Source organism: Chelonia mydas, chromosome 11, assembly GCF_015237465.2.
Source record: "Chelonia mydas isolate rCheMyd1 chromosome 11, rCheMyd1.pri.v2, whole genome shotgun sequence".
NCBI classification, from domain to species: Eukaryota; Metazoa; Chordata; order Testudines; family Cheloniidae; genus Chelonia; species Chelonia mydas.
The window spans coordinates 7,596,515-7,668,603 of NC_051251.2; positions in this window are offsets into that span (position 1 = coordinate 7,596,515).

Below are 72,089 nucleotides of genomic sequence, written 5' to 3' on the forward strand. Positions count from 1 at the left end.
TCTGTAAACTGAAAAAATAAATACATGAAATTGAGTAAAATGGGATGTATGCATTCCAGGGAGATGAGTTGTTTCATTTGCATCAAAGTGAAAATGTCAAGTAGTTGGCTGAATCAATTCAGAAAGAATAAAAAACACTTCAAATTCTTCTAACTTTACCAGACCTCCACCATTTCCAGAAACAAACTCTCTGGACAGGCCTTTTCTAAGGTTATGAAATGTTCATATACATATTATTCATCACCAGTTCCCAGCCTGAATCAGAAGCACTGACATACCACTATAAAGTTTGCCCTTTCAGAATCTCCATTCTTGACTGGAAATGGAAGATACCAAGACTTTGCAAGAGAGCCTGTTCTAAGATTATCATCCCAATATAACTGATTAGAAAGGTTCCAGTAAGCATCCACTCAGATCCTGAATTCCTTCCAAAGTTCTTCCTTCCACTTCCATCTACTACTCTAGCATTAAGCTCTAAATTAAAGTATCAGAGGGGTAGCCATGTTAGTCTGGATCTGTAAAAGTGGCAAAGAGTCTTGTGGCACCTTACAGACTAGCAGACATATTGGAGCATAAGCTTTCGTGGGTGAATACCCACTTCTTCAGATGCATGAAATTTCCACTACGTGCATCTGAAGAAGTGGGTATTCACCCACGAAAGCTTATGCTCCAATACGTCTGTTAGTCTATAAGGTGCCACAAGACTCTTTGCCACTCTAAATTAAAGTATCTACAATCTGATGATGGATGCATTCTCTAGAGACTCTGAAGGCTGCATTTATCCAGGCCCCTAAAAGCCAAGTTGTGGGCAAAATTTTGCACCCATAATTTAGGTCAGTTAGTCATCTCAGTACCAGATGTATATTTATGAAATGAACAAAAGGTTCACATCTAAAAGCTCTGGGGTAGAGCGGGGTGTTTCTCCCCCTTTCCCCCCCCCCCAGCAAATAGTGGATTCACTGAAAAATGCAATCTGGGAGCACCGAAACGATTCATGAATTGACACAAGTTCACCAAAGAGTTTTGGTTAAAAAAAATATCATGGCTGAGGCACCCTTCACAAAATGGCCAGAGAAGAAGGAAGAGGGGATGGATTGCTTCCCTTATATACTTTATCCCAGTGCTTAGGGCATTCACCAGGGATGTGGCAGGCCTGGGTTCAATCTTCCCCCATGGCCTGAGGTGGAGAAGGGACTTGAACATGCTTCTCTCACATTACAGGAGAGTAACCTAGTCACTGGAGTATGTGGCATTATGATGTGTCAGTTCCAATTACAGATGTTACTATATCATTTCTGATGAGATCACACGTTTGGTTGATGAAGGTAATAGTGTTGGTGTAAAATACTTAGATTTCTGTGAGGCGTTTGATTTGGTACTGCACACCATTTTGATTTAAAAAACTAGAATGATACAAAATTAATATGGCACACATGGAATGGATTAAAAACTGGCTAACTGATAGGTCTCGAAATATAAATAAAAATGGGAAATCATCACTGAGCAAGTGTGTCTCCAATGGGGGTCCCACTGGGATTGGTCCTACACTATTTAACATCTTTTATCAATGACCTGGAAGAAAACAAAATCATCACTCATAAAGTTTGCAGATGATGCCAAAATTGAGGGAGTGGTAAATAGTGAAGAGAGCAGAGGGATCTGGATCACTTCATAAGCTGGGCATGACCAAACAATATGTCTTAATACTGCTAAATGTACATGTATACTCCTAGGAAAAAAGAATGTAAGCCATACTTACAGGATGCAGGACTCTATCCTGCAAAGCAGTAACTCTCAAAAAGATTTGAGGGTCATGATGGATAATCAGCTGAACATGAACTCCCAGTATGATGCTATAGCCCAAAGGGTTAATGCAGTCATGGGATGCATAAAGAGGGGAATCTCAAATAAGAGTAGAGAAGTTATTTTACCTCCGTATTTGACACTGGTGTGAACACAGCTGGAATATTGTGTCCACAATTCAAGAAGGATATTGATAAATTGGAAAGGATTCAGAGAAGAGCCCCAAGAATGATGAAAGGATTAGAAACCAGGCATTATAGGATAGACTCAAGGAGATAAATCTATTTAGCTTTACAAAGAGAAGGTTAAAGGGTGACTTGATTACAGCCTATAAATATCTACATGGCAAACAAATATTTGATAATGGGCTCTTCAATCTAGCCAAAAAAAAGATATAACATGATCCAATGGCTGGAAATTAAAGCTAGACATGTTCAGACTGGAAAAAAGGCATACATTTTAAACAGTGAGAGTAATTAACTATTGGAACAATTTACTAAGGGTCATGATGGATTCTCTATCACTGGCAAATTTTAAATCAAGATTTTTTGTTTTTTAAAGATACGTTCTAATTAAAAAGGAATTATTTGGGGGCAGTTCTGTGGCCTGTTATACAGGATGTGAGACTAGATTATCACAATGTTTCCTCCTGGCCTTGGAATCTATGAATGTGCTCCCAGTAAGATGCTCCACTTGTCAAATGGGCATCTTCATACTGGATTAGATTTAGCTTCCAAACAGACTTAATATTTCATTTTCAGATCAAGTAGTTAGAAGTCAAAGGTCCCATTCCTGCAAACACTTCCTCCTGGAGTCACTCTGTATGTACAAGTAATCCCATTGGTCATAATGAGACTACTCGCATGAAGTTTCTCAAGTTCATGTCTTTGCAGGATCAAGATCTGATGTGACCTGTGTTGTAGTTACAACTCATTGCAGATACAAAACTGCAACCAAAATGGTCTGTGTCTTCAATGTACCAGTTTAAAATTGAAGGTCAAGTTTTCAAAATCTATCTATAAATATTTACTCTCTTCAGTCACTGACCTAAGTAGTTAATTCTTATTATGTATCCATTTATATAGAAACCTTCGTGTACTCTGCCACCTACCTCCCAGTTCTTCTGTTCAAAACTCCGTGTTTAAGTTAGCAAGTATCAACAGGTAATTATCTTCCCATTAAATCAAATCACTTGGCTCTGAGAGATTCTAGCCTTTCAGCAGCAGGTTATTTATAGAGAAGAAACTTGGCACTAAAGAATAGCATACCATTATAGTTATAGTATTTGAAAGGTCTGTAATAACTCTCTGTATGAAATATTAAGAGGTTGAATGTTAGTTTATTTATTAAATCATCCCCTTACCAAAGAAATATTCTTTGAAATTATTATTTAACTCAGTACAAATGAGCCAACGTTAATTGAGTTCTACCTATAAATCCCCTTTCTTTATTTTGTTATTTATTTGGCACTGAAGATTTATTGTAGCAATTGAATGTAGTCAGATACGTTTCCTCTCTGGTTTCATCCCAACAGTGTTTTTATCGTATTCTTCCAACAGTACATAAGACTGGAAATGATGATCCCTGGTGATTTAAAGACAATGATAGCCCTATGGTTGGTTATTCCAAAGAATCACTGTTCAAAAAAATGATAAATGGTTCTGTTGAAAGGGCCTTGTAAAATTTGAAGAGATACTAGGAAAGTCACAGGAACAACAAAAAGGCAAAATGGAACATGCTGTGTTGATATATCTTATAGACATGTTCTCTTATTAAAGTAATACCTAGTTAGTCTGTAGAACACAAAGGAAATAGCAGGCATGGAAGCTGGCTAGAAATGAAGCAAAATGTTTGATAGTTAAAAAACCCAGCAGCTGAAACGGAAAATTGGGGAAGAAATGGTTGAACAGAATAAGCTATGCAAAAAAGCCAGAGGAAGGAAAGGTTCAAAAAGGACATCTAGCAATACAGAACTAGCATGAACAAGAGTTGCACAGAGAACAAGGTTGTGATGGGGACAGCTAGTGGTGTGAGGAGTGCTAATGGCACTCATTGCAGATAAAAATACACAGCAGTGTGCAGAGTAGGGAAGTTCTCCAAATAATTATCCAAGAATTCATGTATAGGCACTATCGCCAACTCAAGGATGATAGGAACCAGGTGGCAATGAATAGAAGACACACTTTATTGTTATTTCAATCTAAATCAGTAAATATTTGAATTATGGTAGGGCCCCATTGTGCTTTGTGCTGTAGATACAGAGAGAGCCAGTTCTTATCACAAAGATATGACAGGCTAAATCGACAAGACAGACAAAATGGTGGGAGAAAAGAACTATTATCATAGGAACATAGGACTGGCCGGACTGGATCAAACCACACATCCATCTAGCCCAGTATTCTGTCTCTGACAGTGGCCAGCACCAGATATTTCAGAGGAAAGTGCAAAAACTCTGCAGCAGGCAGATGTGGGATAATCTTCCCCTAGCCTTACCTAATTCTTTATAGTTAGAGATTGATTTAAACCCTGAAGCCTGAGGTTTAATATCTCTCAAAAATTGTTAGCTTTAGCTATTAAAAATTCTGGATATTGTTATCCATATAAACATCCAATCCATTTTTGAATCTTGCTAAACTTTTGTCCATAGCGACATTTACATTTTACAAATGTCTGGATGGGGATCTCCAGCAGAGTGAGATTGAGTCGCTTCACCAAAGACACACAGGAAAGTCAATGGCAGAGCCAATTTTACTGTATACTTTAAGACATATCAGATGTTTAAAAATAAATTACATTTTTAAGGTTCTGATATACCATAGCAATGGGCATGGAATGGATGGAAGGAAGGAAAAGGAAGAGAAATGTGGAACTGTGGAGACAAACAATCACTTTGGAGATCTTAAAATTGAAAATGGTTGAAAATTTTCTATCACAACTCTTTTGGAAGAAAACTGCCTTTTCAACAAAACAAATATTTTCACAGAAAGTGTCTGCTGTCTTCTTAATTTTTGGTCAAAAATTTCCACACGGGCAGTGGGAAATTAAAGTCTGACTAGCTCTACTTTTTCATGCTGCATGAAAAGCTATGGTCAGTGTTTAGATTCCAGAGAAAAAGCCTCCTTAGAAATATCATAGAGGATAAAGAAGAGCAAGATTGGATATAAAAAATGAGATTAGACAGAGGCAGAGAGAAAGATCCAATGTAGTTCTCTTTGTAGTGAATGATAAGCCAACTGGTTTGTACTGATTCAGGTTAGCAGCTCTTTTCCCTAATCATCTTCAGTTATTTACGTGGAGCAATGACTATGGCCTTTACTTAAAATGTGTTCTGCACCGAGGCAGATTTCACAGTTTATTAGGCTGAAAGTGAAGGAAATTGTAATGTTGTTGGTGTCTTCCTCTGGGCACTAAGCACTTCTTTATGTATGGTCAGATAGTGATAAATACCCTGGGGAATTCCCCTATTTCTTCCCATTAACAAAACATGAAAGCATGAAAAGGCAACACAGAAGCTGTCTGTGCCTGGGGAAATACAGATTTGAAAGGTTGGCCTAGATTTTCAAGAGGGATTAGTGATTTTGGGTGCTGCAATTTTTTTCTGTGCCCAACTTGGAAACCTCTTTAAAAGGCCTGATTTTCAGAAGATGAATGCTCAGCTCTTTCTGAAAATCAGGAGCACCCATGATCATTAGTCACTTTCAGACATCTTGCTCATAGGGGTCCATCCATTTTGGATCTGGTTTTGACTAACAGGGATGAATTCGTTGTGAGCGTGAAGGTGGTCAGGAACTTGGGAGGAAGTGATCATGATCTGATAGAGTTCAAGGCTCTATGGAAAAGAAGACATGAGAACAGCAAAACAAGGACTCTGGGCTTCAGAAAAGTGGATTTCAACGAACTCAGAGAAATAGTAGGCAAGGTCCTATGGAAAGACCAATTAGGAAGGAAAGGAGTCAAAGGAGGCTGGCAGTTCCTAAAAGATGTAATACTAGAAGCTCAATATTAAGCTATTCTGAGGCAGAGGAAAGATAAGAAGAGCTGCAGAAGGCCAATGTGGCTGAACAAGGAGCTTTTAAGCTACCTAAAAAATGAAAGGAAATGGAAGGAGGGGCATGTCACCAAGGATATATACATGGGAATAGTGCGAGCATGAAGGGACAAAATCAGGAAAGCCCAGGCAAAGAATGAGTTACAGCTGGCACAAAATGTTAGACAACAAAAAGGGTTCTGCACGTATGTCAGGCAATAAAGAAGGATCCAGAATGGTCTGCTGCTCAATGGCGAAGGTGAGCTGGTAAAGGAATATGACAGGAATGCAGAGCTTCTCAATGCCTACTTTGCTTCAGTCTTCTCACAAAAAATAACATGTGACCAGATGACAAGTGAAGTTACCATAGACAATAAAGGGGAAGGGATGCAGATTGGGTTAAGTAAAGAACACGTCAGAGATCGTCTGACCAATTGGAATGAATTCAAATCAGCATGGTCTGATGCGATACACCCCAGGGTACTGAAGGAATTAACTGAAGCAATCTCAGAGCCACTGGCAATATTTGCAAACTCACAGGTGACAGGAGAGGTCCCAGAAGACTGGAGAAGGGCTAATGTAGTGGCCACCTTTAAAAAGGGGGGAAAGGAAGAGCCAGGGAGTCAGCCTGACTTCAATACCTGGGAAGCTACTAGAGCAATGTATAAAGCATTGAATTTGTGAATATCTGGAGGACGAAGAGGTAACCACTAGCAGCCAGCATGGATTTACTAGGAACAAATCATGCCAACCAGCTTGATTTCCTTCTTTGACAGGGTAACTGGTTTGGTGGATAGTGGGAAATGCAGTGGCACAATATACCTGGACTTCAGCAAGGCGTCTGACAGTCTCGCATGACATTCTGATAAGTATGCTGGAGAAATATGGGCTTAGTAGAACTACCCTTAAATGGATGCATAATTGGTTAAACAACCATGAACAAAGAGTAACTATTAATGGACCAATGTCGGATTGTAGAGAGGTCTCAAATGGGGTTCCACAGGGATCTGTTCTGGATCCAGTGTTGTTTAACATCTTTATTATTGACCTGATGTAGGAATAGAAGTAGAGAGCTTACTCATCAAATTTTCAGATGACATAAAGCTAAGAGGAGTTGTCAACACTTTAGAGGATAAAGCTGAAATTCAGAGGGATCTTGATAAATTGGAGAACTGGGCTATGGACAACAAAATGAAATGCAACAAAGACAAATGTGAGGTGCTACACCAAATGCAGAAATAGAGAATGGGGGACAATTGGCTTGGCAGCAGCACTGCTGAGAAGGATCTGGGAGTTGTGGTGGATCACAACCTCAACATGAGTCAGCAATGTGGTGCTGATGCAAAAAAAAGCAAATGCAATTTTGGGTTGTATTAACAAAGACATCGCATGCAAGTCATGAGAAGTGATAGTACAACTCTACTCAGCATTGGTTAGACCTCAGCTGGAGTACTGTATCCAATTTTGGTCACCAGTGTATAGAAAGGATCCAGAGATGAGCGACAAAGATGATCAAAGAGATGGAATGTAAGCCATAGCAGCAAAGGCTGAAGGAACGGGGTATATTTAGTTTGGAAAAGAGGAAATTAAGGGGGGACATGATAGCAATCTTCAAATACTTGAAAAGCTGCCATAAAAAAGATGGAGAAAAGTTGTTCTGTCTTGCCACAGAGGGCAGGACAAGAGGCAATGGGTTCAAACTACAGCACAGCAGACTTAAATAGAATCTCAGGAAAAACTCCCTAACTGTAAGAACAGTAGGGGCTTGTCTACACTACCACGTAAGTCTATATAACTTACATCACTGAGGGGTGTGAAAAAGTCACCTCTCTGAGCGACATAAGTTACATCGACTTAAAGCGGTGTCCACACCGACGCTCTCCCAATGACATAGCTTCCGCCTCTCATTGAGATGGAGTAATTATGCCGACGGGAGACTGCTCTCCTATTGGCATAGCCCATCTTCACCAGATGCGCTACAGCAGCCAATGTAGCACAGTAGTGTAGAATAGCCCTAGGACAATGGAACAGGAGGTTGTGGAAGCACCTTCACTAGGGGTTTTCAAAAGCAGGCTGGATTGCCATCTGTCTTGGATGGTTTAGATCCAACAAATTGGCAGAGGGTTAGACTAGATGACCCTTGATATGCCTTCTAACCCTATGGTTCTATGATTCTGTAGTCCTCTATGTATTTTTTTTAATTTAAAAATATAAAACAGATGCCCATTCAAGGCTCTGGCCACCCTAACATGATTAAAATCACAATCCAATCTTAGCTTCATTAAATTAGTACTGTAATTTCCACAGAAACACAGCAAGCCAGCCAAACACCAGTAGAGATTCCTCTCCAACTCTTTGCGGCAATGGGAAGCATACCTTCAGTCCTCTCCAAAAACCCTCTCAAACAGATGCCTTTTGCAGCATGCCCAGGAGGTCACCAAATTTTGGACCAAGGGTTAGGGAAGGAACTCCACAGCCTCTGAGCCCTCACAGAAAACACCCTGCCAGCTGCCTTCTCTCTTACAATAAGCAAAATCCATTTTATCACACCCAGCCCCCTTCTGACCACAGGTGTGGCAATCTGGCATGGGAAGAGTGTCCGTCAATTGGGTAGGCTGCTCCCAGGCCATTTTAGGGCATTCGTAGGTCATACAGAACATTTTAAACACTCTCCAGAGATCTATGAGCAGCAGTGAAGATCCTGGAGCACTAGGGTCTTGTGCTCCCCAGCGAGATGCCCCACTCAATTAGTGCGTCCTGCATTCTGCATCAGCTTCAGTCTCTGAATGGTTTTAAGGTGCAGTCCCATGTACATCACATTGTAATACTCTATTTTTGAGGTGACAATAGCATGGACAATAGTGACAAGGTCGGCATCCGAAAGGAAATCCCCCAGCCTCTTCACCAAATGGTAAAAAGTTCAAATTTCACATTCTAGGCTTTTTCTAAAGCAGATTATCTCCAGCTGCTGTCCTTTTCAGTAATGGACTAAAACCACCCCATTGCTAGTATTCTGTAGTTCTTTAGCAATATTGTCCCAGCCTGTAGATGGGCCCAATGATGCATCAAATACTTGCAGTAAAGCAAAAGAAGGGGAAAAACCAGATGAACATTGTGGGTGGGTTTTAAATATATTTGTTATGTCCTGTCTGGTTCTTCTGCAATTGTGATGCTCACAAAACCACAAGACAATAGGGGATTTTCTGATGAAATGAGCAATATTTAATAGAATGAAGGAGTTGAAGACTATGAAATATTCAGGGAACTGGGGAAATGCATTGGAAATATTTGCTCTTGGTAATGATTCACCTGATTTTTGCATGAGTCACAATCTTTGCAAAGATCCATCATCAAAGGCCTGTTGTAATATTGAAATTGAAGAAAGTCTGATCATCATGTTAGGGTGTGATCAAGCCAAACACCTCCCAATATTTTCTAACCTTTCCCATTCTAAAATAAATGTTTTCCCTAGACTTCAGCCCCACTTTCAGAGAAAAAAAGTGTATTCAAGGGTATAGGGCATGTAGACATGGTACCAGGGTTTGGCCCAAGAAGCAAATTTGAGATTCCAGATCCTAACTTGGCTTTCAAACACTCTAAAGTTCAAGAGTGTTCTGATCTAGGAATTTGGTTTGGTATGGTATCGAAGAAGAGGTCAACTGAAAATTTCATATCAGGGCTGGATGGTGAATCTCCTCCATCCCTAAATTTATGGTGTTTAGATTCAGGGATTGAGCCTAGAATACAGTACAACAGATATGTTGTATTTGGCTGTAGATGAATACTATAATCAAGGACTACAGTGATGGAGGCCACGTAGTAGCTAGGCTTTCAATCTTATTAGAATAGCGGCAAGAATGATCTCATTATTGGAATAATATTGATTGGTTTTCTACCTTCTCAGTAAAACTACAATGTACTCCACTGCATATATGTTAGGTATTATCAACGGAAGAACATCATGGAATCTTCCCAGTTCCCAGGGGTAGTATTTTGAAGTTGAAAGTTGACGGAGGGAAATGCTAGACTGAGTAGGAAAAAAGGACAAAGAGCTATGGAAGAAAAATACAATTTGCATTTTTCTGATTAAAAAAAATTAGAACAGTGAAAATGGAAAACTTGAATTTCAGATGAAGCATTAGAGCATATGGGAAAGCTCAGAAACTGAGAGAAAACACCAAAAATGAGGCAATTAGAAAGGAATATTAAGCAGCACACAGACACATGCAAAGTCTGCTGAAACATGATAAAGAGACATCAATGATGAGTTTGAGACACTTGAATGGAAAGAGCAACAGGGACATATCCCTGAGATGTTCTGTACAGAGTTAGAGACTCACAAAATGCTTGAAGCCAAGAATGGCTACATCAAGTTGAGCATTGCTAAAGAAATATTGTAACAGAATATAAAAGATATTCTAATCCCACCCTATCTAATTGCAAAGAAGAATAAAGCACTAAAATGGTCTAAATATCTTAAATATAATGAAGAATAATTAACAATCAAATTGAAAGCTGGTATCTTGACAGATTATGTACATAAGGACAAAGGAAAAGTATTCCATAATTTAAACATTGAAGAAAGCAGGAGACTTTCAAACCATTGTAAGGTTAGTGCTAGTTTTGTAAAAGTTCTATTGGTTTTAAGTTAAAATTGGCTTTAAAAACAACAACATTTTTAAAAGCTAGTAGAGCTTGCCATGCATGTTTCCTGGTTTGTTTTTTTCGTGTACAACCCAATTCTGCTCTCACTGATGTCAAAGTCTACATTTTTCAAAGGAGGCTAATGATTTTGGATCCCTCGAATTCTTTTTGCCCGAAGTGAGACACCTTACATGGGCCTGCTTTTTGGAAAATCACTAGTTATTTTTGAAAATGTAGGCCAACGCTCCCATTGATTTCAGCAATGGCTCTATGATTGGCACTCCCTCTGTCTTACCGTATTGAGACAAGGTGAGTGAGGTAATATCTTTTATTAGACCAACTTCTGTTGATGTAAGAGATGAGCTTTCAAACTTACACAGACAGGACTGAATCAGACAGGACATACAGCTGGGATGCCTCAGTAAAATGTCAGGTTTCAGAATAGCAGCCATCTTAGTCTGTGTCCGCAAAAAGAACACAAATCTGACACCAGGAATCATAACATTCAAAAACTGGTAGGAGAACACGTCAACCTCTGTGGTCACTCAGTAACAGACTTAAAGGTGGCAATTTTGCAACAGAAAAGCTTCAAAAACAGACTCCAATGAGAAACTGCTGAGCTTGAATTAATATGCAAACTAGATACCATTAACTTGGGTTTGAATAGAGAGTGGGAGTGTCTGGATCAATACACATATTGAATCTATTTCCCCATGTTAAGTATCCTCACACCTTCTTGTCAACTGTCTAAATGGGCCATCTTGATTATCACTACAAATGTTTTTTTTCTCCTGCTGATAATAGCTCATCTTAATTAATTAGCTTCTTACTCCATCTTTTCATGTATGTATGATCTAAATATCTTAAATATAATGAAGAATAATTAACAATCAAATTGAAAGCTGGTATCTTGACAGATTATGTACATAAGGAGAAAGGAAAAGTAGTCCATATATCTTCTTACTATATGTTCCACTCTGTGCATCCGATGAAGTGGGCTGTAGCCCATGAAAGCTTGTGCTCAAATAAATAAATGTATTAGTCTCTAAGGTGCCGCAAGTACTCCTGTTCTTTTTAGTAAAATGACAGTATTCAGTGAAACAAAAATCGACAAAATTCCCAGCTACTGGAGCTAGGTATTTCTATAATCTGTTCTGATGATTTATTATGCATAGTACTTATAGATGTGGTATGAAATAAAGGTTTTATCAGCAGGAGTTTGGGATGACCTAAATAATTTAGTTTGGAGGTCATTCAAATGAATGCTAATTAAGCCTTTGCATCTCACCATGCTACAGAGTTTTACAGTAATATAGAGGATACAAGTTTAGAGGTTTGGGGAACATTGAACAATGTTAACATCTTAATTCTTTTTTATTCTTCCCATGGTAAAGAGAGACTGTCTTAGTTCCAAAAGCTCAACTCTACAGACCAAAGAGAGAAAGAAAATTGCTTAAATAACAAATAATAGCTTTTTTAGACATAAAAAGTCACAGTTTTTAAAAGTCTGATACCTTGGGACCTTCAAAGGATAGAAGCAAGGGCTGTGTCCTGTTGGACAGTTAGCATTCTCCCCTTTATAATCACATACAACTCAAAGTCCAGCTCACTGGAGTCATAAGAAAGCAGACCTTAAATCTGTCACTGGCACAGACTGGGATATTGCCCAGCCTGACCCTTGGAATGGTATAATTTGGAGCGAGGAGGGCAGTCCAAACTGGTGCAGAGAGAGAATTCTGGTTGGATTCTTAAATGGCTGCTGAGTGGGACTCCACAGAGGTTTAGAATGATGAATGTAGAAGTGTGGTGGGTTGCCCTCATCTCTTGAGCACCCCCTTGCCCTCCAGATGCCATGCTGCCATTGTCTTTGGTTCCCAGTGCCCCGCTGCCTCTGCAGATCTTCTGTGGTTCAGCACTGCAGCCGGGTCACACAGTCCAAAACCCCATCTGGGGTATAACAGACTGAAAATAGAAGCAGTTCTTTGTCCTTCAGGGCCAGTTATAAACAAAATACTTTCTTATCCTTCTGAGCTAAATTCCCTCTCTGGAATTGAACCAGCAGGGATCCTTCTGGCATTCTGCTACTGATTGTGGCCAACTGTGAACCCTGGCCCAGGCCCAGCCTGTCCCCTTTAGCTGTAGCCTTGAGAGCATCCTTCCTCATTCCTTTTGCTCCAGCCAAGAACTGATTTGGTGATAGCAGGCAGTTCCTTTTATTTTTGCCTGCTGGGCCTTCATTGCCTGTTGCTGGTCCACAGCCCTTCTGGCTCCTGGAGGACCAGATCTCATTGGTTCTCAAAATGGCTGCTCTTTTCATCACAGATAACAGTTTCCTAGGGTGGGATGCAGCAGGCCTTCCAGTAGGGGGCTGTCAAGGCCCGGTACACCTCCTTACATTGAGATTCCTACATTTAAATGCCAAATGGACCACTCTGAATATCTAGATTGACCTTCTGCGTAACATAGAATTCCCAGTAATTCCTGCATTAAACCCTTACCTCCTGTTTCAGCTTATCACATATCTTTTAGAAAGACATCCAATCTAGATTTAAAGACTTCAAATGATGGTGAATCCATCACATCCTATGATAGGTTGTTCCAATGGTTAATTGACCATTTTAACTGTTAAAAATGTGCATCATATTTCTACCCTGAATTTATCTAGCTTTAGCTTCCAGCCATTGGATCTTGTTGTGCCTTTGCCAGCTACATTTAAAGAGCTCTATACTATCAGCAATCTTCTCCCACTATAGGTACTTAAAGACTATGACCAAGTCACTTCTTAACTTTTTCTTTGTTAAGTGAGGTGGTGGATTAGTGATCACAGTGCATGGGAAGCAGTCAAATATGCATGATAAATTCAGTTTATTATTGTCAGGCTGTAGGACTTAGAAGCCCCATTCAAGTTTGGGGCCCAATCCTCTGTGTACAAACACATAGCAAGAGACAGTCCCCGCTCTGAAAAATTTACAAGCTAACTAGTCAAAAGGTGGATGTGGGGAGGAACAGAGACACAAAGAAGTGTATTGACTTGCCCAAGGACATACAGCAGTTCAGAGACAGATCTGGGAATAGAATCCTGGTGTCCTGAGACCCTGTCCATTTCTCTGTCCACTGAAACGTACTGCCTGAAATATTTGATTATATTATTATGTAATTTACCATAGGTCTAGGAGCATCACGTGGTAATTAGAGATGGATGATTTTTACATACATATGCATAATGTATATGCAAAATAGATAAAATATTTATTTTGAAATCATTAAGGTATAGCTAATGAGGTGTAGTTTCCTTTTAACATGCTGTCAGTATGAGAACAGGTTAACAGAGCTAGAAGGGATATACAGTATTGAAGGACTATGCAATAAGAAAGATAGGATGCCTGCCATCAACCATCTGATAAGAGTGTTTAGCTACTGCTGGACAAGTATCCCCATTCCTTAGGCCCAAGCGAGATTCCTCTGAAATGAACAGCCTCACAAGAAGGATAATTGCCAATGGGAAGGGATTAACTGGTTGAGTAAAACTGTTGGTTGAAAGCATGTCTCCATCTTACTTGAGGCTTGCACGTCAGGCCAGACAATGGAGAAAAGGCTGGCAAAAAACCAGTAATTCACTTGCTGTCATCCGAATGATCACATTCAGTTCTCTTGCAAGCAAAGTACTGCAGTTGGTTACAAGTGAAAAAAAGCCTGGAGAACGAAGTGGTGCCGGAACAAACATGTTGGGTCAAGCAATATGGGATAAAACCTTTAACCCTAGAAATAATTATGGAAACAGCAAAGGACCCAGACCAAAAACTCTAGATGTGCTTTATCGACTACATGAAAGCTTTTTGACTCAGTAGGTCAGTTGAGGTCACTGTTTCAACTCAAGGGGCAATAAATAGTTTTCTACTGGAAGCTGGAAGAATTTTAATCAATATCTGTTCTATTAAAGACTTTTAAAAAAGTAAAGAGAAGAGAAAACAGAAGGAAGACTCCTGTGCCCCCGTGTGTCATTGTAATTATAGGGCATCAAAAGGGCATCCTCGCTCTAATGTTCAGCAGACACCTTCAGGTGAATGCAATAAAAGAAACAAACATAATTCTCCTGCTACCATCAGCAAACTTGAGATCATTTCTGGGTGAGTTGTGCATTGTTCTATGGTGATAATTACACACTAAATAATTACAGGAGATAACGTTGACAAATATACTATCCAGAGATGCAATAAAATGCACAAGAGCATGGTAGGAGAAGCATAAAAGTCAAATCTTCTAGCGTTGCATATATCATCCGTCATGGAAACCATGAGAGCTCTGATGCTAGGGTGATGGGTGCAGCATTAGAACTGGAATAGAATAGAGTAGAATAGCACATAATTTTTGTAAAGTGGCATACTCTTGTGTGCTAGGCAGTGAACTGGGCCTCAGGAGATGTGGGTTTGATTCCCAGATTTGTCACAGGCTTTCTGTGTGACCTGGAACAAGTCACTTAACCTCCGTGTTTCATTGCCTCCCCATAAAATGGGGGTAATATTCTGTTTCTTCCACCCTTTGTTTATTTAGATTGAAAGATCTTACTATGCACATATGTAGGTTCCATCAACCACTAAAGCCCCAGTCTTGGTCAAGTCCTTTAGTCGCTACAGTAATACAAATAATTTTACATCAGATGCCTGTCAAACTTCAATGACTGGATGTTACTCCATAGAATGCAGTCACACTGGGGAGTGGCACCAATGTGATGCTAAACCTAGCAAGGTCTCTTCTGCCAACTGTGCAACTTTTTTGAATCACTCACCAAACTCTAAAGATAACAGTTGGAGATCTGACATCTGCTCTTCTGTAGAGCTAACAGCTAGGTCAACAATTTGATGTGGACATGTTTTTTGACAGATTTGTGGACAGTAGTCCAAGTTCAGAACTGCATAGTATGCGTGACTATGTTGTCCTGCCTATGCCTAAATGGATTCTGAATTGAAAGATATAGAATGAATATGTGTTCCTCAACAGCTCAACAAAGCCCAATACTGCCACTCATTCACCTCTATGGCCAACGTAGGTCTTAAACATAGTGGAATCTAGTGAGTTGAGGAGGCAGGCTGACCAGGGAGATCTACATGGAAGAGGGATGTCATCATGGGACATTTTGCTGGTGTGTTGCTTGAGTTTGAATATTAAGGAGCTTTAATTTTGACTAGGTCCTAAGTGTCTTGCTGAGCTCAAAGCACTCAGTGGCCCATTGGACCAGAAGGACTGCAGGGCTGTGATACAGTAGGGGTATGTCGGAGCAGAACAGGGACTACTTGTTATAATGACCTTACAGCCTCAGGTCTTCCAAACATCTTGCTTCTTGATCTGCAAAGGACCATGGTGCTACTCACTTATATAAGGTGTTTATATGGACACACCGCCAAAGCTTTTAGCTCAATGCTGTGATTGAATTTCATACATTTTATCAGCTCTAGCTTTACACTAGCATTAACTTTTTAAGAGTAATAACTATGTTGTGTTTCCAAGGCTCCTGGAACACTACAGTGGGCAGGTGGGATATAAATGGAGTACATTATCGTTATATATTACTAATATACCGACATTATAATTAGGTACTATAGCCAGCTTGTAATCGCTATTGCTTTAATTTCCAATCAAAAGGAGCAGAGTCTGAGGAGGATGATCCAGCTTCTGCATAATTCCTTTTCATTTCGCTTGGCAATGAATTTTCAATGTTAAAAAGTGGTACTATTTTATTCTAAACTCATATATAATTACAGCAATTATAGAAGACCATTAATGGGCTTGGTCAGCTTTTACTGTTCACGTTTAGCTGTCAGTTAGAAGTGGGTCAGAAAGTTATAATGTGTTTGGCACACTCTCAGGTCTGTCCCAGGATTGTAAATGCTAGTTAGACTGACTAATGATTCTGAAGGTTAGTGGAAAAGGTTAGTAATAAATATTGAGGATGTTAGTACAGTAACTATAAAGGAATTTAGAAATCTACTTCAGCAAATTGCTGTGTGTGTTATTTTCTCAACTTCTTCTTCTCTTTTATCTCTGTTAGAGCAGCACCTAGACACCCCAACTGAGATCAGGGCTCCCCTGTGATAGGCTCTGTACAAACACAGAGTAAAAGACAGTCCCTGTTTCAACCAGCTTCCATTGGAAATAGACAGGACAGCAAAAGGTGAAGGGGAAACAGAGGAACAGAAAGATGATATGACTGGCCCAAGATCGCACAACAGATATAGGGCAGCACCAGGAACAGAACCCAGGTGTCATGTGTTTCAGTCCAGAGCCCTGGTTGCAGTTCTGAGTCTGACAGATCTCAGCGTTTGAGACAAGAGTTAACATAAAAGCAATTGAAAAGATTGGAGTGAGAACGAGTCAGTTTCTATGAATCTTCCAATTCAAAATGTTTTTTAAAATATTTAAAAGGTTAGAAATTGTCAAAATGTTCCAGTTTTGTTTTTCTATATGAAATATTAGTTAATTTATACTAAAAATTAAAGGTTTAAGAAAGGTCAACATCAAAACAAACATTGCAAAATTACCAACACAAAACACTTTGACCCAATCCGATTTTTTTTCAGATTACCTGTTCACTGGTACATACAATTCTCACTGCCTCTTCTCCACTTTCAACTCTTTCCTCAAACACACACTGTCTCATTCTCTAGCCTCCTTCTCAGCCAAGATCTTGTCCGTTTCTTCAGAGGAAATCCTGGCATCATCCATCATAAGCTCTTCTCTTTTCCTTTCCTCTACATCCCATCTACTTCCCCTTCACATATCAAATCCTTCAGCCCTCTCCTTTGTCACCCTAATCCTCTGATACTCAGTTATTCTGCCTGCTCCTGTCTTCTCATCTTCCATACACTCTCCATCAAATCTCCCCCCTCTCTCACTTAACCTCTCTGAAAAGGCTCCTTTCCTTGATTTTAAACATATCATTGAGTCCTCTACCTTACAAAAATCCCAATTCCCTTACCTCTTCATGCCCCCTCTAACTATCACTCCGCCAGCCTCCGTCTCTTAATGTGCAAGCTCTTTTGTGTATATAATATATCCCCACCGCCTTGTCTTCCTCACTGCAAACTCTCCGCATGACCGTTTACTTTTGGTTGCCCACTCCATTCCGCTCTGAGCTTGGTGTTGTTGTTTGTTTGTGTGCTGAAGTCCCACCCAAGTCTTAAGGCCTCTTCTGCATCCTTATTTCCCCCCTATTTTTGTCGTGATCAACCAGAATCTTTTATACCCGTGTGTCTCTCTCCTCTCTGGGGTTTCTTGCATCTACCTGCGTGGTTCTCATCTTATCATTCTGACCATGTCTTCAGTGTTTCTGTAGGTAGCGCATGAGGGTATGTCTACACTCTGAGCTGGAGACATAGCTTGAGGAGACATACCCATACTAGCTTTGATTGAACTAACGCTCTAAAACTGAGTATAGCCTCAGTGACATGAGTGGCTAACCTCACCGAGGAGATATCCAAGATACTAGGCATCTTCATACTGACCCAGATCATCATCAGCACTTTCCGCAGTACTTAGGTGTTTCTTCAAGCACTCAAACGCTATCTCAGCTCAGCCCTCTTTAGCTTGCCATACCTAAAAGGATCCCAGAATGAGGTGATATGTCTCTAGGTGAGTGATGAATACTGTATGTTCATGCACCAAGGCTGAGACAGAGAAACTTTTACGTGTCTGTCTGGAGATTGACAAGTCTCTTTTTAATAACCCTCCAAGCTGTCAAGTCTTGTTCATTTTACTAATAAATCTATTAAATCTTGAGTGAATTAACATCTCATTATCCTTCCCTCATTACATGAGTGTAGCCTTTATTATGAAGACAGTTTTAATGGTTTTTACCACTCCATTACTTTTTTTCCCTAGATCCAGACATTTTAACAAGTTGGCCTTTATCATGCTGAGATAGATTTAACTTCCCCAGCCCAGCTACTAAATCCTGATATTATTATTTAAATAGACATTTACTATCGTTTTAGATCATTACTAGTAACATCATTGCTCAAGCAAAGTATACAGGGAAGTACAAGTACAGAAATGAACTATGCCATTGGCTAGAATTATAGATGCATCCATTGAGTCTGTAATGGAGTGTTCTCATAGAGCAGGTCTATTCTATCTAATTTATCAATTTTAGAGACAAGGTGAGTGAAGTAATATCTTTTATTGGACCAACTTCTGTTGATAAAAAAGTTGGTCCAATAAGAGATATTACCTCACCCGTCTTATCCCTCTAATATCCTGGGACCAACACAGCTACAGCAACATTGTTTAAAATCAATTGTAGGTATTTCTACAGCACCATCACTGTACTATCGATGTGTTTAATATAACTCATTCTGTTGAGTTACATCGTGAAGGTTGCTCAGTATAGCTTTTTGGGACATGAGTATCTGATTACTTATGGAATCCCATCAGTGTATCCAGAGCTATACAAACCCAAAGATTACAAATGTGTAAACCATTAGGGTCATTTTGCCAAATTTCAATGGGATTGCCCCATCAGGCCCAGTCCCCCCCCACTGTTTTAAAAAGCCAAGCTGCAGCGAATTAAATTACATGGTGGAAGCAAAATGAATACTTTTATCTCAGAGACCCAAATGCAACAGCTGACTTTCAGAGACACAAGATGGGTTGATGACACTAGTCTGTATCAATAAATCAATATATTGCAGTATACTAATCTGTAAAGCTCTTTTTCTCATGTGACAGATATAACTCTGCTGGTGTTTTTTTCTAAAGTGGACACCTGCCCATACTACAGAAAATAGTAAATATATTTGGTGCCCTTAAAACTAAAACAAAAAAGTCATTGCATTTCAACAAAACATGTTGCTACTCAGTAGAACTTTCCAGGGCCGGAGTCAAATCCAGGATCAAAAATGGGGAGAAGTCTCATACCCTATTATCAATCCAATCCTACTAGATTAAGACTCACTTCATTACATGCTATCTGAGACTATGTCTTTACCTTCAGGAACCCAGCTTCCATCTATAGCAAATATCATAGTGGGCCATGATTCCTCTTTCTGTGCTTTCCAGTGTAATTATTCCATCTTCTAAAACAGCCTATTCAAAAACAAAAATAGTGATATACCTGTCGCTGTATCCTTTCTCTGATTCCAAATGATGCCACATCATTGAATTGGCTCAGGATACCCCCTAAGAAAAGGATTGCAAATTTCATTTCAAATGATTAAACAGTATTTCAGCATTGTGGCTGCTGGACAGGTGTTGTTAGGGAAAGCACAATCATTTCATATTCACATGAACAAGGCAATCTAATCTTATTGTACCTTGACAGGTAATGCTGGTATTATTTTTTAAAATATTTAATAGTAGGGACCGAAATAATGTGTACCTGCTTTAAAGAATTGAAGTTTACAAGAACACTTTTCTTACAGAACATTAATTTGTAATTGTGGAAGGTTGTCAGGTGTCAGAACATGTCTTACAGCTGCAGAGCCATTCTGCTGACTCATGCTAGTTGATAGCCAGAGCAGGAGGGTCTTATTAGCTCCCAGTCAGAGATATAAAAAAGGCCAAGAGCCTCTCCAATCCAGAGGGAACACTGGGATAGGGACAGATGAGGTCCTAGAGAGAGAAACCCTTAACTAGACTTAACTAGTGACTTAACTAGAAGTTCTGGACTTAATACAGGAACAACTTGGTGGAATTCTGTGGCTTGTGTTATGCAGGTCACATTAGATGAACATAAATGTTCCCTTCTGGCCTTAAATTCTTTGACTGTATGAGGAAAATCAAGCGTAGGTTTGCATGTTGTGCAAGTTAGCAATAAAGAAGAACCCACGGAAGGAAAGAAGTTAGGACACTATTCAGTGTAGAGTGGTGTGAGTAGCTGATTTTTGTTTTGCTGGTTGAAAAGAAAACTTGCCCTCCTCCATTCCCCAAAATAAAACTTGGGAGTTGACCTACAATGATTTTTTTAAAATTATTTTTAAGTGACCCAAAACGTTTTTATAAAAATTGTTTCTGGTTGAACAACAGGTTTTGTTTGACCCAAAGTAAAACATCTTGTTCATTTTTGAGTTTAACGCTTTTAAAAATAAAATTGAAGTAAAAAGAGAAATGAAAAGTTGTTTCAATTCAAAACTGAAACATTTCACATTGAAAATGTCAAAATGAAATATTTTGATGGTTTTGACATTTTTTTTAAAATTAAATGATTTGGGGAACTCAACACAAATTTGCAAAAATGTTCTGTTAACCCAAATCTGTATTTTTTGCAAAAAAAAAAAAAAAAGTTTTAATGAAAATATTTTTGCCCAGCTCTAATTCAGTGTATGTGTTCTGTGTTAAGAACACCATGGGAATTCTATCTCCCTCTGGTAATTAACACTAGAAGAGCCACTCTCATCTTTTAAAATAGTTTCCAGCTCTAACAGTTTCTATTGATGATGCATTTTGTCTTCTTTTTACATCAGGTGTTGTTTGGTCTGGTTGTTTTCAGCAGCACCTTATATTTGCCTTCCGCTCCAGGGGGCCAATTTCTGCTCTGAGTTATGTGTGCGATCCCGTTTGCCACAAAGGAGCTGCCCAAGTGTCCCGGGGAGAATCTGAACCTTTGACTCTGCTCTTGAATCTAGTGTACTTGCCAATTTAAAAAAATTCTAGACAAATTCTCTCCACTCAATGCTCCATCTCTCTATGGCAATAATGAGAGAAGCTCCAGCAAGTTCATTTGTCTTGCTTCAATCTCCGCTGGGTGTCCTAGGTCAATTGTGCTTTTCTAGTGGCTTCTCAACACATTCTTTCAAATAGCTTCCAAAAATGTTCCCATCATTGTTAATCTCACAAGTCCATAGATTCCTTTATTATAAATCTCCATCCTTGGTTTTTTTTAATTACTTTAATAATGGTTTATCGATTCGTAGAGTCCAAGACCAGAGGGGATCATTGTGTTCATCTAGTCTGACCGCCTGTAAAACACAGACCATAGAACTTCCCCAAAATAATTCCTTGAGCATATATTTTAGAAAAACATCCAATCCTGATTTAAAATTTGTCAATGATGGAGAATCCACCACAACCCTTGGTAAATTGTTCCAGTGGTTAATTACTCTCACTGTTAAAACTCTCCACCTTATTTCCAGTTTTAATATATCTAGCTTCAACTTCCAGCCATTGAATTGTGTTATATAATAATGGGCTCTTCAGTCTAACAGAGAAAGATATATTTGTTCCCCATCTGGGTACTTTTAGACTTTAATCAAGTCACCCTGTAACCTCCCTTTTGTTAAACTAAATAAATTAAGCTCCTTGAGTTTCTCGCTATAAGGCATGTTTTCTAATCCTATAATCTTTCTCATGGCTCTTCTTTGAACCCTCTCTAATTTTTCAACCTCTTCCTTGAAGTGTGGACACCACAACTGCACACAGTATTACAGTAGTGATTGCACCAGTGCCAGCTAAAGAGGTAAAATAACCTCTCTTCTCCTACTTGAGATTCCCCTATTTATGCATCCCAGGATTCCATTAGCTCTTTTGGCCCAAGCATTGCTCTTGGAGCTCATGTTCAACTGACTATCCATTATGACCCCCAAATCTTTTTTTTAAAGACCCTGCTTCTCAGGGGTGTATTTAAATTGGGCATTTTCCAGTACACAGGAATCTCCCCTCAGTCTTGTGAATTTATTTATTACTATTATTTTTATTTATATTGCAATAACATCTATAGGCCTCACCGAGATTAGAGACCCATTGTGCCAGGTGCTGAACAAATTCATAGTAAGAGATGGCCCCAGTCCCAAAGAGACTACAGATGAGACAGACAAAAGCTAGAAGAGGAAACAGATGCACAGAGTTGTCCAAGGTCACAAAACATGTCAGTGGCATAGCTGGGAAGAGAACCTAGGTCTCTGGACCCCAGTCCAGTGCGTAAAGCACTACATCACGCTGCTTCAACGTACTACTTTGTAATGCTCCTATAAAGATATTGTTTCCAAATGCAGTATGTTATTCAGAGCTTCAGCCCACGAGCAAAGAGCTCCTGAAGTTTGTTAGGAATGTAGTCGACTGTGATGAGCATGATTGATGGCACCGCAAAGATAATAGATTGTGCTGCCACTAAACTGCTATTTACACAGCTGGGAAACCTGCCAAAGCTAACAAAACCGAACAAAAATCACTGGATTGTATTATTATAAAGTAACAATTACTTCCCTGGGTCCATCTCTCCTGGAATGCTTTATTCCCAATTGAAAAAGCAAGGTAGTAGCAAACTGGGAGGTCACTGTGTTAAGACCTGTCTATCACTGTGCTTTTGGCCTGTCTTCATTTGCTCTGCTAACCCCCAGCCCCAAGCCCAGCATTACCAATGCTCACAATTTGGTTGCAAGATTTGAGATATTTTATGTTCTTTCTTAAAGCAGGTTTCTGTGGCCTGCAATGTGCAGGAGGTCAGACTAGGTGATCCTGATGGTCCCTTCTAGCCTGAAAGTCTGAGCCTAAGGCCCCAGCTTTTGGAGATGTGTGAAGATGTAATAAGCTTTCATTTAGAAAAACAAAGTAAGTTTCTAGCCCTTGTGCTGGGGAGAAAGGGTCTAAAACGTGAACTCCATGGGCTCAAACACCAGAAGGCAAATAATAATCCCAAATGTAATATGACGAAAGACCCCTAACTTTACTATTTTCATTAATCTAATGGTTTGGGGTGGGGGGGGCCTCAGTCGAGATTTTTGAATGTGTGGCGTTTGCAATACTGCAAACCACCCTTTTCACGCAACTCATTCTTATGCCGCCTTCTGTGTGGCCCCCAAACTGTGCCTGCAACTCCTTGCTCTTTCTGATTCCCCAAGGCTTTCAACCAGTGGTTAAAACAGATTGAAACAGCAGGAGGCTCTCTCAGTGCACCACCCAAAGCGGAGGGGGAGTTTTCGGGAACCATGGCTTACCCAAACCAGGGAGAAGAAGGGGAACTTTCCTTGTACTTTTAGCAAAGGAGGGGGAACTACATTCCCTCCTGCTCCCCCCTATTTAAATTCTTGCTTCCAACCTCTCCTCTTTTGTACAATCATTGAAATGTAGGGCTGGAAAGGATCTCAAGAGGTCATCTAGTCCAGCCCCCATGCTTAAGCAGGATGAAATATACCTAGATCATCCCTGGCTGGTATTTGTCTAACCCATTCTTAAATATTTCCAATGACAGGGATTCCAGAACCTCCCTAGGTAACTTGCTATCTCTATAGTTATAAAGGTTTTCCTAATATCCATCCTAAATCTCCCTTGGTGCAAACTAAGCCAATTCCTTCCTGTCCTATCCTCAGTGGACATGGAGAACAATTGATCACTGTCTTCTTTATAACAAACTGTTACATATTTGAAGGCTGTTAGCATTCACCCCTCAGCCTTCTGTTCTCTAGACTAAACATGCCCAGCTATTTCAACCTTTCCTTACAGGTACTTGTTTCAAAACCTTTAATATTTTTGTTGCTCTCCTCTAGACACTCTCCAATTTACCCACATCTTTAAGGTGTGGTGCCCAAAACTGGGCACAGTACTCCAGCTCAGACCTCACCAGTACTAAGTAGAGCAGAACAGTTACCTTCAGCGTCTCACATAGGACTCTCCTGGTATTACACCCCACAACAAAATGAACCTCTTTCACCATAGCATCATACTGTTGATTCATATTCAATTTGTGATCCACTATAACCCCCCGATCCTTTTCTTCAGTACCACTGTCTACCCAGTGATTCCCCATTTTGTATTTCTGCCTTTCCTTCCTTAAAACACTCACAAACCCAAGCTCAAACAACGCATTTTCCTAAAACAGCATCTTGTTCATTCATGGGACGTGTAGATTAGGGGGAGGCCAAAGAATTAATATCAACGTCCTGTTTTCTGCTATGCCCAGATCCCATTGATTTTAATGGGAGCTATACACATGCATTTGAAATTAAGCTGTCCTGTTTAAATAGCAAAAGTGTGTGTAGTTGTGTGCTTGTTTGCTAAGCCAGGGATCTGGAACAGAAAAGGTCTCAGAGTGCGTATACTCTGTATAATGTTGCTATATATTGTAAGAGTAGATTAAATAACGAGGGTACTTCTACAACCAAAGAGACGTATTTCATTCGTGCCGAAGCATTATAGCATAAAAAGTTTTATAGTCTACACATCATTAGCTGTTCTCTGGAAGTTCCTCCTTTTCTAAGATGAAGTAGCCTGGCAATACCTTATAAGACGACAAAGCATTTTTGCCACTTTTGGTGCTTATTGTAACGACAGGCCACCATTAATTCTTTCAGTGTTCATGTGGACGTAATATGTTACTTCATAGACGTTCCACTTTGCCTTACCATGAATTAATGTTCAGTAGCTTGTGTATCTAATAGCATGTAAAAAATTGGGCAGATGAGAGCCATTTTAATGGGAATCTGAACATACCTCTGTACTAAAAGCAGTACCATTGCACTTCATCAGTTCATGCATGAAAACCCTAATCTGTCTTGACCTAGAAAGTTACATTTTGTCCATTTAACATGGAAATATTACATCAGGAGAGGAAGTGACTCTCAATATTAATACTGTGTCAGTGCAAAACCACATTGACATGGAGTGATGATTTGCGTTTCTTCTGATTAATTCAATTAATCAAAATCTAAACTTCCGACTGTGCAAATATGTATTATGAAAACATTGGTAGCCGTGCCTTAGTGAAGGTTATGCAGAGGTTTCTATTTAGAGAAGGACTAAAACCTGTCTGTTTCACACCTTTTGTCTTCAAATTTGACACAAAAACTCTTGGCAAAATTTAATTTCCCATTTAAGACTTTAAGAAAAATATATATGCCAACTTTTGTAGACAAAACATTGAAAATGATCCTTCTTAGATTTTTTTTTTGAGGATTTTTCTATCTAAGCAAATGCGTCCCTCTAACTATACGCATACACTGATCATATATAAGGCATAAGCCACATTTGAATTTCTAAAATAAACTTAACAAAGTCCTTCTTCATCTAACTAAATTTATCTCTACCAATAGAAGAACCTGGATACTGCAAAGAGCAAAGCTTTTTACGGCAACTCTATCTGTTTGGGAATTATGTTGGGAATTATATTATGAATTTTCTTGAGTCCTTCCTGCTACCTGTAAATTCATTCCTTCTTCTTGTACATTTCCTAAAAAGTTTAAGGAATGTCACCCTTTGAGTCATTAATTGTTCGTGTTGTGTGGCTAGTTACCTAAGTCATGTGGCTTTGTTTCTGCTTCCTGATTGGTTGATAGAAACTTTTTACCATGAAAATTATAATTGGCGAATAACAAATAATTAATTTTCCTGTAGGAATTTTTAGGGGAATAGCTATTCCTGCTACAATTCTTGGCACTTTGGGGACGTGTGAACTGTTAGCTTGATAACCATTGGCCATCCAACTATTAGGGACTCTATAAACAACAGGGCTAACTTGATGCTTTCATTGGCAAAAGTATTCATGAATATATGTTAGTCTTATTTGACAAGGAGTAAAATTTTCCCTTTTGAAAATGGGATTTAGGCTCCTAAATTACTTTAAGTGCTCTTGGAAATTTTCCCCCAGCTCTATTTGAGGGAATGAAGCAAATGCAAAGAAGGGATCCTGACTTGCAAAGACAAAATGTTTTGAACTAGATTGGGATTTTAGGAACAGCACTGAGCAAAGGGTGGTTAGTAAGTTTCACCACCCCAGGAGACATTGTGCCTTAGGGCTTGTCTGCACAAGGAAAGTTATACCACTATAGTTACACCAATATAACTCCCCATGTGATAGTCGTATTTCAGAATAAGAATGTCATTTTCTGGTTTAGCTGATAACGTCTTCCAAAACAGCATAAACTAAACCTGAGAAAGACCCTCATGCTGGTATAAGACTGTGCACACAGAGAATTCTATTTGTATAAGTATAGCGATCTAATTAGATCAGTAGAATTATGCTGGTAAGTTTCCCCACATAGACAAGCTCTGAGAGCCTCCCCTGCTTGCTCAGAGGAAATAGGAGAGGGGGAAATAAAGGGTGTAAAAAATCGTGAGGGTAGTAACTTGCTGCTGTCCTATGTCAGCAACAATTTGAGTCCCCATCCCCTATGCTACCTCAGAGAGTCGAAGTGGGGCCTTTCACCCTACACCCCAAATTGGCTGCTGCATGGTGAAAGAGGAGTAAGTGGGCACTCACCACATGCTAACTCATACTTGCCTGAAGCCAAGGTCCATGCAGGAGTCTAAAGGAAGGGATTAGTCCCCCTTGCATCGGGATGTATGTCCACATCAAGCCACATCCAGCCCTCACCCAGAACAGAGTGAGTCAGTGGAATGACTGCTCATGTGAAGTTTTCTCCTCTGTGCTGAGTGATGTCTAGTGTGAATATTAAATAAGGAGAAATAATTAGCACAGAACACAAGTGAAGATAACCTTGTCTTATCAGATAATGAAAATTTTGTTTAGAGTGAAGCACAAAACCAATTCATTACAAGAACTGATAACATTAATAATGTGAATGCAGGGGAATCACACAAGCGCTTTTTGCAGAGCACACATAAACTGTAGCCTAGAAAATATGGAAATCTGAAATTAAAGATAAAAAGTAATAAAAATGTTTACTAGAAGACCTAACCGTTATAATTGTTGATACTAATTGTGTGCCTGTAGAATAAGAAAACAGAATTAAGGAAGCAATTAACAATCTGAATTCTAACCTGCAGTATGTCTGCTACTAGAGATTCCAACAGATGTAATTAATTATGCCAGAATGTTAAGTCTAGACAATAACCTAGCTGCTACAGTTTTCATAATTCAGATGATCTAAAACTATGGAAGGTTTTTTTTTCTTGAAAATGAGGTAGAGATTGTACAATGTTTTTTTTAACAAATATGGATCTTTGAGAAAACAGATGGTGCTTGACGAAACATACGGTAGTCTTAAAATAAACCAAGTGTCAGTGGATTTTTTTCTAAAGGAGGCAGTACTGTCTATGGTTAAAGTAACTCTAGGGAGGAGAAGACCTGCTATTAATATTTAACATTGTGTAGTTGCAGGGTGCTTTAAATTCCCTGCTCAACAAATATATAGAACTGGCTACTATTTCTCTATCTTCTTAGAGAAACGTTTTCTTCTGAGCGCTGAATTCTATTCTTGGCTTTGCCACTGACATTCTGTGTGATGTGGGGCTGAACTCACATAACCTTTGAGCCTTCATTTACCCTTCCGGACTAAACTGGAAATAATGATTTTGTGTTGTGAGACCTAACCTGTAGAGCCTCTGGATTCTGAGCCCCTTAGTCCAACTTACCTCCTGAGTAGTCCCAATCCACCCTGAGTAAGAGGCAGCACATCGCTACACTACCTCAGGTGCAACCAGAGAACGAATTGTGATTCAGGGTCACATTTTCTTCCCTACTTCCCACCTTGCTTTAGGTACTTCGCTCCTTTTTGTGGAGCAGCTTTTTCCCATTGGGCACCCGGCTAGGGGAGGAAGGGAAGCCAAACACAAATCTCCACCCTTTCCCTGCCTATTCACACACAGCAGGGAATGTCAAGGCCATAACCCTTGGTTTCCCCGTTGATAAATTCTGAGCAGAGTGAAACAGCAGAGTAGGGGGAGGAGTGGACTATTCCCCTGCACAGCTGAGTCAGAGCACAGGCTAGCTCAACCTGCTTTCAAATGCACAGACTGCGATGTTTCCTTCCACGTCTTTCAGTTCTACTCACCTGCAGACGTTAGTTGTAACAATAATGGGTTTTAAAAAATCAGATCAAAATGTGATTTAAAAAAAAAGTGACTTTCCCTTTTAGGGCAAGTCAGTGTCAGAGGCGGGAATAGAACTAGGGAATTCACGAGTCCAACTGCCATGATCTTTACGCTGGGGGGAAATGTTTCACGTAGTCACTGCACTTTTTCTGACATTACGGCAATTTAAGTTCCAAAATATTTTAGGCAGGTGGGGGGGAAAAACACCACTTTTCCAGTGAATGTGTAGTCCAGTGCTAATTTCTGCCAGGATGAGGATTCAGCCTTGCTTTGAATAAATACTGCAACAACTGGGCATAGATTCTCCAGGCAGCTGGTGTGAATGGAACTCAATTAAAATCATTTATTAGTACAGCTGTTTGAAAAATGGGGAAATGACTTTGCCAAAAAAAATATTTTGTATTTAAATTTTTTTCATCATTCTGAATTTAAAAGAAATCTGCAATTGTTGGGGTTTAGGTGCAAATGTTTGTTCTCCATTAAGTTTGAATTAGAGGCTGGTGAGTCTAGTGTTCACGCTAGTTGGCAAAAAGGACTAATTCTTGGGCCTGATTCGCCTCTCCCTCTTACACCAATTTCACACCACTGTAACTCCAGTGACTTAATTGGACTGACTCCTCATTTACACTGGTGTAAGTGTCAAGCCCATTGATCCATCACTGATTTCTTATGCAGCCTTAGCCAAGTGCCTTACACCTGTGCCAATCTGCTAATATTACCTACCCACCTTGTAAGGCTCAAATACTTAAAATAGTAGAGCAGCAGCCGTAGCGTTTCAGTGTAGACACTTACTACAGCAATGAGAGGGGTTCTCCGGTCGCTGTAGGAGTTAATCCACCCCCACCCCCCCCGAGAGGCAGTAGCTAGGTCTACAGAACAATTTTTCCATCAAGCTAGCACAATCTACACCCAGGGACTTAGGCCGGCATAGTTCCGTCTTTCAGGGGGATGGATTTTTCACACTCGAAAGATGTAGCAATTCCAATGTAAGTTTTCAGTGTAGACCAGCCCTCTGTCTGTCAATTAGGGGTTGACCCTGCCTAGTTAAAGCCAATGAAAGTTTTGTCATTGACTTGAATGAGAGTACGAGCCGATCCTCTGATGATCAGAAAGTGAGTCAAAAGATGGTGTCCTCAGAGACAAGGCCTTTCTGCGACAAACACCCATCAATACTCTGACAGTCAATGGTGGAAAGCAAGCCACCCGTGCAGCATGCCAACAGTGTGTGCCAGTCAAGCAGATGGAGAAGAATTTTTCACACTTGGCTTCAGGATTCTATAGCTGAGTTCCAAGAATGAGTGTCAGTAAATGGCAGGGTGTTTCCACATCCTAGCATCAGTTAATTAAACAGATGCTGTCAGGTCAAATTTGGCCCCATAGTGAGGTTTTGTAAAATCAAGATTCTGCAACAGTTTCTTAAATAAATAAATATCCAAAAAAGATGTCCTTTCAACCAAAAAAACTGCAAAAGTTCTGAGTATTTCATGAAACCGTGGACCATTTTCAAAAAATCACAATGAAATGCAAACCTCTGAATCTGAAGATTATAAAATTCATTCCAAATATGTCCCCTTGTTCCCCTCCATCCCCCCAAAAAATCTCATAATAGAAAAGCACTTGGACAAATTGAGGCTCACACAGACTATAAATGTAATTGCCAAGTGTGCTTTGTCAAATTCAGTAAGTCTGTAAAATGTCAACTATACGTGCCTTAGAAAAGAAATCTTTTAGTGAGACTTAACATGAAAATTATTTTTCCTCTTTCAGTGGAATTGGGGCCTGATCCAAAGCCCATTAAAATCAGTGGGAATCTTTGCACTGACTGCAGTGGGCATTGTATCAGACCAGTATTGAACCAGCAGTGAGATCAGATCAAATACAGCCAGTGCTGCTTCCACTGAACTCAAAAGCAAAACTCACTTTGACTTTAAAGGGAGAAGGAGCTATAGCAGGTCTGTAGCAGGGCTCAAGTCGCTCTGGAAAGCCATTCTGGCACTTTTTGGTGGGTGTCCCTGTACTTCCAGTACTATCACTTATGAGTGATGGTTCCTGAAGTGCATTGAAGCATTTTTTTAATTATTTTATTTTAGAACTCACACATTGGTCTGTCGGGGTGTTTATTTCTACCCCCAAATTAAGTTCATATTTGGCATAGGTTCTGAAACAGTGTTCATCACCATGGTATCTGAGCACCTTCCAATAGTGCCTCAAGCAACACGACTAACGTCTGTCACATGTATGTTCTCTCATCCTCCCCCCGGGGTAGAAGTGTGTTCAGAGGAGTGTTTTATTTTGTAATTTTTTTAATATAATCATACGCATGGTCTACACGCTTTTTAGAGGAGGCAGATCAAAGAAATGCCCTTTGCACATAGAGCGGAAGGCGGTAAGGTTTAGTCTGGTCCTTAGTTCCTGGGGGATGTCAGTCCAGAGTTTGGGTGAAACACCAAGAAAGCTCTGTCTCCTACTCTGATGAGCTTTACTCTTATTATCCTTATTGCTAAAGTGTACGGTATTATATTATCAGTTTACTAAAAAAGTTAGTGGTGTAAAATTTGATCAAAGATCCTATGAATATCCTACAACTTTATGAAAAGCAGGTATCATATATTGTGACCTTTTTATTTCCACCCTAAAAACACTTGCATCTGAGGGTTAAATTGCAGGACTGGTTGAATTTTTTCTACTGACGCAATTTTAATAAAAAAAATTGGCCAAAAAAATGGGTTTTGACCAAATGATTTTTTTTTTTAAGCGTCAGCTTCCCTTTGAATTGGAAAACTCAAAAAGTTTGGGTTTTGTTTGACAAAAAAGTCTACGTTTTCTTTAGAACAAAAAATGATTTTTTTTTGGTTTTCATCAAACATTTCTAAACGGAAAGAAAACATTTTCTGACCAGCTCTACCAGATTGTGCATCCATAAATTAAGTTGTTGAGCACTTCCTCTCACAAGTAGTTCCATTGACTTTGTGTGACTAAGTGATTACTAATATGAAGAAGGGTGCCGCAATCCAATCCTAAATCAGGAGCCGGCCATATTTTATAATTATTTTAGTTACTCAAATTATTTTTCTGCTCCTTTGTGGGGTTTCTAATCTTATACTCAGGAAGCCTAAGATTGTCAGTTAGTCTAAATTAATAGCAGATTTATTGGGTTGGGACGTCTGGTTAGAAGTGCAGAGCAATAACAATTAATAGCAACAGTAGTTTCTGCTTAGAAATTAATAGCATTAGAAATAAGTTTGTGACATTGCAATGAAGATGCATCATAAAGAGATTAGATCAAGATGTTGCAATACCCAAAATAAGAAGTGAGCCAATGAAAACAAGTAACTACAGATTTTTTAAAAAAATCATAAAGGCATATTAAAAGTAGAACTAGAACAAAAAATAACTGAAAAAGGTCCAAAACTCCAAACTTTTCAATACAGTATCATAAAATCAACAAGATTCTGCCATGCTCACTAACATTGAGTAGAATCCTATGCTGGAAGTAGCCCCATTGAAGTCAATGTGACTGTTTGAGTAGTGAGGTATTTACTCAGTGTGAGTAAATGCATCAGAATCTAGCCCTGTCCAGAGCTTCGACTCAGATTCCCATTTCTTTCATTCAGCTCACCTCTCCAGCCTTCTGATCTTCTTGACCTCGTGCTGAAGATGTTTTCAGATGATAGCTGACCTCCTTCAGAGCCTGAAAGGTCTTAAGGGTCTCTGTTTGATACAGGCAATTCAGTTTTACATAGCAATGCCCCCCTTTGAAATGTGAAGCCTTCCAGGCCCTCATCTTAGACTTGGTAGGAATACAAATCAATACATAACTATACATTTAGCCTTTTTTTGTCTTCTGTTGAAGCAAAAACACTTTAAAATACACCCTTATGAATGTCTGACTATTTTCTCTCACCAGTGAAAGGCCACGTTCTGTTGTCCTCAATGACGCTGAGCAGCGTGTTTTCCACAAGGAGTCTCTTTGAAAAAAATAGGACCACTTGCAACAGAAAGATGGTACTCAGTATAAGGATGGCAGAATCTGTCCCTAAGAAATGCTATTTCTAAAATTCACCTGGAAATTAGGACCTATTATTATGGATTTGTGGTAGCACCTAGAGGTCCCAATTATGGATCAGGGCTACATTGTACTAGCACTGTGTACTTGATTAATAAGAGATTAGAGTTATGATTAGTGTCGGCAGCAGCAGTCACAGGACCAAGACCTCCAGTATCACCCAGAGTTCTACGGGCTTGGTCTAGTGCGTGATGAAGAGAAGATTGAGAGAAGATGAAGATGCTCAGTGTCTTGCAGGACTGGGGTGTTGATTAATAATTGTATAGCCAATTGATTGACTTAAGTTGTGGGTCGGTCTTAAAATTGTTCAAGAAACCAAATAACCAAAAAGGGTGAGGTAATATCTTTTATTGGGCCAATTTCTGTTGGTGAGAGAGACAAGCTTTCGAGCTTACACAGAGCTCTTCTTCAGGTCTGGGAAAGGTACTCAGTGTCAGAGCTAAAAGCAAAGTGGAACAGATTGTTTAGCATCAAGATTTAACATGTTGTAGGAGACCATTCAGGGTGAAGTGGACAATTAATGTCACTTCAATTTTAGGACAACGGAGGATTAGTGAATTATAGAGTGGTGTAATGAGCCATACGTTTGGTGTCCTGCAACTACACACTTGGTGTCTGTAACCTATACGGGGTTATTTGGTGACCAATCAAATAGTGCAGCTTCAGCGTCAGTTCTAAGACTAAGGAAGCTTTCCTGACCTGTCACTCAGAAGCAAGCAGCCTGAAATTAAAGTAATTAGAATACAACAGGTATTAATTCTGGATGCAACACATAGATAACCTGTAGAACTCCTTGTGACAAAAGGACATTGTGAAAAATACTGAGGCTGGAATTAAAAGGACCATATACTTGTTGGCTAATATTAAAATTAATAGTCATGCAAATGTAGGTTACAGTATGAGTAATCTGATCTCAGGTTTATTTTTATAATGCTCAGATACTAAGAACATGGAAAACAAGTATAAAAAGAAATACTGTGAAATTAGAGCCAGATTGTGGCCCCCTCCTCGCCCCCCCCCCCTTTCTGGAAGACATACTGTAGCCAAAACACAAATTATGCTTTTGTCAAACACAAGTAACTGAGATCAAAAGAGGGGTAACTAGGTGGAATTGAATGGCCCTCAGCATATAGGAGGTCTGACTAGATGATCCGACAGTCCCTTCTGACTTTAAACTCTATGAATCTATGTTGGGTAGTAATTTACTCCTTGACTAGTCCTACTGAACTCAATAGGAGTACTCACAATCAAAGTAAGGGTGGTAGCATCTGGCTCTTAATTTAGCCTAATTTCACACACTGAATGTTGGCACAAATTTCTATTGTACCTCTTAACTCATTGACTATTATCCTGTGGCTGAATCTCATGAGAGGTCCAAGATCTTTAGTCTGATTTGGGAATGCAGTCCTGTTTCCCGGAGTGATGTGTTCCTTTAATAAAGTTGCTAGTCTCATCGGGTTTGGCCCAGTAGTTCTGCATTAGGCATAATCTCCTTAATCACACAACAAAAACTGGGTTAGAAGAATGCTAAAGCAAGCCCATAAATGCAAGGAAATTTACAATTCAGCCTTTACTACCTAAGCATAACACTGCAGGTCTCTGGATTGTGCCCACAGTGGGTAGTAATGGTTCAATTCTGTGAGCCGCTTAGCATCCTTAGCACCTTCATTAGCAGTTGAATGCACTCAGTACCGCACAGAAGCTAAGCACCTTCCAAGCCTGGAACCTGTCTGTGAATTTCATGGCTTTAATTACCTCGTTTCACAAGCTTAATGTAGATTTAAATTAAGTTTGTGTAGTTTGCATTTCCTTGGTGTTTTTTTTTTTTTACTTGGTAACTTTGTAATTACAAGTAAATAAATAATTGGAAGACACTTTAATATAGGAAAGTAACATCATAAGAATCCTTAATAAACTGTATATTAACAGCAGACAATTTTACATCCCTGCCCTTCTGCCCCCCAAATTCATACATTACACAGAAATCCCATCAGCAGAAAGCAGGGTTTTAAAGAGATAATATCAATAAGTGCATGTTCTATCCAGTTTCATTTTAGAATATTCTATTGTAAAGGCAACGTAATCATAAATAGAACTATTCCTATGGCTAATAAAAGGTAAATGGCCTGAATCAAAACCTCTTATCTAAACAAACCAAAATTTGGTGGGTCTTTTTGTTTGTTTTGTTTTTGGTGTATGTGACCATTTATCACATAGTCCAGCTAGCCTGGGTGGCAAGATAGACTGGAGCGTCTAAGGGAACTGTCTGTGACTCCTGTAATACTTTGGGAGTTCCCATTTGGTACTGGGTTGGTGAAATCTAATTATAGAACATATCACCCAACTTGGGGTGTCCACCCTGCTTTTGGCAGTCTGCCCTGAGGGAAGCACTCATGGTCATGAGCTACACCAGACAGCGTGACAACCAGTATAAAGATGACTTATACTGGTGCAATTAGCCTCCTTCCTGTACAAAAATATCTATATTTCTATAAAGCACCTTTATACTGATACATCTGTATCCCCACTGGTGGTGTAGTACCTCATAGCCCTTTAGTGAAGCAGTATAACTTTCTGGTGTAAACAAGGCCTGAGACATCAGTCTTGAAACATACAGAGACTGTTCCTACCAATGGGGCTGGGTGCAAGCACAGCAATCCACCAACTCACAAGCTGAGTGAGGTTCTGGAACAGCCTCCCAACAGGAGTTGTAGGAGCAAACAACGTAATTAATTTTAAGAGACAGGTGGACAGGTCTGTGTGTGGTTATCTGAGGGGGTTGCTTGTGATGGTAGGATGCAGGGCTCATTAGACCTGGGGTTTACTTTATGTCTTATGTTCCTAAAAGCTCATGGTTCAGGGTTTCAGCCGCTCATTTACAGGGATCTGTACATCTCCTTCCTCTGAAACATCCAGGATGGCCATGGCTGGAGATGGGACATTGGATGGGGTGGGCGAGGGCTCTGAGGTGGCACCAAGCAGTCCCTCTCTCAGGTGCTTGGCTGGTTGGTTCTTGCTCACATCCTCAGGGTCTAACTGATCACTGTATGTGGGGTCAGGAAGGAATTTTCCCCAGGTCAGATTGGCAGTGACCTTCGAAGTGTGTGTGGGGGGGCTGCCTTCCTCTGCAGCCTGTGGGTGCGGGTCACTTGTTAGGGTTATTTGGGTATATCTCACTTAATCGTTTCCTTGCCATTGCAAGGGACTCAGGGATTGCAGTCTCCCCTATTCTCTGCCTGTGGCCATAATAGTCTAGTCTCCTGTGGGCTGTAATAGTTTGTTCTCATTTTGGTGGTGGGAGTTAGTGTTTGGGTGGTGTTGGTGACCTGAGATACACAGGAGTTCAGACCGGATGATATGGTGGTCCCTTCTGGCTTCAGACTCTGATTCTAAGAGGAAGGATCAAAGCCTTACACCTAAGAATCTTTGGCAGATATTTTTCAAAGGGCAGATGGAAATTGCTGTCTTCAAGCTTTCAGAGGTTAGGAAAACCACAACAGAAAAAGTTAACTACTAGAATTGGTAGAAAAAAAAAAAAACAATGATTTTTTGCCAGAAATTATTAAACTTTTTTCATTTTCATCACAATGGCACATGAAAATGTTCTAATTTGTTTGGTGAGAAACCAAATAAAAAAAGTGGGGGGGCTAGCAGTTTTCAGTTTTATGTTCTTTTGGGGATTTTTTAGGATTTTTTTTAATCAAATCCTTTTTTCATCAAAATTTCAACTTGGTTTATGAACTACAACTGCGAGACCAAGACTTACGCAAGTTCCATTAGTATTTTAAAGGGCCTCATTTGTTTCCCTTTCCTGAGAAGAGGTCTGCACATTTTGATTTTTACTCATGGACAGACTAACATTATGTCATTGTGAATCCATGCAGGAGATCTTTCCATGCAAGTCTATTTGCAGGATCATGCACCAGTTTTTAATCACTTTCAATTTTGGGCTCAGTAATTCATTCCCTTTCATAAACCTATTTTATGCTTTAATATTTTCTTTTTGAAGTGGCACCTTCCCAAACCTAGGTAGCTAGATTATCCTCCATCACTTACGCTTCTCTAGAGGTTTGAATTGCTCTAACTTAGATGGAAAATGGAAATTCTCATATTACTAACACAGCCACGATACTCTGTATAGCTTATTCTGTTTACAATTTATTTCCATCTGACAATTCCCTTATGAGCTAGTGAGCTGCCATGCATGATACATTGCAGATGTCTGATGAACTTCAGCTGTGCCATCAGAATCAGGCTCACAAACGATAGACGTTCTGGGCCAGAGAACAACTTCGCTTTTAAAATTTATCTTTGCTGTTAGCATAACTGTATGCACCAACTCACTCAAGAAAAAATAACCAATTAGCTAACAGCAACTTCTCCAAGCAGAGCTGATCTTGCTCCCTTGGTGTCAGGTTCTGACTGTGCAAACAGACTGTTAATCAGCTCATGAAACTTCAAGATTAACATTGAGGATAATCTCATTGTTAAGGACTGGGACTCAGGAGACTGAGGCTCAGTTCCTGGCTCTGTTCTAGACTTCGTGCATCAGGAAGGACAGGTTGTTTAATTTCTCTGGGCCTCAGTTCCCCATCTGTAAAATGGGGATAATATAGTATTTTCTTTCATCCATCCTTTGTCTATTTATGTTGTATGATTTGGGGGGTCAGGGACTGTTTCTTATTACATATGGAGAGACCACCTAGCACAATGGGCCCCTATCTTGGTTGGGGCTTCTAAGAGTTAACCTAATAGAAGTGCCAAACAATAACAATTTAGCCTTCTCTCAGTGTATGACATCTTGCCAAGTTTGAATGATACTGTGTGTGTAGCCAGGAATCTCTCCTGAGAGTATCTGGTCTAGTAGTAGCTTCCACGTGATGGATGCTGACAGGTGGTGGATCTGAATTCAGATCCTCAGTTCTCCAGGATAGCAAGAGCTAGGAGCTACTTGTTTTAATTAGACCTGCTTGGAAAATGCCAATTTTTTTTACAAGACATTTAAACTTTTTTTAAAAATATCCATAAAAACATGTTTTTGATGAAAAATGAAATGGGGGGGAGGGGAGGGTGGAATCAGTTTTCAACAACAGTTTTGAGTTTCAGTAAAAATGTTCAATTTCCAATTTATTTGTTGAAAAATTGGAAAATTTCAAACAACATGAAAATTTTCACATTTATTTTCAATGTGGTTGAAGAGCCATTTTTCATCCCAAAAAATATTTGATAAAAAAATTCAACTAGCTCTGGAATCAATAATAAAATATCCCACTAATAAGACTGATAGTTTAGCTAATGTGTGGCCTGATTAGGCAGTTACTGTGGTTCAAATCAAGCATAATTTCATTAACAGAATCAAGCCCTTAGCCTTAAGGCAATTTAACCTATGCTCAAGTGTTTTGCTGAGTAGGGATGGAATATTACTGACATACTCAAAGTTAAGCATACGCTTAAGCGCTTTGCTTAATCGAGGTGTAGAGCTCATCTGCGATTAGACCAAAATACTTTTCTTGAAATCTGTGCAAGAATAGTACTGAGATGCCTCCTAGCAGTGGGTAGATTGATTGGTATTTGAAATAAGTCTATTAACATTTAAATTAAATAAAATCTACCTTCTGGAAAATGAATGAGCATTTAGGTATTGTCTTCAGGTCTGCATTCTACCAGCACCCTCTCTGAGCTCCCATCAGCTGGATTTTAGCCCACGTGAAGTGGGCAGGAGAGAGCGGTAGCCTAATGAAAATAAATGGGAATTAGTTTAGCTCTCTCATGTAGCTAAATTATCAATAGATTAGTTACCTGTTCAAAGCAGATTTACCCAAGGATTTATTCAGCAGAGGATTGTGCAGGCAATATTCCAACACTTCAACCTAAATGGGCCTTTGTCACGGAGGTTAATAGAAAAGAATTTGAATCACATCAGAACTCTCCTTGGCAAGTGCATCTCATGAAAACGCTGAATCTTAGAGCCGAAATTCTTCCCCATGCCAGCACCTTGGCATCATCAGGTGTAAACGGGATCAGAATTTAGTCCCAGCTCGGTAGCGTATGATCTCTCTTTTTCATTTCAGTTGTCCTTGTAAATATTCTGTTGCTCCCATAAACCAAACCATGCAGTCAATTGGACTTTTTGCCAGAGTCAAGAAATGGTTCTTATTATTTGAATTAGAATAAAGCCTATGGGCCCCTGTCAAGTTTGGGGCCCCATTGTGCTAGGTGCTGTACAAATATGCAGTAACAGACAGGCCCTGCCCTAGAAGAGTTCACAGTCAAGACAAAACAAAGGGGAAACAAGCAGCGAGAAGTGAAGCAACTTGTTTAAAGTCACAGAGAGTCTCAGACCTAGCAATTGAACCCAGGTCTTCTGAGACCAGGCCACTGCCCACTCTGCCTCATTAAATACTGTGCTTATCAATACGGCAGTCACCTTAGAAACAGCAAGGACAGAGAGAAAACGTGCAGCAGCAAGCATAGATCCACTCACTCGTTCTGCTTCAGGTAAGAGCGAGTGTATAATGCGGGAGCTAAAAGTATTGCTGAAATAAACGGGTCTAAGATAAAGTGCTGTAAGTGTTTGAACTCTGGTCCCTACAGCCTCACCCTGTTGACACTAGCAGCTCTGCCCTCACATGCCACTGTACAGCCATGGAGACGGGCCTTGACCCAAGTAGAAACAGCATGAGTTAACATGCATAAAGAGTGAGGCACATGGGACCCATCACCAGCCGGTGCGGCGCATCATAGCGTAACCGCATCCCCGCCAAGACAGGGTGGAAAACCAGGCTCCAGTCAGTCACGTTTTACCTGCCTTTCATTTAGGTGATGTGTTATACTCGGCTCTAATCAGGGAGAATAAAGCTCATTTTGCTCGCCATACATCAGTGGGTGTTTGCCTAGCACAGATTAGAATGGAGTCCAGAGAGTGCAATTTGGGAGCTGAATTCATTGTGTGCAGTCCGGTGTTTCGTGCAGGGAATGAGACTTAGCAGGATTGTCAGAAACACAGTGAAAGTTTAGGTTCAATGTATTTCCCTCCCCCTGTTCCCTTCTTTAAGCCCCTACAATCCTCTTTCTTTTGCCCCTTGCCTCATCATTTCCCTCTCCTTCTCTCAATGATTCTGGTCTTTTATCTCATCTCTTTTCCCCTCTGTTATCCTCATTTTTCTTCTTACCACCCTCCCTTATCCTATTTTCTTTTGCCATTTTTTTACCTTTCTCATCTCATCATGCTACCTGCCTGGACTCCTTGCTTTAAGAACACTACCCTCCCTTGTCTCTGTACTCCCCTCTTTCACTCTCACTGTTCATCCAGCACCCCCTCCTTTCTACACCTCACACTGTTGGTGTGAGAGCCTTCTCCCTCGCAGCCTCCCTCTACCATTCATCTGCCCACCATGTTCTTTCCTCCCTTGGCCGCTTAGTTTCTCTCATAGAATCATAGAATATCAGGGTTGGAAGGGACCTCAGGAGGTCATCTAGTCCAACCCCCTGCTCAAAGCAGGACCAATCCCCAATTTTTGCCACAGATCCCTAAATGGCCCCCTCAAGGATTGAACTCACAACCCTCGGTTTAGCAGGCCAATGCTCAAATCACTGAGCTATCCCTCCCCCCAGAATTTTCTCTCTCCCTCTGTTGTTTCTATTTCCGCTCTGTAACTACTGTGTAATTCCGTGACGTGTTTATTCTGTGGAGAAGGAAGGCTAGATTCTTGTAGGAGAGCTTTGTGACTTTGCAAGCGTGCTCCAACCATGTGGACAGGATGTGTAGTTTTCCCCTATATACCCACAGGTGTGGGGCTATGTTTCCTACCATGAATATGGCTATTTCTGGTCAGAATCCTGGAAATTATACTTTTGGGTGCCAAAAATCTCATTTCAAAAGAACTGTACTGCCATCATTGGGAAGAATTTGGTCTTGGGGTGGGATTTGGACATTGAGGGCTAGATTGCACATGTCCCTTGTCTTGAAGGAAGGGGGCAAGGGAGGAGGGGCTCCAAGGGGCTTGGAAGGAGTGACTTAGTCCTTGCAGTAGGAGTACACAATCACACCCCATAGCTCCCTTACCATGCCAGGAGTACAAACCCATCCATATAGATAGGGCCCAACCAAATCCACGGCTATGAAAAACGCGTCACGGACCGTGAAATTTGGTGTTTTGTGTACTTTTACCCTACGATACACACTTCATGGGGGAGACCAGCATTTCTCAAACTGGGGGTCTCGACCCAAAAGAAGGTCACCGTGGGGGGTCAGAAGGCTACTGTAGGGGGGTTGCAATATTGCCACTCTTCCTTCTGCGCTGCCTTCCGAGCTGGGTGGCCAGAGTGTGGCAGCTGCTGGCCAGGCACCCAACTCTCCAGGCAATGCCCTGCCAGTAGTAATGCAGCAGGAAGAGTGGCAAGACCAGACCATGCCACCCTTACTTCTGCACTGCTGCCTTCGAAGGTGGGCAGCCAGAGACTGGCGGCTGCTGGTTGAGGTCCCAGCTCTGAAGGCAGCAGCGCAGAAGTAAGGGTGGCAATACCGCGACCCCCCTACAATAACCTTGTGACCCCCCTCACAACCTCCTTCTGGGTCAGGACCTCCAGTTACAACACTGTGAAATTTCAGATTTAAATAGCTGAAATCGTGAAACTGACTATTTTTAAAATCCTATGACCGTGAAATTGACTAAAATGGACTTTGAATTTGGTAGGGCCCTACATATAGACAAGCTAGAAGGCTAGGGCTGCCCTGGCCTCCGCAGTGGACACACAGCTGTCTGGGCACACAGCATGCTGTGCACTATCCCAGCAACTCGTAAAGGATGGTGTGGTGTGAACACTTCTCCTTTGCACCGGTGATCTCCTTCCATGCAATCCATTACCAACCCCAGCACAGGGCTACGTGCAACTTACGCAGTCTCATCCTGAGAGGCCAGCACTGGAGAGAATCAGCTATTTGGGGCACTTGAGGTATAGTGATGGGAAACTCTCTAACCCATTTGCCCACCTGATTGCTTATATGTGATTGCTTGTAAGTTTATAAGTAAACTTGCACGTTGAACCTGGTTTTTTATGTAAGTGCACAAGCATCTCTGAGGTGCTGTACCTAATAGAAATAAGTCACACTGAGTTCAGAGCCCAACATCAACAAGGCACAGGGATGTCACATCCTGTGCACAGAATGACCAGCATGCAAATAAGCTGGAGAGAGGTGGAGGAAATTCTAACATGGAAGAGCTGGAGAAAAACTGGAGGCCAAAATGATCAAAGATGTATCGATTGAAATAGAAATTTACCCAGCCTGTCAAATAGCTGCAGATGTCCTGTGACAGATATGCTGAGGAAGGGACTTCAGTAAACGAGAAGACCTTCATTCAGATGGAACCATAGGACAGAGTAAAGCTCATCTTGCTGATCTCACTGACCTGGAGGGATGACATATTCAAGTTCTCTGCAAATCTACAGGAAGCTATATTTCCAGTTTCCCCTGGGAGAAATGTATCTCTAATACTCATAATGATTGGACACATGTAAATGTTTAGAAAGCATGACTAAGCAATTGACAAATCCATAACTAGGCTGCTTTAGATAAGAGGGAGGTTAGTATTGAGCGGTATATTAGAGAAATAACACCGCTGTGGCTTCTTGACTTGAAGGGAGAAGGAACGATGCTTTAAATACCATAGGGGGAGAGAGCTAATGTCATTTTTGGACTGCTTAGAAGGACAATGGTTTTACCAAAGATATTGATTAAGCAGGTAGAAGCTACTGAATTCCACAATGAGTAATTAGCAGCCAATTAAGTCTGATGCAGAAATGATGCTGCCTCCTACACCTGACTTTTTTCTTTCCTTTCCCTGCTTCTTGCTTCACCTGGGGAGATGAATCCACATCTTGTGCTGCCTTTGCCATAAGGAGCTAGCTTTCCATGGGTTATTTTTTCATGAACAACATTCCACACAATGTACTGAACTGTGTGCCTTTCCTGTAACTGTTAAAACAACATCAGCATGAAGTTTTCTAGAAACGAGCAAAAATTCATACATCTAGGGAGAAGAATTAACCAGATTGCAGCAATTACAGGCCTAACATACATCATCTTCCTACCCAATTTCATACTCTATTATATTAGCTCAAAGCACACAGAAAGCCATCGTCCCCTGTTAAGAGAACCAAGAGTGGCAATTTAGTGGTACCAGAGACTTTGTAATATGATTGTTAACTTGCAATAATTCAGGAGAGACTCTGTGTTACCACTTTAAAGATATTGATCAAGCCGGAAGATGAACTAGTACAAAAATCTGTTTGTTACTTACGAAAAAGACAGAGCGAAAAAGAAAACTGCATAAGCGTTTGGACATATCTACGGCTGGATTTGCCCTCTATGTAATTAGCTATGCATGGAATGAAATCCGTTCTCTACCAAAAAGAAAAGGAGTACTTGTGGCACCTTAGAGACTAACCAATTTATTTGAGCATAAGCTTTCGTGAGCTACAGCTCACTTCATCGGATGCATAAAGTGGAAAATGCAGTGAGGATGTTTTATACACACAGACCATGAAAACATGGGTGTTTATCACTTCAAAAGGTTTTCTCTCCCCCCACCCCACTCTCCTGCTGGTAATAGCTTATCTAAAGTGATCACTCTCCTTACAACGTGTATGATAATCAAGGTAGGCCATTTCCAGCACAAATCCAGGGTTTAACAAGAAAGTCTGAGGAACAGTGGGCGGTGGAGGGGGGTGCCAATGCCTGAGATGATGGGGCACCCAGGATTTCCAGGTTTATGGATCTTGGGTAGAAGATAGAATATCCCAGGTCGGGGTTCCAGGGGTGTGTCTGTGCGGATTTGATCTTGTGCTTTTTCAGGGAGTTTCTTGAGCAAATTCTGTAGTTTCTTTTGGTAACCCTCAGTGGGATCAGAGGGTAATGGCTTGTAGAAAGTGGTGTTGGAGAGCTGCCGAGCAGCCTCTTGTTCATATTCCGACCTATTCGTGATGACAACAGCACCTCCTTTGTCAGCCTTTTTGATTATGATGTCAGAGTTGTTTCTGAGGCTGTGGATGGCATTGTGTTCTGCACGGCTGAGGTTGTGGGGCAAGTGATGCTGCTTTTCCACAGTTTCAGCCCGTGCACGTCGGCGGAAGCACTCTATGTAGAAGTCCAGTCTGCTGTCTTGGCCTTCAGGAGGAGTCCACCTAGAATCCTTCTTTTGGTAGTGTTGGTAGGGAGGTCTCTGTGGATTAGTATGTTGTTCAGAGGAGTGTTGGAAATATTCCTTGAGTCGGAGACGTCGAAAATAGGATTCTAGGTCACCACAGAACTGTGTCATGTTCGTGGGTGTGGAGGGGCAGAAGGAGAGGCCCCGAGATAGGACAGCTTCTTCTGCTGGACTAAGAGTATAGTTGGATAGATTAACAATATTGCTGGGTGGGTTAAGGGAACCATTGCTGTGGCCCCTTGTGGCATGTAGTAGTTTAAAAAGTTTAGTGTCCTTTTTCTTTTGTAGAGAAGCAAAGTGTGTGTTGTAAATAGCTTGTCTAGTTTTAGTAAAGTCCAGCCACGAGGAAGTTTGTGTGGAAGATTGGTTTTTTATGAGAGTATCCAGTTTTGAGAGCTCATTCTTAATCTTTCCACTAACCCAGGAACCTATCCTTGCAACAAAGCCCATTGCCAGCTGTGCCCACATATCTATTCAGGGGACACCATCACAGGGCCTAATCACATCAGCCACACTATCAGAGGCTCGTTCACCTGCACATCCACCAATGTGATATATGCCATCATGTGCCAGCAATGCCCCTCTGCCATGTACATTGGTCAAACTGGACAGTCTCTACGTAAAAGAATAAATGGACACAAATCAGATGTCAAGAATAATAACATTCATAAACCAGTTGGAGAACACTTCAATCTCTCTGGTCACGCGATTGCAGACATGAAAGTTGTGATATTACAACAGAAAAACTTCAAAACCAGACTCCAGCGAGAGACTGCTGAATTGGAATTCATTTGCAGATTGGATACAGTTAACTTAGGCTTGAATAGAGACTGGGAGTGGCTAAGTCATTATGCAAGGTAACCTATTTCCCCTTGTTTTTTCCTACTCCCCCCTCGCCCACTGTTCCTCAGACATTCTTGTTAAACCCTGGATTTGTGCTGGAAATGGCCCACCTTGATTATCATACACATTGTAAGGAGAGTGATCACTTTAGATAAGCTATTACCAGCAGGAGAGTGGGGTGGGGGGAGAAAAAACCTTTTGAAGTGATAAACACCCATGTTTTCATGGTCTGTGTGTATAAAACATCCTCACTGCATTTTCCACTTTATGCATCCGATGAAGTAAGCTGTAGCTCACGAAAGCTTATGCTCAAATAAATTGGTTAGTCTCTAAGGTGCCACAAGTCCTCCTTTTCTTTTTGCGAATACAGATTAACACGGCTGCTACTCTGAAACCTGTTTTCTACCAGTATTCTTGTCAGCAAGTTATGAGCTGGATGGATGCACTACAAGGTGGGTAGAAAGTTGGCTAGATTGTCAGGCTCAACAGGTAGTGATCAATGGCTCCATGTCTAGTTGGCAGCTGGTATCTAGCGGAGTGCCCCAAGGGTCGGTCCTGGGGCCAGTTTTGTTCAATATCTTCATTAATGATCTGGAGGATGGTGTGGATTGCACCCTCAGCAAGTTTGCGGATGACACTAAACTGGGAGGAGTGGTAGATATGCTGGAGGGTAGGGATAGGATACAGAGGGACCTAGACAAATTGGAGGATTGGGCCAAAAGAAATCTGATGAGGTTTAGCAAGGACAAGTGCAGAGTCCTGCACTTAGGACGGAAGAATCCACGCACCGCTACAGACTAGGGACTGAATGGCTAGGCAGCAGTTCTGCAGAGAAGGACCTAGGGGTGACAGTGGACGAGAAGCTGGATATGAGTCAACAGTGGCCCCTGTTGCCAAGAAGGCCAATGGCATTTTGGGGCTGTATAAGTAGGGGCATTGCCAGCAGATCGAGGGACGTGATCGTTCCCCTCTATTCGACATTGGTGAGGCCTCATCTGGAATACTGTGTCCAGTTTTGGGACCCACACTACAAGAAGGATGTGGAAAAATTGGAGAGAGTCCAGCGAAGGGCAACAAAAATGATTAGGGGTCTGGAACACATGACTTATGAGGAGAGCCTGAGGGAACTGGGATTGTTTAGTCTATGGAAGAGAAGAATGAGGGGGGATTTGATAGCTGCTTTTAACTACCTGAAAGGTGGATCCAAAGAGGATGGATCTAGACTATTCTCAGTGATAGCAGATGACAGGACAAGGAGTAATGGTCTCAAATTGCAGTGGGGGAGATTTAGGTTGGATATTAGGAAAAAGTTTTTCACTAGGAGGGTGGTGAAACACTGGAATGTGTTACCTAGGGAGGTGGTAGAATCCCCTTCCTTAGAAGTTTTTAAGGTCAGGCTTGACAAAGCCCTGGCTGGGATGATTTAGTTGGGGATTGGTCCTGCTCTGGCAGGGGGTTGGACTAGATGACCTCCAGAGGTCCCTTCCAACTCTGATATTCTATGATTCTATGAAATGAAACCTGAGAGACTATAAAATGTAGTCATCTGTAACACACAATGAAGACGAAGGCACCGATCGTGCTGGGCATCATTTTGTAGATTCACTATTTGGCACATGGATTTCAGATCTAATGCTTCTTTGCTTTCAAAGCCTTGGGTTGGTTTACCAGAGCAGCCCACAGCTCCTGTGTCTGATACACAATGTAGGGGTGTTAGATCTTGTCTATACTGCCCCACAGTTTGGAATACGGGGGCATGAATAGCAGTGTATGCTAAAGTGTTGTGCTGTAACTCCCCTGGGTGGACGCTGAGGGCACGAACAAAAAGGTTCCTAGTTCGCCTCATCGGAAGGTTTACATTAATTCTAACTAGAAACCTTTCAGTTTGCACGCTCAGTGTCCACACAGGGGATGTTACAGCACAGCACTTTGGTGCATAGAGCTATTCGCATCCCTGTAGTCTTGCACTGTGGTGCAGTGTAAACCCTTCCCCCTCAGTCTCACTAAGGGCTTAAGAGAAGTAGGGATGATCCTTCATCACTCTGCTGGGCAGCTGACAGAAAATTCACAGCCTGCATGCTATTGTAGTCATCTGTGTACAAAGTAGGCCTTGAGAGATATTATTTGAAAACTCATAATTTGCTGGTCAGTATTGTCCTGATTAAAATGTGTGTCAACATTGTATGTGAAAGTTATAAGATTTCCCTGTATGATGTCATTAACCCATGTTCCAAACCCCACAGCCCTGCCCAAGCAGAAGTTGGCAAACAGGTCTGGTCCTAAACGAAGGACTGTGTGCTTGCCTTAATTTGCATTTAAGCAGTAAACAGAGATATCAAGCAGGAAAAGAAAACAAAGAAAGTTCAAACAGGTGGGGAACAAACCCAGCAGGGAACATCATTCCATATAGACTCTTTGTCTCTTTGGAAATATTTTTCAAGAGGGGGATTGAAAAAAGGACACGCCAAGGCCCACCCCCCGTACATCGCATTCTCTGCACTTAAGAGGACAAAAAGATATAGCCATGGGACTTTGGGGGAGGGGTTCTGAAGTGAGGGTTTGGTCATAACCTTGCTGGAAACATGTGGTGAGAAAGTTTGCTTTGCAACTAAGTTCATTTCTTAAGTGGATCCTAATAAGCGTTTTGTCTTTATTTTTCTTGTAACCGTTTCTGGCTTTTATGTCTCATTACTTATTCTCACTTCAAATCTGTCTCCTTGTAGTTAACAAACTTGGTTTATTATTTTATCTAATCTAATGTGTTTAAATCCAAGTGTCTGGGCAACTCTATTTAAGAAAATAAATTGGCATATTATTCCCTTAAAGGAATAACTGATTTAATGTATTTGTACTGTCCAGGAGAGGGCTGGGCAGTACAGGACATACATTTCTGGGGGCTGCAGGGATAGGGACTGGGGATGGGGATGAGGACTGCAAGGATGTTGGGGTTACCCTGCAGTATCACACAGGCTGGTGAGAGCCAGGGTATAGCTGACAGACTGCAGTTATACAGAGACATTTGGTGTAGCTTGCATGCCGGAAGGCTGTTTATGAGTTGGGAGCTACTTCAGCAAGGCATTGTGAGGCACCCAAGGTTGCAGGGCAGAGGTGACCCCATAGGCACCAACTCTGTGGGTGCTCGAGCGCTGGAGCACCCACTGGAAAAAATTTGTGGGTGCTCAGCACCCCCTGGCAGCCCCACTGCCACACCTCCTCCCCACCAGTGCCTCCCACCCACCAGCAGCCCCCCACTCACCACAATCAGCTGTTCAGCGGTGTGCAGGATGCACTGGGGGGAGGGAGTGGAGTGAGAACAGGGTGCACTCGGGGGAGGGGGTGGAGTGGGGCCTTGGAGGAAGGGGTGGAGTGGGGGCAGGGCCTGGGATGGAGCACCCCCGGGGAAAGTGGAAAGTTGGCTCCTATGGGTGACACAGCCCCCCACTAGTCTGAAATGTGCCCTGGTATGTCACAGCAGTGTAATGTCTGATAGTCCTGCCCTCTCCTCAAACCACTAGATCTATTATTATTTATTCGTATTTGCAGTCGCACCTTTGCACTAGCTGCTGTAGAAGCACAGAACAAAAAGACTGCCCCAAAGAGTTTACAATCTAAGTAACTAATAACCCAGTTTATTTTAACCTCTTTTAGTTTTGGGATTATTTTGATATCTATTTGATTACATCATGGATATTTCACCCAAAGTGAGGGTGTGTGGTCTAGTGGCTACAGCAAGGGACTTAGCAGCAGTATGTTTTTTTCTGTTCCTTGCTTTCCCTTTGACTTTTGGCTAAATAATTTAACCACGGCAGCCAAGTTTACCCAGCACTAAAATGGGTGTAATCTTAATGTACCTCCTTCACAAGGGTTAGGATTAACTAAGGCCTGGAAAGCACTTGGAGTTTTTAAGGAAACATCGAAGTGAAGAGGAGGTTTTCCCCATCTAGAAATGTCCCTTTTTAGAAGGTTTGTTCTCATGTTTTCCAGCCTAAATTCTGAAAAGGCTGAGGAGGACCCCTCCCCCAACGTACTTAATCGGGGATCCCTTTTTGAAATCTATCCATAGTTTGCTAAATTGGAAATAGGTAAAGGGAGCAGAATTCTGCAAATAACAGATTTCAATTCCAAAACTTTGGGTCAAACTGCATATACATTTTTTTAAATAGTCAATGAATCAAGAAGTCAAGAACATTTGTTTCGGGTAGAACTACACATTTTGTGTGAGCCAGAATTAAATGTTTTGTTTCCATTTTAAGCATTTTTTAATTTTAAAAAAATAAAAGTAAAGAATTTTAAAATTTAAAAGACATTTCAAATAGAAAAATTAAGTTTTTCCGTTTCAAAAATGTCAAGGAAAAGTTTAGATTTCTTTTAAGAACTATGTTTGGGGGGTGGGGGGGGGGTTTCTGACTGAAAGAGTTTAGTGACATTGACACAAATTCACGAAAATTTTTAGTGTCACTGAACGTGCATTTTTCACCAAAAACTTTTGGTTAACAAATTTCACTCATCTCTGCTAGCGAGCCAGATTCATCACCAAGAATGAAAACAATGCTGATCTAGAGACAGACTGGTGTTAATGACTTTTATCCAGAATAAATCAAGTGATTAGGACAGAGGGCAGAGCTTCAGGGCTGGATCCCACACACTAGCAGCCTGGTTTCTGATGAGAGAGGGGGTTAGCAGAGGAGCTGAGGGATGAAGGGTAGGATTTCACCCATGCTGTTCATGCAGATGGCTGCTCATTCCAAAGATATGAAGAACTCCTTCCCTCATGGATCCTCATCCCCTCCAAACCTATTCCCTGTGAGCAAATGATACGAAGGAAACCCCATGAATTGAACTTTACTCTTTTGCTGGCTTTGTCTCTCAGATTTCGTGGCTGGAAGGAGCAATCTGGTTCTGTGCATCTAATCAGTAACAAATACTCATTTATTTGAATTGGTCAAAGCCAGAAGCCCCTGTTACTCATGAGGAGAGTCAGGCTAAGCTACAGAGAAGAGTGGAAGGTGGTTCTTGCGTGTCCAATGCTAGTAGAAATGTAATTGAAGTGCCAGCTACTGGGATTTGTTACGTAGCTCCATCCTGAATCCCCAGGATAGGACAAAACCATCTAGATTGAAGGTTCTCTGGGGCTAGGACTGATTTCTTTATTTGTCTGCACAATGATTAGCACAATGATCCTTGACAAAGCACTACTGTAACCCAAATATTAATAATAACCAATGCTACCTGAAATAGCATTTTTTGAAAGCATGGCATAAAACTGTGTCCTCCTGTATCTTTAAGGGAATAGACTTTGTTCAACTTTTATAATACATTCACAACTTGAATAAAAAAAATTACCTGCCAGCAAACGAGGTGTTGACCCCTTTGCCTTGAAAATATCATTTTTAATTCTAAGAAAATGAATGAAGAGAAATTGGACCTGGCTTTATCTTTACCTGAGCTTGATTAGGTCACAGAAAGTTCAGCTAATACTCATGCCTCACAGCTACAATCATCACAGCAATAGAAGAGCTAATGGAACAGAGAGAAAGGAATAAAAATTAAAACTTTTTGACAAACATTCCAGCCACCTGATTGCCAAGAAAAGGGTTTAAAATAAAACTTCTCAGTAAGGGTAGGGACATAGTCTGCTCCGATTAGCATCTAAATTATGCATGTCAGCAGCAGAGCTGGTAAAAAATTATGCATGACAGCTCTCCCTTACCTTCAAATGCTATTCACAGTGAAGCCTTAATTTTTAAACCATATCAATGCATTTAAATTTTTTTGTAATGATCATTATCATGAGATGTGCGCAAATCTGCATCGAAAACCATCCCCTGGCTTATTCCTTGCTGGCGTAATTAGGCAGGGTTTTTTTTAAACCAAGTAGGGCTGATGGAGTGAAGGAGCTCAGGGTTCAGGTCTGGCATTGGCTGAGGTTTTAAGTAATTAGTGATTTGGGGTGCTTTAGTTTTTGGTTCCCAGTGTGGACGTTATAGCGGGACCTGAGTTTCAGAACAATGCTGCCCCAACTGACCTCTGAAAATCAGAAGTCAGGTACCCAAAATCACTCGCCGCTTTTGAGAACCTTGGACAATGCCAGCCTGGAGCCCTGAGCCTCTTCACCTGTCAACCATCCTTGTTTTTTGTTTTTAAATCTGCTTAATTACCCCAGAAAGTAATGAGCCAAGGAACATTTTTCCATGGAGATTTATGCACGCCTTGTGATAAAGCCTAAACACAGGCACCCATTTGTAAACGGTGGTGACTGAGCCCCCAGAAGCAGACATGACAGCAGCCAGTGGTGCCCACACTATTCTACTTGACTAAATGAATGGCAGAATCATACCATGGGCTGTGATGCTGCTCAGCAAGAAATCTGCATGAACTTGACCTCTCTAAACCCTTACAGGATCCTGCAAACTGTACCATGGGGCACTCCATGGCTGGCAGCCTTTTATATTGACATTTCAGCCATTTATAAACCCAGCATGAGAGAGACCCCAGGTGGATGGAAATGGGATCAGCAACTTTAGCTCACTCATAGGCAGTTGTTGGAAAGAATCAGTATGGGCCAGGGGATAGGAAACAATTGGATGTCAGGGTACTTGGGTTCTCCACTAAGCCCTGCCTCTAACTCACTGTGGGAGTTTCACTTCCATATTTGGCTTTGATGTTGTTGGCTTTCCTAACTACACCTATACTTACCCTCTCTGGTAGAGTGCTTTGCAATCTACAGATGAAAAGGTGCTAAACTCTGGCCTTTTATTTTTGGCTATTATGGAGACACCTGAGGTGAGGTTGCTCTTAATTCCTTTGATCCAGCTGGCCACCCATTGGCACATCAGAGAGCTATTCAGAAGGCAAAAGGGATGTCAGTCCCACCACTGCCAGTCAAGAAGAACTGGTTAGACAGCTAGTAGCAACAGCATTTGGGGAAGAAGTAAGCCAACAGCAAAAAGCCACAGCAGCAATGTAAGTAACTTCAGCAGTGTCCTAGGTCTGATTGTCTAATGAGAGATTTGAAGCCCCAACGATTTCTTCACATATTACACCTTCTTATGAAGATTAACTCATCCAATCAGGAGGAAGAAACCATACCATATGATTTAGGTGACCAATCAGACAGTTGGAATGCTCGAATTCTGAATAGAGAATAGTCCAACCCAAAACTGTTTGTCTGAACTGTCTATACAATGGTTACAAGTAATGGACAAAATCACAATCAGTTTGCAGGCCATTTTCAAATAGAATGAAGGGTCAAATCCAAAAATTGAGGAGTGTGACCAGATCCATTTCACCTGATTGAATTTTCTGTAAATTTTGTGAAAATTTCTATTTTGAACCATGTGAAATCACAGGGCCTCAGCTGGCAAAAATACTTCAAAAAGTTTTTCAGGAAAATACTTCCCTCTAATAGTTATCCAATTTAGCTAGGACATGATTGGTACAGGAATTGTTGAAAGGTGGCTAAGGGGAACAAATTTCTATCCAGAAAACTATCAGAGAAATTATTAGCCCCTGTTGCTCACAGGGGTGCAAGGTATTCACAGCACAAACAGAGAAACAAGGTCTCTCTTCCAAAGAGCTTGTAGTGAGTGGTTCCAATCCTGCCTGGAACATCAGATGAGCAGAGCCTTGTGCTAATGTGTGGTGGCCGCCATCTTAGCCAACCCACTGGGGATTGAACTGGGGACCTCCAGAACTAAAAGCACGACTTGCGACAGCTTGAGCTAAAAAAACCTACATTCTATAGTTGGGGACTGTAACAACTTTTATCATCTGTGAATCATCACAGAGCAGAACCGGTAACACAGTCACCAGTGAGTTACACTTGCAAGTTCAAGGCCTAACTAAATTTAATCAAAACATTGAGCTTGGTCTTACATTTTGCAAAAACAAGCTTCTAATTTTGGGTCAATTTTGATTTTACAATGGCCCTTTAACTATTTCCCAACAAGGAAAATTAGGCCTCTTTTTGGTTTTTCCATCCTCTAGGGAAACCAAAAGGAAAAGAACTATTGTTATGAGGGCCAAAGATGTAAGGTTGTTTAACAAATGTCTGAAATCAGTGAACTGAGGCTGAAGAGGATCCTAATGGGAGCTGGAAAGAATCCACTGATTGTCTTTCGTGTGGGAATAAATAATCATAGAATCATAGAATATCAGGGTTGGAAGGGACCTCAGGAGGTCATCTAGTCCAACCCCCTGCTCAAAGCATCCCCAACTAAATCATCCCAGCCAGGGCTTTGCCAAGCCTGACCTTAAAAACTTCTAAGGAAGGAGATCCCACCAGCTCCCTAGGTAACGCATTCCAGTGTTTCACCACCCTCCTAGTGAAAAAGTTTTTCCTAATGTCCAACCTAAACCTCCCCCATTGCAACTTGAGACCATTACTCCTTGTTCTGTCATCTGCTACCGCTGAGAACAGTCTAGATCCATCCTCTTTGGAACCCCCTTTCAGGTAGTTGAAAGCTATCAAATCCCTCCTCATTCTTCTCTTCCACAGACTAAACAATCCCAGTTCCCTCAGCCTCTCCTCATAAGTCATGTGTTCCAGTCCTCTAATCATTCTTCTTGCCCTCCACTGGAAGTTTTCCAATTTTTCCACATCCTTCTTGTAGTGTGGGGCCCAAAACTGGACACAGTACTCCAGATGAGGCTTCACCAATGTCGAATAGAGGGGAACGATCACGTCCCTCAATCTGCTGGCAATGCCCCTACTTATACATCCCAAAATGCCATTGGCCTTCTTGGCAACAAGGGCACACTGTTGACTCATATCCAGCTTCTCGTCCACTGTAACCCCTAAGTCCTTTTCTGCAGAACTGCTGCCGAGCCGTTTGGTCCCTAGTCTGTAGCGGTGCATGGGGTTCTTCTGTCCTAAGTGCAGGACTCTGCACTTGTCCTTGTTGAACCTCATCAGGTTCTGGATTCTGGATTCTTGCTGGAACATATCAAGGGAGACTATGCCTGGCTGTGAAAGATGCTTAAGGAAATTGAGGCTCAGGTGATCTTCAGTGGGATTCTATCCGCCCCTAGAGGAGGAGAACGAAGGTGAGACAAGGTTATGATGATTAAGATGGCTCAGGCAGTGGTGCTATAAGGAAGGCTTTGGGATGTTTAGCCACTGGGGGGTATTCATGGACAGAGGACTGTTCTCATGGGATGGACTCCACCTGAGTAGGGAGGGAAATAGATTTCTGGGATGCAGGTTGGCGCAACTGATTAAAAGAGCTTTAAACTAGACACTTTGGGGAGACGGTTGGGAAATGCTCATTTAATCTCCATCCGTGATTGTAACATTGAGCAGGCTCAAAATCAAGTAAGAAAGGATACAGAAATGGAGAAAGGAATAGCAGTGGGCAGGAGAATGGACAGTACCAATGAAGCTAAACAGGTGATACTGGCAGTAGAATGACGGTACCCAATTGGGTGAGGAAGGGATGGTATGACAAGACTGCCTACAATGGCATGTAACCAATCTGCGATGGTTGGCAGCAAATATCTCCAACAGCCAATGACGGGACACTACATGGGGAGGGCTCTGAATTACTACAGAGAATTCTTTCCCAGGTGGCTGTCTAGTGGGTCTTGCCCACATGCTCAGGGTCTAACTGATGGCCATATTTGGGGTCAGGAATGAACTTTCCCCCAGATCAAATTGGCAGAAACCCTGTGGTTTTTCACCTTCCTCTGCAGCATGGGGCAGGGGTCACTTTCAGGTTTAAACTAGTATAAATGGTGGATTCTCTGTAATTTGAAGTTTTTAAATCATGATTTGAGGACTTCAGTAACTTAGTCAGAGGTTATGGGTCTATTACAGGAGTGGGTGGGTAAGGTTCGGTGTTTTGCAATATGCAGGAAGTCAGACTAGATGACCATAATGGTCCCTTCTGGCCTTAGTTTATGAGTCTATGGAACTCGTAAGACTAGTGCATTTGTACAGCACCTAGCACTGTGGGGTCCTGGTCCATAACTGAGGTTCCTAGGTGCTACTACAACACAAATAATTATTGTTAATGATAATATCACCATGATGGCTTGCCTTGCATATTGCATCCTTTTTCTCGCTACTTGTCTGTTTCTTTTTAAACTGAATGCTTCTTAGGACTTCTCTCTGTCTTCCTTTGTGTTTCAAAAGCAAACCTACCAAAATCTAAATAATAAATGGTCATTTCCATTTAAAAAAATAACCTTTTACTCTGTCCCATTTTGTGAATAGTTAGATTTGGAAGAAATGTGTTAAATTGGAATATACCACTTTTGAAGAAAATCATCTCAACTCCATTTGACAATGTACCCCTTTTTATTTTACTATACAAATAATGGAATTATTAATATTAACTTACAAAATATTTCTCACTTTTTCCTCTTGTGTTCTTCCAGTACAGTCAAAGGTTTTTCCAGTGTTGGGCACATGATATGGCTTGGTCTATAGTCCTGGCGAGATCTTTCATGCTGCACAGTTCCTCCAGGAGTCGGCAGACAAACAGATTTCCATGGCTTGTGTTTCACTGCAGGGACGTGTCTAGCTCATTGGAATAGCACCACTTCTGCATATTGACATTTGACCTCCTAAGTATTGTTCAGAGGTGATTTGAACATCTCCAGGTCAACAAATTCTTCTCCACTCCTGCGGGAAGTTGCACAGTAATTTTGATGTACACTTTGACATCCTCATCAAGTATTTCAAGCGGTGTGCACCACATTTCCAGTCCTGTAGTCAGTATTTTTTTAAGCTGTTCAATTGCAGCTAGGAAGCTTTTCTGAGATTTCATGTGGTTTGGCCATGTAGCAGATTGTCTGGTATCTTCAACTTGTCATAACCTTTCCATTGTACTTGTGACCGTTCTCCTTATATCCGGTAGCGTGATTCTGGCAAGTACATGAAGGCTGTTCACGTATGTTGCTTTAGACATCCTGTGTAATGGCTGCAGCTGTCTTTCAGCACAGGGTCCATAAGACAAGTTTTCCCCCACTGGACATACATATTTGGCCATCTAATAGCAATATACAAGTGCCGTTTCATGCAGTTAGTTCTTGGCGTAATAGACTGAGAGCCCAAACAAGCACCGATATTAACGTAGTTTCAGTCTGAGTGCGATCCTTGGCTTGAGCAGTGATGTGTAGGTGTTGGCATAGATAAAACTTCCTGTGCCGAGATAGATCCGTTGATCATTTGTGTAGATGTTGAAGAGTGTTGGCTAGAGTACTCTCCCTTGTGGTAGGCCATTTTTCTGTTCCTGCCATCAACTTCACTTCCCTCATAGTTTCGCATAAAAATGTTAGTTCTCTAGTAGAGATTTTATCAGTCGTAGGAGGTGGGGATCTTTCATCAGGTTGTATATTTTCAACATGTGAGTCGCTGGGTTGTACACTACTGATAGGTCAACAAACACAGTGCCTGTTGCCCATATCCTTTTCAAAGCCATCTTCAATTTATTGAGTGTTGTTCAGTATTTGACTGGTGCTTTACTTGCCTGGGCAGAATCCAGTTTGCCCTGGGATTAGATGCTTTTCAACGAGTGGTGACAGATGATTTCGGATGAGATGTTCATACAGTATGTCGAGGTGACATAGTAGTGATATAGGCCTGAAGTTCTTTGGCTCCTTTGTGTCTTTCCCCAGCTTCAGGAGTGCCACAACCTAGGCTTGTCAGCAAATCTGGGGTACTTTTTATGTGTCTGAGCATGTATTAAACAACGTGAGTAACTCTTTATTGCTGGTCTGAAGTGTTTTGATTTATTCAGTACAAACCTTGTTTAGACTGGCTTCTTTGCCATTCTTGAGGATGTTAATTCCAGAGGTTAATTCAGTCATTGTAGTTAATTCAGCCCCAAAATTATAAGTCTCCTGATTTTATTGCCACTTACGCTGTATCATGGGTTGTTTGTTTGGTGTCCAGACATTTCCTAGAAGTTGGTGTGCTACCTGGTCAACACTGTTGTAGTGTTGCTCTGCCTTTCTTGGATGCTTGTTAAGCTCCTGGATGGTTATCCATGCTTTCTTACCGGTGTAGGAAATGTCAACACACTCAGTGAGCTTCTGCCATGACTTCTGTTTTTCGTCCTTTAGTTCAGAGACCAATCTTTGCCAGTGATGGTATGGAGAATGATTTTGTTTCCAAATTCTGTATTGTTCATACCAATCCACTAATTTGGATGTTAATCCTGGCCCATTATTTCTTCTGCAGCCTTGTGGCATATGCTTCTTCAAGACATTGACAAACTGATCTTAATTTTCTGGTATTGGTTTGATCTTTCTTACAGTGGCATCGAGGTAATTCGTGAAGCCCTTCCATTCCACTTTCTTAAAATTAAATCAGGGCCAGAATGGAACTGAGTTTGGCATTATGGCTGCAGTGATCTAGATAGTTGTGGAACAGTGCTGTGAATGTGGTATCAGAACCAAACTACGGGCATGTCTATACTTACCGGTAGATCAGCACTGCTGCAATCGATGCAGCAAGTGTCGAGTTAGCAGGTCTGGTGAAGACACACTAAATCGATGGGAGAGCACTCTCCCATCGATTTGTGTACTCCATATCCCCAAGAAGCATAAGGGAAGTCGACGAGAGACGCTCTCCCGTTGACGCAGTGCAGTGTAGCCACTGCGCTAAAGTGGATCTAACAATGTCGACTTCAGTTACGTTATTCATGTAACTGAAGTTGCATAAGTTAGATCGATTTACCGCGGTAGTGTAGGCCAGCCCTAAATTCGTTACACGAACCACCATTGCTGACAAATGCCAGATCAGGCCTGTAGCCCCATTTCCATCAACTGCTGTTGGAAGAACTGGGAAGCTTGGGGTCATGAATTAAGCTCAAGTGGTGTGCATCTGCCCATGATTCAACTCATCCACCATGTTCATGTTACCCAATGGCGCTATATGCTGATGACCGTGTCATCTGCAGGCATAGATATAACCAAAGACTATGTACTGTGGTGGAAGGTGTTCAGCAGCATTCACAGATTCAGAGAATCTGACAGGGCCTGTGAAGTGAATGCTCCTGCTATGGCCCCCATCTTCTGACTGGAAAAAAAATACATGATCAAGGTAAAAAAAAAAAGTTATTCACAATTTAAGAAGTATTTTAAAAAAAATCTTAGCTACCCCCCCCTCACACACACACACACAGAGTATCATCTAATGGACAAAAGATTATAGTTAAGTAGCTGAATAATTACGGCATTTACAGCAAGAATGTGGAGGGTTTGAGAATCCTTTCTGGATAACTCTTGGATTTATCCCAGTTTGTCTGGTAATTGACTAGCCCGGAGGTTGCTAAGGTAAGCACTATATCTTACAGAGCACATAATGTAGGCAACAGATATAAACTAACAACTGATTGTAAATTGCCTTCTGATGCATTATCATGCTATTTTGGTGCATACTAATTGTCAAGCGCTAGCAAGTTTGTGTAGACAATGGGAAAAGATTTCCCTGGCACTGTGTGTGGGACAAAGATAATAGACCAAATTGATCTCATGAGGATTGTACAGTTGTAAAGGCAGAATTTGACTCTGTTATATACATGAGTATGACTTTATTAAGATATATAAAATTTGTTCAACATATTTAAATGTCTGTAGTCTCCCTGTGAGACAGTGTGCCTTTATGACCCCCAATTCTTCTTTCATTTTCACAAGGGCATTGCACAGGTTTCAGTTGTGCTACTCCTGATTTACACCAGTGTGAGTAAAAGGAGACTCTGGCCCTGTGTATTGAGAACTGCTGCATTTAGGGGTTGACTGTGCCTTTGTGAGAGAAGCCTGTCTGACATGATGATTATAAATCTCTGTTGGATATAGAAAGAAAGTGCAAATTTCTCTAAATGTAACTTATTTATCTTGTAGCCAGTATCCGGATTTCTCCATTTAGCTAATTTCCATCATAGATTTCAGCCATTCTTCATAGGTTGTCTTAATTTCCATCTTTCCAGTGTCTGCTCTTTTCCTGTGGGGCAAAATACCTTGTACGCCTCAGTAGGCTCACTCCTTTTTAGCCTTGGAGACTCAAGTTTGGGGCAAGATGAATCCTTATAGGTGGCACAGGATCCTGCTACTCCTCTCCTCAGTCAGTCCCTTGTGCTAGTTTTCCTTCCCTTCTGGGGAGCGAGTGCAGCCTCCCTGCTGGGAAGGTCTGGTGTCTTGCTGCAAACAGCCTACTGGCAACTTCCCTGCTCCTCTCACTCCCTCACTCTTCCCCTCCTACCACCCAGGGGAGCCTTTAAAAAGGTCCCAAGTAGTTGGAGTCAGCTGAACCTAATTGGTTCCCTAGCAACCCCTTTTCCAGCTGAACCTTATTGCCCCATGGTTCTCAGGCCTCAGTGGATAGGGAGGGGGCCTTTTAATCCCCTGGGACTAATTACTACCCACCCTTTTGTAGCTGTTTGTCCTGGGTTTACCACACCTGTTGAAAGACAAAGGCCTCACAGTCTTGTGAAAAGCCCGGTACTTTCACTGGCAACACATGCAAACTGAGAATAATAATCTTGGAACAGATCCCTTAACTACTTTGCTGTAACTTTACCCTTTCCCTCACACTCTTCCATAAAATAAGACCATCACCTCTGCCAACACCACTTTGCTTTTATTTAACCCATTTCTGAACTCCCTTTAATGACCCTGAATGGACCCACCTTCTTATGCTGATGAGCCCTACCTAGGTAAAATGATGTAAAGGTTACTCACATTTACTACAGAAATTGAGGTTACTTCAGGAAAGCCTGACATTATTTTCCTATTTGAGGAGAGGCATCTGGAATCAGACAACATCGGGTCAGAAGAAGGAGAGAATAGAAGCTCAAAGCACTCTTGGAAAGGACAAGAGGAGGACAGTAATATTGTACATTTAAGAAAAGAATAGATACAGAGGAAATAATGTTGAGGGATCATGAGATATCCAGCAACATCCGAAGAAAAAATTAAGGGTAAATGGTAGAATAGGGAAACATAGTAATGAGGAAGGAGACAGAAGATTATGGGCTTGATCCAAATCTCATTGAAATCTATGGAAAGACTCCAGTTGACCTCATTGATCTTTGGATCGGGCACATCCTGCACTAACTAAAAGGTTTCCTTTCCCTGCAAAGTCAAAAGCTAATACAGCAGTAAAGCAATAATTCTAATAGAAGGCCAGTCTGAGACATTTGTGTACAGCTCTAGAAAAGATCTTCAGTCCATTCTTATGTGACACATTTTGACTTCAGCCTATCTCCTATGGAAGGATATTGGAATGGCAGATAATTTGCATCAGTAAAATTAACAAAAGTGTCTAAGTCCCATTTTCAAAAGTGACTTTGGAATCTAATTCCCATTTACTATCAATGGGACTTTAGGTACTTTTGAAAATTTTGCCCTGTGTAACTATTACTAATCTACAGAGAACATGGACTCCCTGGATACTTGGCTGTACTCTCCTGTTCTAGCTACAAGGATTATCAAATGGATTTCCCGCTCTTTTCAAGCATGTGTCACTTTTTTATTAATTTGATAAATCAAATGCTTGGTGGATATAAACATTTCACCTGTAGCTCCTCTCCCTGCTTCTCTTGTTCCTCAAATGGTTGTACTTCTATATTTCACAAAAGGCATGTCAAGATGTGGAGCCGTCACAGAAACATTTCAAAATTTCCCAAACAACTGACTCATTCACAATCTAATTGTGCCACCAGGAAAGAACATCAAGAAGTCCCTAGATGCACTGTGGCAGATTTTATACAGATCCTGACAATATTTGCCAAGCTATTTGCACAGTCTTGAAGTTTTAGTCAAAAGAATAATGATAGGAATAGGATGCCTAGGGAACTTGGTCTACTTAACTATTCTTCCTCCTCTGAACTGAAAACACCAATGTGGAGTGCACCATGTGAGAGAGCTACACAAGGAAAGATCTTTTATTTGTTTTTTAATGAGAGTAGATAGTCTGTTCTAGGGGCATCTTCTGGTTGGAGACAAATTAAAGCATCCGTGGTCCTGGCATCCCATGCCATGAGGCCCCCACACCTTGCTGTAGCCCCATCCCCGATTTGGAGTGGAAATGGCTGGGAGGTTCTGCTTCCAGAGTGGCTGGGGCAGAAGGATGGAGCATCCATCTACCCCCAAAGGATAGCAGCTAGGGGAACCCAGTACTTATCCCAGTAACCAGGGTGTATCTGCTTGGGCAGGTGAGCTGAGCCCTCTGAAGTCTTCATTTCTTGCCACACATAGAGGTCATCATTGCTGCAGTGGTGTTAAAAGGGCACCATAGAGCAGCTGGCCGTTGATTTAACAATCCACAGAGATGCATGGGGCAGTAAACCCTTCTCAGAGTTACTGTTTCTGGCTGTCTACAAACTCAGGTAGATAGCTCTGCATCAGTTAAACTGAAGTCACATTTTCTTCCCAACCATATGGTGTAAAAACTTATTTGTTATTTTTAAACTAAAGCGGAGATTCCAATGTCATCTCGTTACTCCAGAAGCAGGAGCCTGAGGCATGGTGGGTACAGTGCCTATGTCTTAATCTGGCACTGCTTTTGGTCCTGAAAGTTCAGCCTCATTGCCCAGTACTCTAAGTAATTCAGACCACACAAATAGCTATGAATTGTTGAGCTGGACAGTTATTGCTAAAAAAGAATGATAAACACGAATACTGGTGTTGTCCAAGCCCCTTTTGATTCACTTTCCGCATGCATTTGTAGGGTCATGTTTTTGCAAAAATATTCACAAGGGAAAAAAGTGTCATGAATAGTAGTGTAAATATGTATTTTCACAAATGTGGTACTCATACTAGAAAACTTCATATGGCCATCTTGAAGGCTCTTTGTGGGTTTCGGAGTCTCCCAATCAAGGAACAGAAACAATATCATGCAGCCAAGTACAGTGAAAGTTTAAATGAAATTATGAAGAGTGATTACTTGATCAATGACTGGTTACTAGTTCACATAGACATTGCAATCATCAGCTATATACACCACTTACCAAGACCTCCTGCTCAAAGCAGTAGGAGAATTCTACGACTTAATATGAGCATATTATGAGGGGGTTCACACACTGATGACATGATCACATATCTGAGCAGGACTGATATTCTATGCCCAGTTAGCACCACAAAGTTTAGGTGGCAACAGTTTATGGAATAGTTGGCAAAACTGGAGGCTCTGCGGCTCCCATTATTACACTGTCTCAATATAGACATCTTGTTTCAGTTTTAATTAACTACATGTGGGTCCATAAAATGTTCACACAAAATTCACTTGCTTTTTTTTTTCATGTTAATGTCTGAAACTAGATTATTTTTGCATAGTTTTGGGTTTCTTTGTCAATCTAATTGTAACTCTTCATTTGGAAAGTTTTAATCCTTTGTTCATAAAAGTTAAATAAATTGTCTCTCCTCCTTCAAATTCCTCCTCCACATATACTTTTCCATGAAGCATTTAAAAAATACCACCACCCGACTTTTATCCCTCCTCCAACTAGCCCCAGTGGCCCAGCATTTGACTCAGGTTGAGATGGCAGACATTTTTTATTCCTGACACTTTTTAATGAAAAATGACTTTCATCAAAATATAAACATTTCGGGGTTTAAAAAAAAAGAAAACAAAGAACTGAAAACTAATTTCTTTTTTCAGTTTTTGACAACCATTTTGAAACAATGTCAGCCAAAATCTAAAACATTTTGGTTTTCACTTTTTTTTTTTAAGTTTTCTGTTGCTGAAAACAAAAACAAACAAAAATGACCATTTGAGGGTTTTCAACAAAAACCTGATAACTTCTGAAGGATAATTTCAGCAAACGTGAAAACTTTTTTCATTTCCATTGACATTTGTTTGCAGGATCAAAAATCTTTCCCAACCAGCTCTAGAGTTTGAACTACAATAGGTCATAAACTCCTGGGCTCAGGACTACCTCATTTTTGCTTGTTAAGAATCAGTCACATTGTAGATCAGTTACCGTCTGTAATTAAATTAATGATAAACATGTGTTGCATTTATATTTTCTTATTTTTGGCAAACATCCTAATACTGAAATAAAACATGCCCAATGTAAACATCTGTGTCATTAAATAAATCAAAGACATACTTGAGTGTTGAGACTTAGGTAACTGTTTTTCTTGCCTCTTCACGAAGACGAGGGCTTCCATCCACCTCCCACTTCACGCCTGCCAGCAATAACCCTCCCCCAATTCCTATGAAAGTGCTCTCTCTCCCTTTGCTTCCGACCTATCTCCTTTCTTCTTCCCACCCCAGCTTCATCTAATTCCCTTCCTAACCCCTGCAAAAATAAGTTTCCACCTGATCCACCAATGGTTGAGTCAAAAACCAGCAGTAAGGCGGCAGGCCATGTGTGCCGTGGATGAATGAGGGCTGCCATGAGAAAGTGATTCAAGATTCATTGTGTGTAAGAGTCAAATGTTAGCCCTGTTCCCTGATGTTGGAAACCCTTGAAACCTCTCACACGATTGCTCCCTACAGTAGCTGCATATGAGCACCTTTTAGAAATGCCTGTCGTTGTTTAGGATGAATGCAAAACCCATGAAAGAACTCATTTGGAAATGGAAACTTCAGAAGTTAATGGAAACAATGGGATGCTTTCATGATCTGATCCTCCAATGAGATGTCTTTCTGATGATGTAATGCTCCTAACTTGTCATTTCATTGTCAGAACATGTTTTACTTGATACCCGGCTGGATAGACCTGGTCGAATATTGTAACAGTGTTTATGAATATTAATTTCAATTCCAAGTGGCTATTCAACCATATTCATACCGCTTGATATTCAGGCTCCTGTGGAACTGTCAGAAGAAAACAGATGGCTGTTTATTTTAATCAGTCAGATCTCAGTTTTATTGAATGTGCCTGGCTAGTGTGTGTGCTTCCTGTGGGGGTGTGTGAAAGAGGCAAAAAGAGCAATTTTATATCACATAGATAATAACAGACGCCCCTCTCCAAATTCATCATAGAAATCTGTTTTGCAGGCTTATGTTCCACTTCATCTGAAATCCTTTTGTTCTCATCAACCCCTCTGCTGTGTGAAACTACCGCTTTGCATTTCACGAGCATTTGCAAATAGAATCTGATATTATTTGGTGACGATCCCTGAATTTAATCTCCTGGTAAATATTGTTTTTGCACCTACAAACTTTGCCCTCATTGGCCCCTCAAAATAGCCTTTTAGTATTTACATGTTTATAAAGTGCCATGTATATTTATAGGCTATATAAGCTAATAATACATAATAGCTTTTCAGAGTGACTTTCTTCAGCCCAAAGGGTCAGAACAGCTATAGTTAAGCACCCAAACCTTAGGAGATGTGTGAAATCTGAGCTGTGCTTTGGAGTCAGTTGAGTGTTTGGGTGCGTGCCAACGTGAAACTCACAGGATGTGAACACCTGTGAACCAAAACTACCAATTGTCCTACACTTCTCCTTATAATTCTCTGCCCAAACCTTCTCTCGCCTTTCCTTGAAGACCCCAGTGACTGTGTCATACCTACATCACTTCACCCATCTGATGTTACCCTTTTCCATAATACCTATTTTATAGGCTTGATCCTCAGCTTGTGTAAACTGATGTAGCTCCATTCAGCTGAATGGGGTTATGCTGATGATATGGCCCTACAGGTGAACTCCTGGCCCTATTGAAGTCAATGGCAAAACTCTCATTGACTTCAGTGAGGCCAGAATTTCAACCGCTATGTTTAGTACACAGAGACTCTACTCAGCAGAAGGGCATGCAACAGGGCAAAAGGCTGGCACTTTAGTTTGGGGCATCACTCTAGGTCGGTCAGAGGAACGGGTATGTCTACATATTGAGCCGGAGGTGTCATTTCCAGCTCAAGGAGACACATCTGAGGGAGCTTGGATTGAGCTGGCACGCTAGAAATAGAAGTGCCGTCACGGTGCCATGAACGGCAGGGAGGGGCTAGCTGCCCGAGTACCTGCCTAGTGTCTTGGACAGGTACGCCCCCGAGCTAGGAATTACCTCTCCAGCTCAAAGCGTAGACATACCCTCCGTGTTAAAAGCCTGAGGCAGTCTCCTTTGTGGATTTAGCCCGTGTAGATTCTTCAGGGTAGGGTCTTTCTCTTTCTAGGTGTGGTATAGCACCTAGCCCAATCGGGCCCTGAGCTTGCTTGGCACCTCGGGATGCGATTGAAATATCTAAAATAATAATAATAATTAGTTTCAAGTCCTGTTTCAGGATTGGGCTTTACATGCTCAAGAAAGGCTATTTCAGTGTTAGGCCAAACCTTGGCTGAGTGAGAAAGGTACTGTATCTCTCATTCATGTTTGCAGAGTAGGGGGGTTTCTCTCTCCTGTACACCTGGAGGGAGCCTGAGAACACAGACATTTCTTAATCTGAAGGCTCCACTTTTGCCAAATGCAACATTTCTCTCTTGCGTGACCGGTGTTGAGGTACTGAATGGTCAGAAAACCCTTTGCCAGGCAAGGAAGGTGTTAGCTGTAAGAGACACTAGCCAAATCTTATCAGAAGGCTATGATGAATGATAAGGCAGGCCTAATGTTGTTTTGTGTGTGACATTAATGTGCTCATGAGGTGGTGGACGCAATGCTGCTGAAAATGCAGGGATATAAAAGCCTAATATAAGCATTACCAGCCAAGGCTGAAATAAAGGCAGGAAGGTTACCATTGACAGGGTGGATATAAACATATCAGTCTTATAATAGTGTTATAAATAAAAAGGCTGTTAATTTTAACAATGGCTATATATATATATATTTAGTAGTGTCAAGGCTCACACACTGCCAAGCTTTGTATCACCATTTATATGGGATCCCATAAAGAAGCCAAATATTTCCTATTATCTTTTAGCAAAATAGTAGAGCAAACATGAACATAAACCTCAGCCAGCAGCATAAATCATGTCCGGTACATGTGTAAATTGCATGGGTAATTTATAAATGTAAATGCAAAGAGAAATAGCTTGGCAGTGAATCAAAAAGCTAATGATAATGAAAAATACTGTACATATAATGCGTCTACACTATGCAGGTGCTCAGTATTATAGTGCTGAAGTGCCTAGGAAGATAAATAGGTAACATCTGTCACTCTATGATCTCAAAGCCCTTTACCAACATGTATTAATTTATTCTCCAAACATGTCTCTGTGGTATCATGAATACTGCATGGCTTGCCAAGCCCCAGATGAAAGACACAGGGTGAAATCCTGGCCCCACTGAACTTAATGAGAGTTTTGCCGCTGCCTTCAATGGGGCCAGGATTTCATCCACATGTGACAAAGAACCAAAATGAAAAATAATTATTTATGCAGGATGTTTAAGAAGCTGCAATATTCATTCCTTAGTGCAAATAACTGTTTCTATGACCACATTTTCATTGCTCTTTGTTTCTGAGCTAAACAATCTGAAGCCCTACAGGGAGGGGACACCAAATGTCCAGGGGGTGTAAGTAACTTTGGGATGAGTGATGTCTCTTGTACTGAGCTACAGAGAAGATATTTGGTGGTATTTTGGTACAGTCCTAGTGCGTTGATGAATACTGGGGCAAATTTTCAGTTTTCATTGGAGTTGACATAGGTAAGCTGTGCTATTCCTGTGCTGAGTGCATCACAGCCAGAATGGAGAATTGGGCCTTCCATCTAGTAAGCTAGTGCCCTAAAATGGTGTCCCAGTGGATGACTGAAGACCTGGGTTCTATTCCTGGCTCTTCCAGGAACCTGCTGTGTGACTGTGGGAAAATCGTTCACTGCTCATTTCTTCATCTGTAGAATCTGGGGTCCTTGTCCAGGCCTGGGACTCCTAGGTGCTCTGATAATACAAATAATAATAATTGAGTTAATGATACTTGCTGCCTTTGCAAAACACTTTGAGATCTTCAGAGGAATGCTGGAGCAGAGCTAGGTTTTATTACTAATAATAGGTTGGGAACTGCTGCTTTACTCTACATCATAGGAGTTGTCCTAGGTCCTGCTTCCACCTGGCATTCAGTCTGGAACTCGTTCAGCATTTCATGGTTTGCTGAGTCCTTACATCAGATTTCTCTCCTAATTGTTGCTACCTAATAATGATAATTCTTCTCAAGTTCTTCCCCCTAAGAAATTCACTTGCTTCTGATGGTCCTGGGATATCCATTAGCCCCAACACAGCTGAGAAAAGCCAAGTCTTCTCCCAGGCCCATTCCTTAGTGATGCTAAGCAGAGGGGTGTCGTAGGTGGAAGTGATAAAAGTGAAAGTGGTTAGCTCTACTGACAGCAAACAGAGGCATACACTCCCTGCTCTTGTCAACCAGCCCAGGTAACAGACTGAGAGGGTGATATTAGGACTAGCTTTTGATAGCAGCTTTGTCTGGTACTGCATGCTGATGGGCAGTGCTCTTTGGGGATTCTCAGTGCCCACCCTGGGCTCATTTATAGAAACTGAGCCAAAACCAAATAACCGCAAGAGAAGTGAAGTAATAAACTAAGCAGCAGGGAATAGCCATGTAGGGCTGCTAAAGAGGTTTCAATCTGCTCTTGTGAGTGCACAAGGTAAATGCCATTGGGCCTGATTTCAACCTCTGTGCACCCGGCAAAGTCATTTGCATTGGGGAAAAGTGGATGTAAAAGCAACTTTCCACCAGTTGCATTACTCACTCTGTGCTAGTGTAAACACTGCTCTTAAAAATCTCCAATGGTGGAGATGCCATAAGCTCCCTAGGCAATTTATTCCAGTGCTTAACCACCCTGACAGTTAGGAAGTTTTCATAAAAGTAATCATAAATGATCTGGGAAAAGGGGTAAAACAATGAGGTGTCAAAAAATGCAACTATATACAATTACTCAAGATAGTTAAAGCTATCTGCAAAGAGTTGCCAAGGGATCTCACAGAACCATGTAAGAAAAGGGCAGATGAAATTCAATGTTAATAAGTGCAAAGTAATGCACATTGGGGGAAAAAAATCCAACTATACCTACAAAATGATGGGGTCTAAATTAGCTGAGATTTTGGAGTCGTGGATAGATCTCTGCAAACATCTGCTCAATGTGCAGCGGCAGTCAAAAAAGTGAACAAAGTTAGGAACCATTAGGAAAGGAATAGGGTAGAAAGTTGGCTAGATTGTCAGGCTCAACGGGTTGTGACCAATGGCTCCATGTCTAGTTGGCAGCCGGTATCTAGCGGAGTGCCCCAAGGGTCAGTCCTGGGGCCGGTTTTGTTCAATATCTTCATTAATGATCTGGAGGATGGTGTGGATTGCACCCTCAGCAAGTTTGCGGATGACACTAAACTGGGAGGAGTAGTAGATACGCTGGAGGGTAGGGATAGGATACAGAGGGACCTAGACAAATTGGAGGATTGGGCCAAAAGAAATCTGATGAGGTTCAACAAGGACAAGTGCAGAGTCCTGCACTTAGGACGGAAGAACCCCATGCACCGCTACAGACTAGGGACCGAATGGCTCAGCAGCAGTTCTGCAGAAAAGGACCTAGGGGTTACAGTGGACGAGAAGCTGGATATGAGTCAACAGTGTGCCCTTGTTGCCAAGAAGGCCAATGGCATTTTGGGATGTATAAGTAGGGGCATTGCCAGCAGATCGAGGGATGTGATCGTTCCCCTCTATTTGACACTGGTGAGGCCTCATCTGGAGTACTGTGTCCAGTTTTGGGCCCCACACTACAAGAAGGATGTGGAGAAATTGGAGAGAGTCCAGCGAAGGGCAACAAAAATGATTAGGGGTCTGGAACACATGACGTACGAGGAGAGGCTGAGGGAACTGGGATTGTTTAGTCTGCGGAAGAGAAGAATGAGGGGGGATTTGGTAGCTGCTTTTAACTACCTGAAAGGTGGATCCAAAGAGGATGGATCTAGACTATTCTCAGTGATAGCAGATGACAGGACAAGGAGTAATGGTCTCAAGTTGCAGTGGGGGAGGTTTAGGTTGGATATTAGGAAAAACTTTTTCACTAGGAAGGTGGTGAAACACTGGAATGCGTTACCTAGGGAGGTGGTGGAATCCCCTTCCTTAGAAGTTTTTAAGGTCAGGCTTGACAAAGCCCTGGCTGGGATGATTTAGTTGGTATTGGTCCTGCTTTGAGCAGGGGGTTGGACTAGATGGCCTCCAGAGGTCCCTTCCAACCCTGTTATTCTATGATTCTATGAATAGATAAGACAGAACATATCATAAAACCACTGTATAAATCCATGGTGTGCCCACACCTTGAATACTGCATGCAGTTCTGGTTGTACCATTTCAAAAAAGACATATAACTTGGAAAAAGTACAGAGAAGGGCAACAAAAATGTTTAGGGGGCATTGAACAGATTCAGTGAGGAGAGATTAAAAAGACTGGGATTTTTCAGCTTAGAAAAGAGACAACTAAGGGAGGATATGATAGAGGTCTGTACAATCATGAATGGTGTGGAAAAAGTAAATAAGGAAGTGTTATTTACCCCTTCTCGTAACATAAGAACTAGGGCTCACTGAATGAAACTAGTAGGCAGCAGGTTTAAAACAAACAAAAGAAAGTATGTCTTCACATAATGCAGTTAATCTGTGGAACTCACTGCCTTGGGATGTTGTGAAGGCCAAAAGTATAACTGGGTTAAAAAAAGAATTAGATAACTTCATGGAAGATAGGTCAGTCAATGGCTATTGGACAACATGGTCAAGGACACAAACCCATGGTCCAGGTGTCCTTAAACCTCCAGCTGCCAGAAGCTGGGCCTGGATGACAGGGGATGGATTACTTAATAATTGCCCCATTCTGTTCATTCCCTCTGAATCAACTGGCAAGGGCCGCTGTCAGAAGTCCAGCTACTAGGCTAGATAGGACATTTGGCTGTTTTTATGTTCTTCAAATTATCAAAATGTTTTAATTCACCTGAAATGATGATTTTTTCAGCTCAAAAATATTTTCAAGATTGACTTTTTGAAAAAAGACTGGAAAAAAAGGCAAACTCTCCAAAATATGCTCAAGGTGGGAAAACTGTTTCCCACCTATCTCTAGACACAAGCAGAGGTTTGCAGAAGGGGATCCTGTGGAGGTATTCTGCTAGGTTGGAGACAGCATCCAAACACCTTGGCCTCGCTTGGGCTCCAGATGGGAGGATATTGGCCAAAACAAGCAAAGACCCTGGAACTGTGAAAGTTAAATAATAAAAAGCGCTTTACATTAGTGTGTATTGCAAACCAATAATCTGTGAAGTTACATTTCATTTTAAAAGCTATTTTCATGTTTCAGGAATAAACTAAATACCTAAATAAAAAGGACCTGCAACTAACAATGAAAATAGCACCAGGGCTCATACTCATTAACCTCATTTCAGCCCAATGTGGAAAAAATTGGGTTTCTTATAGGGCTGTCAATTAATTGCAGATAACTCATGCTATTAACTCAAAAATTGATTAAAAAAATAATCATGATTAATCACAGTTTTAATTGCACTGTTAAACAATAGAATACCAATTGAAATTTATTAAAAATGTTTGGAGGTTTTCTACATTTTCAACACAGAATATGAAGTGTACAGTGCTCACTTTATATTATTTTTATTACAAATATTTGCACTGTAAAAATAAGAAATAGTATTTTTCAATTCACCTCATACAATCTCTATCCTGAAAATGCAATAAAATAACTGCACTCAAAAACAAAACAATGCAAAACTTTAGAGGCTACAAGTCCACTCAGTCCTACTTCTTGTTCAGTCAATCACTCAGACAAACAAGTTTGTTTACATTTGCAGGAGATAATGCTGCCCGCTTCTTGCTTACAATGTCACCTGAAAGTGAGAACAGGTGTTTGCATGGCACTGTTGTAGCTGCCATTGCAAGGTATTTACATACAATACAAGAATACTTTGTACTCTGTGTTGTAATTGAAATCAATATATTTGAAAATGTAGAAAACATTTAAAAATATTTAAATAAATGGTATTCTATTATTGTTTAACAGCACAATTAATTGTGAGATTAATCTCTATTAATTTTTTTAATCGCACGACAGCCCTAGTTTCTAACTGAAGCAGAAAGAAACCCTAATACTGCTTTAGTGATGGAGCAGCCTAAAGGTGAAGAATGGCTTTTGAAAAAACCTTTGAAGGAAAGAATCATGATTTTAAAAAAAATTAAAACAAATGATAGCATTTAAAGAGATGTTACAGAGAGTCCTGGGAAAAGGAGGTGTTTGTATCCAGACACACAGAGTACTCCTTGTGATTGGGATTTTACTTTGTTTAATGCAGAAGGTCAGATGTATCATAGAAAATCCATTAGTGGCAAAGTGCTCCAGGATTTATGCTTAATTACAGTCCAAAAAGCTGACGGATAGTCACTTGGTTTCTTCTCGGATGGGGATTCCGTCATAAAAACCCATCCCATTACCACGCTGCAGCAATTAGTCCAAGACTGCTCAGCCCCTAAAACATCAAAATTAAATTCTACAATCAGACTTGCACAGAATTCCTATGAGCTAGTATCAGAGATTAGCATTTGACTGTCAAGTTAGTGAGAGGTCAGTAGATTATTTAGTCCTGCATGTGTTTCCAGGTACTACCAAGGAGTGGATTCAGCAGTGCATTTCATCTGTATCACCAGGCCAGGATTCTGCATCAGCCCATCAGGGTTCTTTTTGCTGCAGTATGCTGAGCTGCTCTATGATTCTTTCCCAGTGAACTGTGGGAGAATTGGTCTGGCCTTCTGGGTGAATTGTAGGGAGGCATTGGAGGACTATCAGTAGTCCAGTGGTTTTTCCTTCATCCACGCTGGAAAGTGGGTGAGTTACCCCAGCAACAAAGCCAGAGCTAAGCCAGCTAGCCTGGGCTGAAAGCCCCACTAAACTCATATGAGAAGATTTTGTGTGTGGCTGGCAGGGGAGTTTAATACAACACCCGAGTAAGATTAACTCTTCAGTGAAGACAAATGCTAAGAGTCTTTCTCGTCCAGTTTTATAATTCTCCTGCAGGAGAGTCACATCCTTCAAATTAATACTCAGGAGAACTTCAGAGGATGTGACCACTGTAGCAGCTCTAGGCTATCTCAGGGTATGTCTACGCTCCCGAGGTGTGCTTGAAGCATGTGTAGACACACCCAAGCTAGCTTTGGTCTAGCTAGCTCAACTGACAAAAGCGGTAAAGCCACAGCCGCACATGCTGTACAAGCTTGCCTGGGTATGTATTTGAGAGGTTAGCGTATTATACCACTTGTGCTGCTGTGGCTTCCCTGCTAATCTTAGCTTGAGCTAGCTAGATCAACAGTTCCTCAGGCTGAGCTCCCTTTCTCGCCGTTCATGGCAGAGCCATTTACAGAAAAACATCTGGGTACCATCAATCAGACACAGAGGAGCCACGGTGACTGGAAAATGTGGGAAGAGAATGAAAAGGACAAAAATTAGGAAGGTCATAGCCTAGAGAACAGAAAAAAACAATCAGGGCTTACACAGGGAGTGAGCAGAGATAATAGAGGGCAGGTAAAAGCACCAGATACTGGGAAGAAGGTAAGTGAATAAAAACACGACAGTGAACATAGCCTGGTCACATTTCAGCTAAAACAATGGAAAGAAGGGTGGGGGGAATGTGCCACAGTGTCAGACTTGACTTGCACTTGGTAATTGAATATTGAGTCTTTAATCCCAAGGTCACTTGCTGAGCAATGAGCTAAGTAAGTAATGAGTGAAAGTCATTACCCGCTAAAAGCTGTACAGTGGCTTATGTGAAATGAGTCAGTGGGCTCAGTTTCTTAGTGGACACGTGTCTGCTAAGTAACAGATAGATATTGAAGTGGGCCTAATCAGCCTGGGTTTAAAGTGGGTTGAA